This window comes from Microcaecilia unicolor, chromosome 3 (assembly GCF_901765095.1).
Source record: "Microcaecilia unicolor chromosome 3, aMicUni1.1, whole genome shotgun sequence".
Classification (NCBI taxonomy): domain Eukaryota; kingdom Metazoa; phylum Chordata; class Amphibia; order Gymnophiona; family Siphonopidae; genus Microcaecilia; species Microcaecilia unicolor.
This window is the reverse complement of record NC_044033.1, coordinates 250,225,670-250,297,364: the sequence shown is the minus strand read 5'-3', so window position 1 is coordinate 250,297,364 and position 71,695 is coordinate 250,225,670. Positions and strand designations below refer to the sequence as shown.

At 46.6% G+C, this 71,695-nt stretch overlaps 1 protein-coding gene across 1 annotated transcript; it reads left to right on the top strand.

Moving 5' to 3' along the window:
- Positions 1–30,086: 30,086 nt before the first annotated feature.
- Positions 30,087–67,252, top strand: LOC115466489 (sacsin-like). Its single transcript, XM_030197743.1, has 7 exons — positions 30,087–30,121; positions 31,270–31,357; positions 31,784–31,895; positions 50,336–50,482; positions 51,215–52,646; positions 53,192–53,280; positions 55,344–67,252. Exons 1-7 carry the CDS (start codon positions 30,099–30,101, stop codon positions 66,263–66,265), a joined length of 12,813 nt encoding a protein of 4,270 aa, XP_030053603.1. The 5' UTR covers positions 30,087–30,098; the 3' UTR covers positions 66,266–67,252.
- Positions 67,253–71,695: the final 4,443 nt, after the last annotated feature.

The window sequence follows — 71,695 nt, the reverse complement described above, 5'->3', positions numbered from 1 at the left end:
TCTCTTCAACAAAGCCTACAAAGAGAACCCTTAATTACACAAGACTATCACACTAACCCACCTATCAAAATCAACCTCTTATACTAACCTATCTAACACCTTCTTCTCCAAGTCCTCATCCAACTTCTGCTTATTACTGATTGTATCTAAGATCCTGTCATGACTATGTCATAACAAAACTATGTAAGCAACATTGAGCCTGCAAATAGGTGGGAAAATGTGGGGTACAAATGCAATAAATAAATAAACTCATAGTCACTGTGACACCGTCGCTTCCAGAAGAATCCTAAAGAAACATCAATTTGGATATCGACCCCCTAACGCTATAAAACTGGGTAGCCAACTTTACGCGTAGAAGATAAATTCTATAAATGTTGCTCGAAAATGAGGCTAAGCCCTGTTCTGTAAAGGCTGCGCACTTATTCCTGGGCTTAATTTTGAGCGCCAGACTTATTCCTGCTGAAACCTGGTGTAAATACAGGCAACCGAGTTAGACGTTCTGACGGCTCCCAAGTATTTCAGTGCAGAGAGGAAGAGTCTTGGCCAGTTTGCTTTTTTTTTTTAACTCATGCCCAATGGCTCTTCCATTGCATCTTACTCCTGCCCTGCTATTCCAGTACTGAGACCCTCACACACAGCTCTACTATTGCATCTCACTCCTGCCCTGCAGCACCCACCACTATTCCAAATACTGAGGCCTTCACACACAGCTCTAGCAATGCACCTCATTCCTGCCCTGCAGCAACCCCTGCTGTTCCAGTACCGAGACCCTTACACATAGATCAACCAATGCACCTCACTCCTGCCCTGCAGCACCCCCCTACTATTCCAGTACTGAGACCCTCACACACAGCCCTGCCAATGCACCTCACTCCTGCCCTGCAGCTCCCCCTGCTATGCTAGTACTGAGACCCTCACACACAGCTCTCCCAATACACCTCAGTCCCTGCCCTACAGCACCTCCTGATATTCCAGTACTCACAGTACTGCTAATGCATCTCACTGATTCACTCTGTCAGGCAAAACCTAGAGCCAGTTGGCATTGCCAATTCCCCCCTCCCCCCAGGATTTCTCAGAGAGGGCACATCCCCATCTAAGCTTCCAGGGCCTTTCACTATCCAGGCCTTCCTTATTCAAGCTGTCCTCCTCCAGACCTCCTCGTCCTTGGCCTCTAGGCTTCGTAGGGTTGCCAGCTGTCTCCATATTCGCCCGACAGGGTTGATTCTGTCCGGGTTTTACCCCATTGCATGCTCGGACTTCTAATCTTGCTTTTCTTAGGGAATCCAGTTTGGAACTCTGAACTACAAGTCCCTGCATGCAGTGAGGTAAAACCTGGACTGGCTCAAACCTGTCGGGCAAATCTGGAGCCTGTTTGGAACCTAAGGCTTCCCTATTCAGGCCTCCTTATCGCAGAACCTTCTCTCTCTATGCTTCCCCCTCTAGATCCTTCCCTAGGCATCCTTATCTATGCCCCCTCCCCATCCAGGTTGCCTCATGGGGGGGGGGGGGGGGGTTCCCTTCCACATCTCCAGCCCTGAGTCCTTTGCAGTCTCTTAGTAGTTTTTAGTTATTCACAGGTGCCAGTTCTGGGTTGCAATAAGACAGACATCTTCATTAATGAGGCTCCCTGGGCAGGGTGGGCAGGCCGTGTTCATTGCCTGTGTTTTTCTTTCATGAGTGACAGTGCTGCCCAGACTTGCCAGAAAGCAGCTGTTTCTGCCTTATATTGCTCAAATGAAAACTGAAACCTAAGAAATGAAAGTATGATAACAGCCAAAAAGGAAACACCGGTCTTGCTTTCATAGTTCAGTTTATCCACCAGAGACAGCAATTGCACCACGGAACACATTCTGAGCTTCCTCTTCCACTGCCACTCTGCAGGAGTGAGGAAAAGAGGAGAGAGTGTTAGCAGGTTTGTTTGTTTGTTTGTTTGTTTGTTTTTCTTTCTTTCTTTCTTTTGTTGGGTAAGCCAAGGTGGTTCTCTAGCTGGGAGGCCAAACTCAGAGGTACCCAAGCTTCAGAGAACCATTTCCAATCATAATATCATAGAAAATTCATCAACTCTCTGCATACTGTTATATGCTCTCATTTTCCCCTTAGGGTTTTTTTTTTTAAATGTTTCCTTATCCGGGAACACCTTGTCTTGTACCTGCTTCCATGAATCCAGTTTTTTCTTGGCAGACGAAACTCCCTGTGAATGGAGATCAATGATGGTCCGGCTGTGCCTGTGAAACCTATCCCATAATATCTTCTCCTCTTGTGCTTTGCCCCCCACAGCTGGGGACGCTCATGTGCCAGTGAAAATGCAGTACTGATGGATGGGGTGAGGACTGACAAGTGGAAACTATGAGGGAGGGGCAACAAATAAAGGAAAGAAATTTGGATTTGGCTCATCTCTTTTTCTGGTTGTAGCTCACGCTGAGATAAGCTTTCTTTAATCCATTGTTCACCCCTCTAGGGGATGCAGTTTACACCACAGCAACCTCCAAGACAGGTGAGCTTAAACCAAGAAGCTTCCTCTGCACTGGATCTCAGCCTACTGCGCCCGGCAGCTCAGATAGCCTAAGTTTCCTGGTCTCAGGTCTCCATTTCCTGCCAAAATGGGGGGGGGGGTCATTAGTCAAAAGCGAACATTGTGCTCATCACTTTTCAGGGTGACCGGCTGCACACAGCAGCGGTAGCCAGGAGCCAGCTTGTGATGCTGTCCTGACGCTTTCCCTTTAACTGTCCATAGGACATGGAGCACAAGTCCCTCAGTAAAGGTCTGGCAAGATTCAATACTGGGCCCTGCTCTGCATTTGCTTTTCACAGTTCACATGTTGGCCGCACGTGTAGAATCTTCAGAACCAAAAACAAGACCAGGCCTAGGGGGCATGCGATGAAGCTACAATGTAGTAAATGTAAAAGGAATTGGAGAAATTTTTTTTCGCTCAACGTGTAATTAAACTCTGGAATTCGTTGCTAGAGAATGTGGTAAAGGTGGTTAGCTTAGTGGAGTTAAAAAAAAAAGGTTTGTACTGCTTCCTAAAGGAAAAGTCCATAGACCATTATTAAATGGACTTGGGAAAAATCCACTATTTCTGGGATTAGCAGTATAAAATGTTTTGTACTTTTTGGGGATCTTGCCAGGTATTTGTGACCTGGATTGGCCACTGTTGGAAACAGGATGCTGGGCTTGATGGACTTTTGGTCTTTCCCAGTAATATGGCAATATTTATGTACTTATGACCAACTGCACTCCATCTTCCTGGACTCAGGATGAAGACCCAGTACACATCTAACACTGGCCCTGGATGGAATAGTCTATAAAATTTGATATGCCACCTTTCTAATAATCAAAGTGGTTTACAATAAAACTCAACAAGACAAGGAACGCCATAAAAGAAATATAGGAAAGCTCATACTACATCACAAGAACGTCTTTTACATGTAATGTCTCTCTCCCCAGTCCCCGGGCTCTGGTTTCTCACCATGCTGTTAAGGTGCAACTAGGCCCCTGACCTCCCTCCAGACATTGCACCCCAGTGTGAAGGGGGAAGAAGGAGGGAGGCCATTTTGATTGTGGGCTTGTTGACATGGAGTTAAGAATCTCACACCTCCCAAATCTTGGCTTCCATGGCAGGTTTTGAGTGACCGGCCGCCACACTGCCGCCAGCCTAGGGAAAAAGGGATTTTTTTTTTATTACCACCAGGAGCTGGTGGAAAAGTGAATGCTGGGACAGCTTGTGGTTGAGTTTCAGTTCACCTTGGAGTAGGGTTATGTACAAAAGCTTTCTGGTTATGGACAAATTGCAAATTAAGAAACTGAACTCTCTTGTTCTAGGGTTGTTTATTCAGTTTGTTTTTCATCCCTTAACAAAAAGTGCCTGTAAAATCAATTTGATATGTTATAAATCTACAAATGAACTCACTCAAATTTGATTTCCAAACATTAACAAAACCTATGAACAAAACGTGAGAAATACACCGAGCAAATACAGATGAAAAACTCCCCAACCAGACTAAACTGAAATGACATATTTTTTTTCCACACACTTCCCTGGTTTTGTCATTTCTGGGTGCTATTTTCAAAAGTTAATATGTGCCTGTTGTATTTGCTTAGTGAACTGCATTAAGCTAGCCCTGCAATGCTACTCAGTCTGAAGGTTAATTTAATTTACAGCAGTTAATTGCTGACAGAAACAATGATGTGATTCAACATGACCTGGGATCAACGCAGAGGATCCGGGAAATAAAGATAAACTTAAATGACCTTCACCCTTTAAACGGAGCATAAAGGCTGTGGACCATACAGGTCTTCATCTGCTATATTATTAATTTCAGGTGAATTACAATTCAAGGACATTATGATCAAAGTTGTACCTGAGGGAGAAGAGGGTGAAGTGACTTGGCTAAGCTGACAAGGAACATGGGTGGGAGAGAGGGGATTTGAAACCTGGCTTTCTTGAGTCTCAGGTCCCTGTGTTAACCATTTATTCACTCTTCTCCCTGGTGTCACCCCAGCAGTGGCGTAGCTACAGGTGGGACGCAGGCTCACCCAAAACTGTCACACTCTTGCTGTGGCTGGTGGGGATCCCCAAACCTTGCCAGCTGAAGATTTTCTCTCCTTGGGCAGCCCGCGCTTTTCCAAATGTCAGCCAGCAGCTATTGCCTTGAGCTGACGCTGACACTGGCCCCTCTGCACATGCTCAGTTTTTTCCCATATGCAAAAGCACACTGAGCATGCACTGCCTGCAGGCAACAGCATCAGTTTGAGGCAAGTGCTGCCTGCTGCCGTTTGGAAGAGTGCTGGCTGCTCGAGGAGGAGTAAGAAATCTTCAGCTGGCAGGGTTTGGGGATCCTTTCCAGCTCAAGTATTTAATACTAGGAATAAATGCCCGTTTCTGAGGGCAATGAAACGGGCGCTAGCAAGGGGCCCCCTCCCTCCGAGCTACTTGCCTTGTTCGGTGTTGGCGTCGCTGTGTGTGGGTAGGGTTTTGGGTTTTTTTTGTTTGCTGCGCCTCCGTGGCCGTGCCTGTGGCGTTTCGGTTTCGGGCCTCGAGTGTTATAGCTCCGCCCTCGACGTCATGACGTTTTGACGCGAGGGCGGTGCAGACACTCCAGGGCACACCGGATATCTCGGGCGCCTCAACTTCTGTGGAGGCTTCAGAACGTTGGGGTTGCCTTTTATATATATAGATTTGGGGTTTGTGGAGAGGTGAAGAGAGGAACAAACCGGAGGGGGGTAGGGGGGGCAAATTCCATGCCCACCCACCTTGGACTCAGGCCCACCCAAAATTGGCCATCTGGCTATGCCCCTGCACCCCAGCCTCCGAAAATCATTCATAGCAGAACAGTTACCCCCAACTGTGTAAAAATTCAAGACCTTTCTCCCGCCTCTAATGTCCGAAGCTCTCTGTCATTTGCATGGAATTAACTCCTCCTGTCTGATAGGCTGAGCTTCAAGCTCCCTTTTCCCACAGCAAAATTCGTTCACATCAATATCTCGGTAGCCTCATGGCCCTTGATATAGGAGATATGAGCTTTACTGATGACCTGTCCTCACCACTAATCGGTCTTACTCCCTATTGGTTAAAAGACCTGCAAACCAGTACAACATGATATAGTTGATTTGATAAAGCCCAACTTATGGAAAATCAGCCATCCCATCATGAAACCCTTGTGCGTCCATTCATTTTGGACAGGTCAACACTCAGCCACCGGATTCCCAGAGGGTGCCCAGCCCGTGCCTCTGAAAATCTACAGAAGTTCATCATTTTTCCCCTGGGGTGGCCATTTTGCAATTTTTTTGGCTTCAGAGGCTGAACTGACTCCAAGGAATTCTAGGAAGATTTTTACTCAACAGTGATTTGATGGTAAGAGGCATAAGTACTTAAATGTTGCCACACTGGGACAGACCAAAGGTCCATCAAGCCCAGCATCATGTTTCCAACAGTGGCCAATCCAGGCCACAAATACCTGGCAAGATCACAAAAAAGTACAAAACATTTTATGCTGCTTATCCCAGAAATAAGCAGTGGATTTCCCCCATTTTAATAATGGTCTATGGACTTTTCCTTTAGGAAGCCGTCCAAACCTTTTTTAAACCCCACTAAGCTAACCGCCGCTACCACATTCTCAGGCAACGAATTCCAAAGTTTAATTACACGTTGAGTGAAGAAACATTTTCTCAGATTCGTATTAAATTTACTAACTTGTAGCTTCATCGCATGCCCCCTAGGCCTACTATTTTTGGAAAGAGTAAACAGACGCTTCACGTCTACCTGTTCCACTCCACAATTAGGGTTACCATATGGCTCCAGAAAAAGGAGGACAGATTAAGCCAGCCGGGTTTTACTTCCATTGCTTTCCATTGAAAGCAATGGAAGTAAAACCCGGCTGGCTCAATTACTTCCATTGAAAGCAATTGCTTTCCATTGAAAGCAATGGAAGTAAAACCCGGCTGGCTCAATCCATCCTCCTTTTTCTGGAGCCATATGGTAACCCTAACTCCACTCATTATTTTATAGACCTCTATCAATCTTTCACTCTCACTCTCTGGACGTGTTGAGGGGATACCTATGTAGGAAGGGAGAGAACACATATGCATGACTCTGGTGTCCATGTTTAATGCTTTCTGTTATATTGAAATGTTCTCAAGTGGTTAGTTGACATTATGTCAGCAGATATACTATTTGCAACTGCCATATAATAGCATTTTTCTACCCAGTCTAGATGGATTTTACCTTCCTCCTGCCTCTGACTCTCTCATATCCACTAACCGCCCACCTATCCCTTCTCCAGCCCACCCTACCTCAGTCCCATGCAGACACCAGCATGCAAACACAAACAGAGCAGGCTTCTGGCCTTCCTAATGTCAGAAGGAACATTGTTTCAATAGACATCAAAAATGTCAGTAAAATAAACTCTAACCGCAGTGAGATTTAAGAGGGAAGCCTGACACACCCTCCTCTCTGGCTAGGGCAAACCACAGCATCGCTAGGCCTCAACAGAAATTTCTGAGGCCTCAGATGAAAGGGCTGAAAGGTTTTACAATATTTGCTGACACAGAGGAGACCCTTTGGCCCCTAGAGCATATAACACAGACCAAACAAAGAGAAAAAATGAAGAGGGACTGGTTACTGGTGAACAGATGTGAGGCTGAGGCCTAGACGAGGCCTGGAATGGATTCTAGTCCCAGTCACCCGAGAAGCCTCACTGAATGAAATGTTTGCAGACAAGCGAGGTGGGCTTCTCAGGTTAAGTTAAATGTTGTGAGCGAGGCTAGGAGGTGGTGGGGTGGACAGGTGATACTCCGTAGAAACGGAAAAAAAGCGATTTGCTTTTTCAAAGTTGGAGGCTGGTTCGTAGGATTCTACTAACATTTTCCCATCAGCGGCACTGCCCCATAGCTCATGCAAGAGGCACTTCTTCAACGATGTAACCCGTGACAAGCTAGGAATGAGGGGCTGGAAGTTCTCGACTAAAATCCCTGAGCAAACAATGGGCATCAAGGCATGGAGCTTCTAAGCTCTGGTGGAAATGAAAATACAGGTGCATCAATGGGGAAGATTTTTCCATCCTACCCAATGGTTCCTGGAACTCGCTGTGTGATGGAAGGAATGAATGACTCCATCACAGTGTATAAGGTCAGTGACTGGAGGAAAGGGTGAAACTCCACCACGATGTATTATAGGAGGAATGAGTAAGACTCCATCACGGTGTGTGAGGTCAGTGATGGGGGAACGAGTGAGACTCAATCGCAGTGTGTGAGGTCAGTGATGGGGGAATGAGTGAGATTCAATCGCAGTGTGCGAGGTCAGTGATGGGGGAGTGAGTGAGACTCCATTGTGGCAAGTGGGATCAGTGATAGGAGAGTGAGTGAGACTCCATTGTGGCATGTGAGGTCAGTGATGGGGGAATGATCATCGCGATGCGCGAGATCAGTGAGGGGGGCGTGAGTGAGACAACATCATAGTATGTGAGGTCAGTGATGGGGGGAATGAGTGAGACTCAATCACGGTGGATGAGGTCAGTGATGGGGGAGTGAGTGAGACTCCGTTGTGGTGTGTGAGGTCAGTGATGAGGCAGTGAGTGAGACTCCATAGCGGTGAGTGAGGTCAGTGATGGGGGAATGAGCATCGCAATGTGAGGGGGGAGTGAGTGAGACTCTGTTGTGGTGTGTGAGGTCAGTGATGAGGGAGTGAGTGAGACTGCATAGCGGTGTGTGAGGTCAGTCATGAGGGAGTGATTGAGACTGCATAGCGGTGTGTGAGGTCAGTGATGGGGGGAATGAGCATCACAATGTGAGGGGGGAATGACTGAGACTCCATCGCAGTGTGTGAGGTCAGTGATGAGGGAGTGAGTGAGACTCCATAGCGGTGTGTGAGGTTAGTGATGGGGGACTGAGTGAGACTCCATTGTGGCAAGTGAGGTCAGTGATAGGGGAATGAGCATCGCAATGCGTGAGATCAGTGAGGGGGGAGTGAGTGAGACACCATCGCAGTATGTGAAGTCAGTGATGGGGGGAATGAGTGAGACTCAATCATGGCGGATGAGGTCAGTGATGGGGGAATGAGTGAGACTCAATCGCAGTGTGTGAGGTCAGTGATGAGGGAGTGTGTGAGACTCCATTGTGGCAAGTGAGGTCAGTGATGGGGGAATGAGCATCGCATTGCGCGAGATCAGTGAGGGGGGAGTGAGTGAGACACCATTGCAGTATGTGAGGCCAGTGATGGGGAAGTGAGTGAGACTCCATTGTGGCGAGTGGGGTCAGTGATGGGGGAATGAGCATCGCAATGCGCGAGATCAGTGAGGGGGAGTGAGTGAGACACCATTGCAGTATGTGAGGCCAGTGATGGGGAAGTGAGTGAGACTCCATTGTGGCGAGTGGGGTCAGTGATGGGGGAATGAGCAACGCAATGCGCGAGATCAGTGAGGGGGGAGTGAGTGAGACACCATCGCAGTATGTGAAGTCAGTGATGGGGGGAATGAGTGAGACTCAATCATGGTGGATGAGGTCAGTGATGGGGGAATGAGTGAGACTCCATCGCAGTGTGTAAGGTCAGTGATGGGGAAGTGAGTGAGACTCCATAGCAGTGAGTGAGGTCAGTGATGGGGGAATGAGCATCGCAATGTGAGGGGGGAGTGAGTGAGACTCTGTTGTGGTGTGTGAGGTCAGTGATGAGGGAGTGAGTGAGACTCCATCGCGGTGTGTAAGGTCAGTGATGGAGTGAGTGAGACTCTGTTGTGGTGTGTGAGGTCAGTGATGAGGGAGGGAGTGAGACTCCATCGCGGTGTGTAAGGTCAGTGATGGAGTGAGTGAGACTGTTGTGGTGTGTGAGGTCAGTGATGAGGGAGTGAGTGAGACTGCATAGCGGTGTGTGAGGTCAGTCATGAGGGAGTGAGTGAGACTGCATAGCGGAGTGTGAGGTCAGTGATGGAGTGAGTGAGATTCTGTTGTGGTGTGTGAGGTCAGTCATGAGGGAGTGAGTGAGACTGCATAGCGGTGTGTGAGGTCAGTGATGTGGGAATGAGCATCACAATGTGAGGGGGGAATGACTGAGACTCCATCGCAGTGTGTGAGGTTAGTGATGGGGGACTGAGTGAGACTCCATTGTGGCAAGTGAGGTCAGTGATGGGGGAATGAGCATCGCAATGCGCGAGATCAGTGAGGGGGGAGTGAGTGAGACACCATCGCAGTATGTGAGGCCAGTGATGGGGGGAGTGAGTGAGACTCCATTGTGGCGAGTGGGGTCAGTGATGGGGGAATGAGCATCGCAATGTGAGAGGGAAGTGACTGAGACTCCATCGCAGTGTGTGAGGTCAGGTGAACACCTGAATGCATCAGAAGTTCAGCGAAGGTGATATTGTAGGTAGGAGCCTAAATTATGACTGAACTGAAGCAAGCTTGGGGGCACATTTTTGTCTGCTGCCCTGCCGCTCCCCCTCCACCGCCCTGCCGCTTCCTACCCACTGCCACAGCAAATACCTTGGCTGGCAGGGGTCCCCAACCCCCGCCAGCTGAAGCATTATCCAGCACCGGTTTCTGGCGCCGCAGCGTTGCCTGCCCTGCTCTGCCTTCCCCTCACGTCCTGCGTACTCCTTTTAGTGAAACCTCAATTTTGTGCCTGATGTAAGGGGAAGACAGAGCAGGGCAGGCAACGCTGTGGCGCCAGAGACCGGCGCTTGGACAACGCTTCAGCTGGCGGGGGTTGGGGACCCCTGCCAGGAAAACCAGGGGCCCACAGGAAATTTGGGGGGCCCAGGCCCCCGTGGCCCCACATAGCTACGCCAAAGGTGTCAATTAGTTTTAATATATTTATTTATTTGGAATTATCTCGCTCCTTTTTTTCGTTATTAGCGTAAGGTATTTTCCCTGTCCCTGCAAGACTCACAATCTCTAAGTCTGCACACGAGGTAATGGAGGGTTAGGTGACTTGCCCCAGATCATGAGGAGTAGCAGTGGAATTTGAACCAGGCCATCTCAACACCTCTTCTCCTGGTCCCTGTCCATTACTTCCTCTTCCCACCAAACTGAATTGCACGGAACCAGTCCGGGTATTCGCTCTTGATTGTATAAAACCGAATCCTGATGCCCAGCACCGGGGCACAGAGCCAGGGAAGGGGGTTGGGGAATGACTCCGGCCTGTGTCAGAAAGGGTTAACGAGCAAGCGCCACTTTAGAAACCAATTAACCCCGATTCACTTTGACCAGTGACGTGCGCTGCCCTGCACTTAATTCCCATAGAGTGTCGATAAAGAGTGGGGGGGGCTCTTTAATTGCTGGCCTCCCCATCCTCATGGTCCTATTTCTTTCTGAACGCGGGTCCTTCCTTTTGAATGTTCAAGAGCTTTTCTAATTCAGCGTCTTTCGCCCAGCCTGGGTTACCAGCACAGGCTGAATCTCGGCTATAACTATTTACTAATTGGACAGGTGGCATTGGATCCTGGCAAGTCAAAAGTCAATTCATCTTCAGCGTGGACAAAAGACCCCGGAGCTGTAGGGGAGGGGGGGGGGGGGGGGGACTTGAGACATGAAGAGGCCACGTCCTTTGAATTCAGGCAGTCTCACCTGCTCCTGAAGAAGAGGCTGTGTTTAATATTAACAAAAATTGATTCATGATGTTGTGGAGAGGGGAGGGAGGGGGGCAATACATCTCTGTGGACTAACTTTGGAGCTATCTGCATTCTCGGTGATATTTGCCATACGGAATGATTTCAACTTGGCTTCCTTTTTGACCTTCTGTGTATACCCCCATCTCTCCCAGCAGCTGGCAGGAGGACCCCCCAGCATCACCCGTCCTGCAGTGCTCCCCAATTTGAGGAGCAGTGCTGTCTGCACCAAGGTCACCAGGGAAGCCATTCTTGATCTGGTATGCAAGGGGAATGAGGGGAGGGCTTAGTGTCCATTGGGTCCGTATTGTGTGCTCGGGGCTGGGGGGGGGGGGGGGGCTGCATCAGGTTATAATATGAAACTCCTTTGCCTTCTCTCTGCTACCTGTAAGATTGGAGGAGGGTCCCCCACCTCAAAGAGAATAGAGTTCTGGGTTTTAGATGTCTTAAACATTTGGCAGACGCCCATGATTATCTGCTCCTAAATCTGGCCCTGCTCTTGCTTTCACTCTCTCCCCTTCTCATTTCCTCCATCTCTTGAATTATCCTCTGTCTCTTCTCCCTCCTTCTTTCCCCTTTGCTTCTTTTCTTCCCTCCCTCTTCTCCATCACTACCCCCATGTCCTGTTTTTTTCTTTCCTCTCCCCATTTGATAAGTCCTCTTTCTTTATCCCTGGCTTCTCCTCCCCCTTAAACCAGAGTTTAGCCCAGGTCTAAGAGCTGGTCAGTGGGACTTTGGTGGTAATGGGCTGGTCATGGTTGGGTAGGGCTTCACTACCCCCATTCCCTGTTCTCCTCTTTTGTCTTTCCTCTCCCCCTTTGATAAGTCCTCCTTCACCTTCCTTCTTTATCCCTGGCTTCTCCTCCCCCCTAAACCAGAATTTAGTCCAGGTCTAAGAGCTGGTGGGTGGGGCTTTGGTGGTCATGGGCTGGTCATAGTGGGTAGGGTTGGGTTGCCCACTTATCCTGATGAAGTCTCGGGTGCTGTGTGTCTTCTGTAACTCATGTATCTCCATCACTGTTGTTCATCTTCGCTTTGAAATGGACATTGACTGGCACACTCCCACCATGGAAAGAGCCATCAGGTAAGTGAGAGCAGAAAGATGTGGAAGAGGAAAGGAGAAATAATTGAGGGAGGAGGAAGGGAAGGGAAGGGAGGGATGGAAAGAGATGAAATGGTGTTTTCTTTTATTTGTCATTAGATTAGACTTTCTATAAACTGTCTCGACGGGCTTATTAGCTTGAAGGGGAATTAATTGAATGCTTGAAAACAGATCAATAAAGAAGGAATGAGATGGGATGAAAAGCAGGAAGAAAGTTCACAATTGATGAGAGAACGAAAGCTATACACGAGAGAATAAGAAAGAAGGCGAGAGATGAAGAGGAAAGGAGAGAGAAATGGAGACTGAGCAAGAGAAGGGAGGAGAGAAGGAATGAGAGAGAGTGAAAGAATGGAAAGGAGAGAGGAAGAATACAATGGAGGGCCAGCAAGAGATAGAGGTAAGAAGAGAGAAATGGAGACAAAGCAGATGAAGGGAAGAAGGATGATGGAAATGGAGGGGAAGGAGAGAAAAAGATGAGATATGGGGACTGATGGTGAAAGGAACAAGTAAAGGATGAACAAGAGAGGGCGGAAGGAAAGAGATGGAAAGTGAGAGAATGAGAGAGAGAATAAGATGGAGGGAGAGCAAGAGAGGAAAAAAAGGAGAATGAAGAAATGGAAAGGAAGTATAGAAAGAATTGGAGAGAAGAAGGGTGGAGGGAGTGACCTAGTGGTTAGGGTGGTGGACTTTGGTCCTGGGGAACTGAGGAACTGAGTTCGATTCCCGGCACAGGCAGCTCCTTGTGACGCTGGGCAAGTCACTTAACCCTCCATTGCCCACCGCATTGAGCCTGCAATGAGTGGGAAAGCACGGGGTACAAATGTAACAAAAAAAATGGTGAGGAAGGGACTTGGAGGGAAAGAGGATGGAGGGAGAAATGATGAGAAAGAGGGAGAAATGGAGGGAATGAGTGAGAGGGAGCAAGAGAAAGGAAAGGACAGAAAAGGGGAGGAAGCAGAGAGAGGAGAAAAAGGAATGAATAGCTCTGTTCTGCTCCTCTCAGCACTTCCAAAGCCTTTTTTTTAATGTTCATTGCCTGACAATCCTGCCCACTAGCCTTTGATACTACTACTTAACATTTCTAGAGCGCTACTAGGGTTACGCAGCGCTGTACAGTTTCACAAAAAAGGATAGTCCCTGCTCAAAGGAGCTTACACACAGATGCGCCAGGAACCAGAGTCCAGGATAAGAGCTGAGAGAGATAAGTGACTCTGCTAAGATTATACACCTCTCTTAGATTTTCCAGCGTTAAGGCAATCGGAAAAGGTTAGTGCATCGCATTACAATAGGGTTTCTACACAATTTGCTCATCTGCATTCCATTTTCGTTAGCTGCTACCGTCTTGGGAAAATGGCTCAGAGAAGTTTTTAGTGCATGCCAGGGTTTACTACTTGCTGGTTAATGGCTCTTAAGTTTAGTGCATCTGGCCCAGAGTCAGGGGCAGAACTGGGGACTAGAACTCAGATACAGGGAGGTAAAGGGACTCACTAGGGTCATACACAGTGACAGAGCTGGGGATTAGAGCTGAGACACAGGGAGATAAAGTGACTCATTCCAGGGTCACACACAGAGAGTAGATGACAGAGCCGGGGACTAGAGCTGAGGCACAAGGAGAAAAAAAGGCCAGTGCAGGGACTGCCTTGTCTCTAGTGAAGCGCAGGTGAATGCAAGGCAATGTTAATGCATATTGCAGACTGTCTGTATGTTCCTCTCTCTTTCTCCTTCAGCATCTTTCAGCTCTAGAGAAGTGCACCAGTGGCTCCCCCCCCCCCCCCACCATGCCCCAGCGGGAAAGCACGCTTTCCCTAAGTCTCCTCCTCCCCCCAGACCTGGAAATGCAAGAGCGTGGTTGTGACCTCTTCACCTTTGTCACGGTGGCTTCTTCCCACGTCATGCGTGCCCTGCAGAGACCGCGAAAAAGCCGACCCAGTAAGAGGAAGGTGAACCACCGGCGCTTCCTGCAGAACCAGATCAGCAGGTATCGGAACTGGGGGGGTGTGCAGATCTCCTTTACGCACCGTTTCATTGCAGCTGGATGGAAAAGCGGGTCTCCTTTGAATGATATGCTGAATAGAAATGGCAGAAAGGGCAGGTCTCCTTTACATAGTGTGTTCAATGCAGCTGCGAGGAAAGGCAGGTCTCCTTTATACACAAACTAGTACCTGTTGGAGGGAAAAGCAGGTCTCCTTTCTAGCCTACACCCTGTAGTTTCTGCCAGGGGTGTAGCCAGACCTCACGGTGGGAGGGGGCCAGAGCCCGAGGTTGGGGTCACATTTTGAGTGCCGCCCCCCTCCCACCCACCACCACGCCTCACCCCCCTCACAATTTGCGGGGCCCAGGCCCCCGTGGCCCCACATAGCTATGCCCCTGGTTTCTGCCATAGTAGTTAAATAAGGAGCACTGATTACTACCTACCCTTTCCACAGGAAAAAAATCAGAGCCCCCAGCTGCTCTGGAAAGTGTGCATAAAGCCCAGCTTGAATGGCAAACTAAATCTTGTCTGTGAAGTAAGAAGGAGAGCATGATCTGATTATAAAGCAGAGATAAGTTCCTAGAACAATCTAATTGGCCTGACATTCCCTGGTGGTTTATAATGATGAGAAAAACGTCCACGGTTGTTTTTCAGCTTTCTGTGTGTTTTGCCTCCCCTTCCCCTTGCCAGGAAGTACGCCGACATTGAAGCTGCCACACAACAGCTCGCTGCCTCCATCTTGTCCCAAGAGGCGGGCCACACAGTGCCTCCGAAGCCCTCGTCCTCCTTGGCCAGCAACAGGCCCACAACATCCCTGCCTGCTGTGGAAACAGGGTGCAGGCTGCCTCCCCAGAAGCTAGAGTGCAGGCCTTGGGCCTCAGCTGGGCATCCCAGATCTGGAACCTTCTTGGGTGTGGCCGAAGCCTTTCTAGCACCAGATGCAGACTCCAGTACCATCCCTGCTGCTGCTATTGATGATGATGATATTGACCCCTCGGCCTACGGCTGCGATGAGGCAGGCACGGTCGAGAGCCTTTTCGATGACATTGTAGGCTCAGAGTCAGTGAGCTTCTCCTCCTGCGAATTCTTCTGCCCTGGGAGCGAAAGTAGACAGGAAGAGCCTGGCAACAACGAGAGAGCAGATGCCTTCATTCTAGCTGAAGAAAATTCAACAACCTCCGTGTTCAATCCCTGTGCATTTGATTTCCTTCACCTTCCAAACTTCATCATGCCACACAGTGAAAGGCAAGTTTTCAACCACTGTCCTGCTGTCCCAAATCCCTTGCAACAGAATTTTGACTATCCTCTATCCAACATTCACCACCATGGCGGTGGGAAAACATATCCCCAAAACAAACAGAGCACCTTGTTCTACAATCCAGAGAAAGGAGAAGGTACCACCATCTTGACTGAAAGTCAGTGCTGCAAACAAAATGGCCGCCATCTCATCCATCGCACCACTGCTTGCTCCTGGCCAGCCTGCCCTGTCTCTCAGGACCTGCTGGAGAAGGCTGAGGTCTCTTCCTTTGACACCAACTCTGCTGTGGAAGCAGAAGTGAGATCCAGGCTTGAAAACTTTCCACAGGGGCCGGGGTTAGCCTACAGTCTGGGCATGGACCTCCAGCAGGCCTCTGGCAATGGCTTCTGGTCACCATTTGATTTGCAGGCAGATGAGGATGGACTCTTGATGAACTAACCACTTGTAACCACTCGCCTCCACCTACCCTCCTCTCCTCCTTCCTGTACACATTAATTGATTTGATTTGCTTACTTTATTTTTTGTCTATTAGATTGTAAGCTCTTTGAGCAGGGACTGTCTTTCTTCTATGTTTGTGCAGCGCTGCATACGCCTTGTAGCGCTATAGAAATGCTAAATAGTAGTAGTAGTAGTAATTGAGCTGCAGAATGGATGTTGACCCTCTCCCCATGTACCTGTGTGCTCTTTTCCCCTTGCAAATACTGTACCTATTAAATATTTCTCTCTGGAGTCACTTTTCTCTTGATTCTGGGGTCAAGGGAGATGAGGAGGCCAGAATAGGCTGTTATATGATTGTGATAGATGTTTATGTATGATATGCCCCTGCTCCAAAAAGATTACAGTTCTGATGAGTAATGTAGGCAAGGCATATTAGATAGTTTATCCAGAAGTGTTGGGGAGTGCTGGTGGAAGAGATGGGATTTGAAGCTTACTTTCCTGGTTCAATTCACTTCCCTGACCATTAGGCCACTCCTACTGAGGAGAGACAGGACACTGATCTTTTGTCTTCAAGAAGAGGCAAGCATCTATCCCCTGTGGCTTCCAGCCCATATCATCCTTGTTTTACAAATCTTACATCATATATATACAGAGATAATGCAGAGTTAACAGTGCAGTGAGATGCTCAGAATGTGTACTGTCCATGCCTAACATCACAAAACTACCAGCTGCCCCTTTTAATGTAGTGGTTTGGCTGTACCCTCTCAAGAGGCTTTATTTAATTACAGAAGAACTTGGCTCAGGCTTTGTGTGCCATATTCCCTCTGCAGTAACATCATAGGTATATATAGTGATTGGAAGAAAGGGAACCCCTAGATTTTGCCATTTAATTGTGTTGTTTAATGATAACATTTTCGCAAAATTGGGTAATTTGTACCAAAATAACCATCATTTTACATAACTGACCGCCAGAATGCACTGCTTACTTACTTTTTGTACTGTGTAAATGTGACGTCAGTGTGATGTCATTGTTCACATTGTGAAAATGATGTTTACGGAATAAGATAAGAGTTGTTATCAAGGTTTAGTGGCAAATGACTTATTGTTGAATTTCCAACATCCTGAGGCTGAAATACGCTTCTGAAAAAGATTGACAGAACTGGTCCAACAAACCACTGGAAGGGCAGTGACTGAATGGGAAGACCTTGATCAGTGCACAATCGACCCAGCAATAAGACAGTGGCGTATCTGTCTTGGGGCACTTGTGCGTCTGCTCAAGGAGGACATTTTGAACGAATTCTGTGACCGAAATAAAACGTATTTACTTTGCTGGAGTAGCTCCATGTTTGTTACTAATCTAAAATGTTGTGAAACGTACGATGGACAGCTGTTACAGTTCATTCCAGTTTTTGAGGCTTGTATTATTTTACAAGGTAAGTGACAGATTTTCAACCTTTTTGTGTCTCATGGTGCTAAAATTGTCAAGGTACTCCTCAGCCCAGCATTTTCCCTTCTAACTCCCCCCCCCCCCCCCCCCGCACCCTCACACATGGTTCAGCATTTTACCTTCTCCCTCCACCAAATAGTCCAGCATTTACCTTCTCTTCCACCCCCCATCCTCACAAATAGTCCAGTATCTCTCCCTCCTGTTTCCTCTCCAGCCAATGACCAGGCATTTTCCCTTGTCTCTGACCCCTCCCCCCAAATCTACTTTTAAAAAACATTCTTGTCTCCAGCAGTCAGCGGCAGTGATTCATACAGGCTGTTCATGCCAACCCTGGAAACTTCTCACCAGGGCCGCCAAGAGGAGGGGCAGGGGGGACAAAATTCCCCGGGCCTCCAAGGGGGGCCTGGCGCCGGGGTCAGGCCGCCGGTGCTGCAGTTCCCGGTCTCACCTGCCTGCCTCCTTGGCTCCGGGCCCCCTGCATTCGAAGCAGCAGTCACAGATCACCTCCCTTCAGGCCTTCCCTCCCAGTGTCCCGCCCTCGCTGAAACCGGAAGTTACATCAGACGAGGGCAGGACACAGGGAGGGAAGGACAGAAGAGAGGTGATCTGTGACTGCTGCCTTGAATGCAGGGGGCCCGGAGCCATGGAGGTAGGCAGGTGAGACCGCGGACTGCAGCGGCGGGGGGAGCGACGGGGGGCGGAGGTGGGGCGGCTTTGCCCCGGGCCCGGCCTAGTCTCTCGGTGGCCCTGCTTCTCACTTAACTGGAAGCAAGAAGTTACATCAGAGAGAAGGCTCTGGGGTTGGCGCAAGCCGGCTGTACGAATCGCTGCTCGCTGGCACCAACCGCTAGAGACAAGGAAACTTTTAAAAGGTACACTTCGTTCCGGCACAAATTAAGCTGGCCATACTCAGAAATGACCCTCAACTCCCACGGCACACCTGTGGACCAGAAACGGCATGCCAATGTGCCAGGGTACACTGGTATGTGACAACAGAATTAGGCTGTGGCAATGTGCATTGTTATTTTACAGTGTTCAATACATTTTGGTACATTTATTGAAACTTTCACTATAGGTACACAGGGAACTCATGTCGTGAGGTAAAAGGTGCAGGTTCCTTTTCTTTTTCCTGAACATCCTTTATAATTCATTATAGCAAGCAGAAGCAGGCTTGAACCAGGATTCACAGAGCGAAGAAGATACACAGCCACACTCAGACATTGCTCAGTGTGACTGCTCTCACACACTCTTAACCAAAGGATGGATTGATGCAGTCTGAGCTTCCTCTGCCACTGCCACTCTGCAGGATACTGGCAATGCAGATGAAGAAGCAACATATTATGGGGTTGGCTGACACAACATAAGCTTTCAGTCTTGACTCCTTTGATGGGATAAGCTTCTGAGAGTGTGTCACATAGCTGCAGGCTGTATGCTGGAAGAAAAGAGGTTGTGTTAAGTTTTCAGACTCAAAATTAATTCTTATTTGTCACTGGCTGCTCTGTAGTGGGTTAAGTCATGATTAAGACTAATTAAGCAAAAGGATTTGGTTAGGATGATTCATTCATCAGTCACTAAAGTGTTGGATTATTATAACTCAGTGTAGTTCTGTCAAGATTACCACTAAGGCAAACTACAGTTAGGTTTAGGCTGTTGAAGCGAATATCTTTAACTGATAATAGCGTGCACTTTTGCCCATTCCAGCAACCACGGAAATCTGGTTCCATTTCTTCATTTAAGGGGTTGTGGCCAGTCTCCATTTGAAGCACTGCTATGTCTTTCTGCTGGGATTATATGGAAGCTCAATTAGGTTTTACAGTCTTGCTTTGGGGAAGCAGGGAGACAACATTCAACCATCAAAAGTAGCTCAGCTGAGGGAATGGGTGTCATTTTGGCATTTAAATGTCATTATTTACCACTTGCTCCTCTAACAGAGCTTCCGAGTTACCCTGTTCCAGGAGGAAGATTTTTACGCCAGTCCTGGATTTCTGACCACCCATATCAAGGTGCATTATGGGATGTGCAGCACTGATTTCAAAGGGTAGAATCAGAAACTACAATTCCCACGCTGCTTTAGGATGTAAGTTTAAAACCATGAGTGGCACCTATGCTCTAACACAGTCACAGGGGTGGACTGATGGTAACCTTGGCCCCCGCTGCCTCCCCCTCCCACACACTACAGCCCCCCCCCCCCCCCCCCCGAGTCTCAGTAGGCCCTTTCTGGTCCTATGTTGAATGGCCCTGGTGGTCTAGTGGATTCTTTAGGGGGGCAGGAAAGTACCTCACTCTTCCCTGCTCACTGCTGCTATTCTGCCCAGCGCCACTGTGTTTTCCAAATGGGTACTGAGACTTCTCATGGGTCTCGATAGTCTTGGCAGACATTTTGGCGCCAGGCAGAATTGCGGCTGCGGGCAGGAAAGAGTGTTGTTTTTTCCTGCCCTCACAGAGGCTACTAGACCACCAGTGCAGGGGCGTAGCTAGGTGGGGCAATGGGGACATGGGCCCCCACCAGATTTAGCCCTGGCCCGCTCTACTTTTGACCCCCCGCCACCGCCAAGCCTCCCCTGCCGCCAGGTACCTTTGCTAGCAGGGGTCCCCAACCCCTGTCAGCCGAAGTCCTCTTCAGCGCCGGTCTCCAGCGCATTCACTGATCTGTTTCTGTGAGTCTTCACGCCTGATGTCCTGCACATTGGGGACCCCCGCCAGCAAAGGCACCTAGCGGCAGCAGCGTCGAAGGTGGGGGGCGGCGGCATGGGGGGATCGGCAGCGCCGGAGGGAGCTAAAACGTGCCCCCTCACCTCGGGCTCTGGACCCCCCTCCTGCCAAGGTCTGGCTAAGCCCCTGCACCAGCACTATTCAAAATGGAACCGGGGAGGACGACTGAGGCTTGAGGGGCTGTAGTGTGAGGCAGTGGCAGCGGGGGAAAAGCCTCTGGGGGCCCTCGGGCACTGCCCGGTACCCCGAATGGTCAGTCCGGTCCTGCGCGATCCCTTCCCAAAAGGCACAACACCTGTCTAAGTGAGACCCACCACCACGGAGTCGATGAAAGATTGCAGCATGTCTCTGTGTTAAAACACTACTGGTTTCTGCTTCCCCCCCCCCCCAGGAACCCAGGAACGGAGGAGTTGGGTAGAATATCCTGGAAGGGAAGTGTCAGAACTGCTAAGTTGCCCACTCTCAAGATGGAGACTTTTTAGCCAGTGCCGGATTTGAACTCGCATCCCAGTGCAGTGTGGGATTTGTAGTTTTGGATTCTTCCACGTTGAAATCAGTCTTGTGGGTTCCATAACCCATCAGGTTGGGGTTGGTGGGGATCCAGAACTGGCCCCAAATCTTTCTAATGGATCTGGGTAGCTTGGCACCCTCTAGGCTGTTTACATTGCTCCAGGTCTGAAGGGGCAAAGCTAACCTCAGAGCTGCCAAGTTACCCAGTTCTGAGAGGAAGACTTTTTAACCTGTGCTGGATTTGAACCCACACCCAAGTGCAGTGTGGGAGTTGTAGTTCCTGATTCTACCCATTGACATCAGCACTGCAGGTCCCATAATGCATGAGGAGGGAGTTTTCTGAAATCTAGGCTTTGTCTCAAGCCTCCATGGGGGGATTTATAGTTTCCTACTCTGTGCACTGGTGTGGGGCAAAACCAGGACTGGACCACCCTGTTTTGGTAGATCTAGGTGAGGGCTAACAGTAGCAGAGCTGCCAATTTACCCAGTTCCAAAGGGACATTTTTGGCCAGTCCTGGCTTTAAACATTTGTCCCAAAGAAGTGTAGTATTTCCTAGTCCATGATTCTAGCCATCCAAATCAGTGCTGTAGATCTCATAATGCATCAGGATGAGGTTGGCAGAAATCCAGGACCGGTCAAACAGTCTCCCTCTTGGAATGGGTAGCTTGGCAGCTCTTTTAAGGAAAGAGAGATCAAACAAAATAAAACATGGAAAAGAAAATAAGATGATACCTTTTTTATTGGACATAACTTAATACATTTCTTGATTAGCTTTCGAAGGTTGCCCTTCTTCGTCAGATCGGAAATAAGCAAATGTGCTAGCTGACAGTGTATATAAGTGAAAACATTCAAGCATTACTATGACAGTCTGACAGGGTGGGAGGATGGGGGTGGGTCGGAGGTATGCATGGGGACATCAAAGCATATCATTGATATTCTAACAGGATGGGTGTGGATAGGTGAGGGGTGGGGTGATCAACAGAGACATACAGCTTTATGGTTTATAATGGGCTAGGAACCCCAGATCCTTGTTAAGTCCTTTCTGTTGGGTGTTAAAATATTCAATCATTCTGACTTCAAAGGTCTTACGTTCTTGTATGGTTTTAAAGTTACCTTTCAGGATTCTCACTGTGAAGTCACTGGTACAGTGTCCTGGTCCTGTAAAATGTTGACCAACAGACGTGGGAACCCTGCTGGCACCAGTATTGTTCATGTGATGTCTATGTAAATTGAATCTTGTCTTAAGCATCTGGCCTGTTTCTCCAATATAGCATCCTTCGTTACATTTTTTACACTGAATGATATATACCACATTGGAAGATGAGCAAGTGAAAGATCCCTTTATGTTGAATATCTTTCCTTTGTGGATGACTTTGGGGTCCTGTGAAATATTTTGGCATAGTTTGCAACTGGATAAATTACAGGGAAGTGTGCCCTTCTGTTCCTTTTCAGTCTGTGATGGAAGTTTACTTCTGATTAGCTTGTGTTTTAAGTTGGGTGGCTGTCGGAAGGCCAGTACCATACAAGAAGGTAAGACCTTTGAAGTCAGAATGATTGAATATTTTAACACCCAACAGAAAGGACTTAACAAGGATCGGGGGTTCCTAGCCCATTATAAACCATAAAGCTGTATGTCTCTGTTGATCACCATCCCCTCACCTATCCACACCCATCCTGTTAGAATATCAATGATATGCTTTGATGTCCCCATGCATACCTCCTACCCACCCCCATCCTCCCACCCAGGGCCGGTCTTAGGCAGAGGCGACCGAGGCGGCCGCATAGGGCCCCGCGCCTAAGGGGGCCCCGCGCGGCCCGCCTCAAGTCTGCCTCGCCTCTCCTACCACCGCCAATGCTCGCCTGCCCTTCATGTCCAGCGACGTGACTCTCGGGACGGTGTAAAAACCAACCGCTTAAGGTAGTACTTAGATCCGGAGGATCCCGCGGATCTGGCTTTTACAACGTCCCACTCTCCAGTCCTCGTTCCCCTGCTCCACCTCCCTCCAGCCGTCTGAGCCCCCCCCCCACTCCCCGACCCGCCAAACGACCCTCGTCTACCACCCGACCCGCCGGCACCTCACCTGACCCAGCATTTTTAAGAAAGCTCCAAGCGGCAGTGCCTCCTCGCGTCTGTAAAAGAAGAAAAGTCGCTTCGTCCATTGGCCGGCCTTCCCTCATGTCCCGCCCTTGCGGAAGTTACATCAGAGGGCGGGACATGAGGGAAGGCCGGCCAATGGACGAAGCGACTTTTCTTCTTTACAGACGCGAGGAGGCACTACCGCTTGGAGCTTTTTTAAAAATGCTGGGTGAGGTGAGGTGCCGGCGGGTCGGGTGGTAGACGAGGGTCGTTTGGCGGGTCGGGGGGTCAGACGGCTGGAGGGAGGGAGATCAGGAGAACGAGGAGAGTCGCGACACTGGACATGAGTGGAGGGCAGGGGGCACAGGAGGGTCGCTGGACATGGGGGATAGCAGGGGAGGGGGGATTCTGGACATAGGTGGATGGCAGGGGAGGGCAGGGGGCACAGGAGGGTCACTGGACATGGGTGGATGGCAGGGGAGGGGGTTTCTGGACATAGGTGGATGGCAGGGGAGGGCAGGGGGCACAGGAGGGTCACTGGACATGGGTGGATGGCAGGGGAGGGGGTTTCTGGACATAGGTTGAGGGCAGGGGCACAGGAGGTTCGCTGGACATGGGTGGATGGCAGGGGAGGGGGGCTTCTGGACATGGGTGGATGGCAGGGTAGGGGGGTTTCTGGACATGGGTAGATGGCATGGGAGGGGGGTTTCTGGACATAGGTGGATGGCAGGGGAGGGCAGAGGGGACGGGGGGGTTGCTGGACATAGATGGATGGCAGGGGGGACAGGAGGGTCGCTGGACATGGGTGGATGGAGGAGAGAGAAGAAATGCTGGACATGGATGGAGGCGAGGGAAGAGTGAGGAAGGAGATGAGGTGAGGGAAAAGGAAGAGAGGAGAAAAAGTGCACATGGATATAGAAAATAGGCAGAAGCTGGATCCACTGGACAGTCAAGTCTGCGGAGGACCCAGCTTTTACTTACGGATGTAGGGCAAGAAATGAAGAAGAAAGGTGGAAAGTAAAGAAATAAATGGAAAGGAAGCCCTGGAAACGGAGTTAAGAGGACAGATAGCAGCACTATCGGATACTGAGCCAGCATGATCAGAAAAACAAAGTCACCAGACAACAAAGGTAGAAAAAACTATTTTATTCAGGATTTATTAATTGGATTATGTCAGTTTTTGGAAATGTGCATCTGTGATATTTTTCATGTACGTTTCAATTTTTGTAGTATTGCTGCATGCTGAGTCTGACTTCTTGAGGTAACTTTCCATTTCAGTATTTTGCCTTCATGTGTTTTTCAGGTGTGATCAAGGAAGGTGCAGTATTCTGCTAGCGTATAGTTTGAATCCCTTTTTGTTTGTTTTTTTTCACTAGGTTGTGCACTGGTGTTTTAGAGCCAGGTGTAATTACAGTTGCCTTTCCACGCCACGCATAAGGTTGTAGCTCGTTCTGTCCTTGGAATTAGTGCTGTTTATGGTTTGTTAAGGTTATGAGTGTGTTTTTGCACAAGTTTGTGTATAGTGTTTTGCAGTGGAGAGATTGTGTGTTGGCCTTACTAAGGTGGCACCAAACATCAGAAAGGGTGTAGAGCCTAAATCATGACATACTACCTCTAAAAGGGTGTTTTGTGGCTCTGCATGAGAATTGTGGTATTATGATCCCTTGCTAGCTTCATATTGTTGACGGTCTGCATTTTCCGTAAGGCTGGTGTATTGGTGTATAAGGTATTAATTGTGACAATTTGTTTTTACTTATTTTTTTTCTATGTGTTGTCAGACAGTTATGGATGACAGACAGAGTCGGAGTCTTCTTGAGTCAGAGAGCTGTGGTATATATTTTAAAACAATTTTAATACCTTGGTGGTCTATATGTTTTTATATTGTAAATTATATTTCACACATCACTTTATTTTATTGTATATCTTTTCATTTCATTTTTATTTTATTGCATATATGGGTTACAGAGTAATAGGGGAATTTGAAAGTACTGAATCTTTTCTTAATATTTTTCCTTTATTCTCCTTTGTTATGAGAATTAGAACTACTAATTGTAGTGGACTTGAACTGAATAATTTCTGGGGAGGGGAGGTTTCATGATAGCATTGTGCTTATTATTTCAATCAGCTTTTTGTACAAGTTTAGCTTCATTTGTCTTTATTTGAAATTTCATAAATAAAGTTCTAAAAATGGAATAATCTTATCAATGGGGTGGAGGTAGGGGCGGGACTACGGTGGGGCGGGGCTAGGATGAGGCCCCACCAAATTGGTCTGCATAGGGCCCCGCACTTGCTAAGACCGGCCCTGCTCCCACCCTGTCAGACTGTCATAGTAATGCTTGAATGTTTTCACTTATATACACTGTCAGCTAGCACATTTGCTTATTTCCGATCTGACGAAGAAGGGCAACCTTCGAAAGCTAATCAAGAAATGTATTAAGTTATGTCCAATAAAAAAGGTATCATCTTATTTTCTTTACCATGTTTTATTTTGTTTGATTTCTATTGATAACCTTAAGAGTGGACTAACACGGCTACCACACTCCTCTACTTAAGGAAAGAGAGAGAAATGAAACTTAAGTGTGGATGCAAACTGCAGTGTCTCTGTGCCAAGGTTTCAGTTCTCTCTTCCCTCCCATCCACAGTGAGTTTCATTTCTCCCCTCACACACACACAGTTTAATTTTCCCTCCTTCGCTCTCCAATTTCTATCTATCTATCTATCTATCTATCTATCTATCTATCTATCTATCTATCTATTTTATCCAGTCCTGGTTTTGTGCCTCCCCATCCCCAGTACATGCAGGGGGATATAGACCCCCTCCCTCTCCCCCAGTGCCATAGGCACAGAGGTAAGAGGGGCTACCCTCCCCACGGCAGGATCAGGCCCCCCTCCAAACTTAGAGCACCCTGTTAAAAGGCTGGCGGGGACGCTGAAGCCCCACCAGCCAAAGAAATTTCGGGTCTGATCTGCTCACCACTTTCTTGTGCTGCCGTTATTCCCCCGCCTGCCGGTGCCGCTTTGTTGTCAAAATGGCGGCTGAGATTTCCCGCCGTTGTCTTGCGGGTCTCGACAGTCTCATGACTCTTCTGCAGGGAGTCTGCCATTTTCAAAATACGACAGTGCCGGGCAGGGGGAATAGCAGCAGTACAACGGGCAGGAAAGAACATGCCCCCCCCCCCCGCAGAGGCCACCAGCGGCACGGCTTTAAAGGTAGGACTGGGGAGGGCTGTTGTGTGCGGGGGGGGGGGGGGCATCCGGGCAGAGCCTCTGGACCCTCACGCACTGCCCGGTTGCCCAAATGGTCAGTCTGCCCCTGCACTGTGCCTGCTTAGCCAGAAATGAAACAGCTGTTCCCTTTTACTGCAGGGGAGGAAGGCTGGTAGTGGTGGTGGTGGGGGACACAGGAAGCTTGTTCGGGGCAGGGTGATTGGCGTGGGGTTTGCCGGTTCTAAACACGCTTGACAGCTCTTTAATTTTTGAGCATGCTGCGGGAATCCCAAATTACCTCATTTAAATGCATTTAAATGTGGTGTACGCTAATGGGTTCAGCGTGGGCACTGAAACCGTCAGAGCATTGGGCGGCACACTAATGCTGGTGTTAATCACCTTTAGTGCCAGTATTAGGTTTTGAGCATCAGGGTCAAAGAGAGGAGGCTGGAGACAGCCCAGCCCAACTCAGCCTGATCTAGTAAGTACAAAAGTATTGCCATACTGGGAAAGACCAAAGGTCCATCAAGTGGCCAATCCAGGTCACAAATACCTAGCAAGATCCCAAAAAAGTACAAAACATTTTATACTGCTTATCCCAGAAATAGTGGATTTTCTCCAAGTCCATTTAATAATGGTCTATGGACTTTTCCTCTTGGAAGCCGTCCAAACCTTTTTTAAACTCCGCTAAGCTAACCGCCTTTACCACATTCTCTGGCAACGAATTCCAAAGTTGAATTACACGTTGAGTGAAGAAAATTTTTCTCCGATTCGTTTTGCTAGTCGAGTACAGTAGCTATAAAAATGGCGGATCTATTTATGCAGGGTGGACACTGGACAGACTGATGCCATGTGAGCAAGGGTTGCTTTCAGCCCCTCCCCCCTCTTTTTGTGCTTGTATGTAGTAGTAGCAGTACTAGACACCTCCCTCTTTTGCCGCCCCCTCCCCATTAGAGCATCTGGTACTCAGAGCATCTGGTTCTCATAGGTTAGCTCCCAGTGTAAAACCAACTCTGTTTCAGCCTGTGTAGAGGGCATGAAGCAAGCTGGCAGTCCCACATGCGTGTATCATGGTACCAGCAACAAGTGCCAGCTCTGTGGGTGCAGTAGATTCTAGAGCACCCCATTATTGAGCAAACTCCTTCAATGTGTCCAGGGAGGGGGTCATTTCAGGGTGCATTTAGCACCTCCAATCAAAAATGTTGGGTTCTGTGGGTTCAGGAAGCCAGTGACTAGGTTTCTGGAAAGGGGTTTGCAAATGGAGTTGCGGAAGATATGCAACTGGTTCTAAACCACCCCCCCCACCCCCTGACTCCAAACACAGATATCAGCTCTGTGAGTGCTTGTGCACCCTCAGTATTAAACAGACACCTTGAGTGGTTCCAGGGAAGGGTAATTTGAGTTGAGTTTGACACCTCCCAACCAAACTGTCAAGTTCCCTGTTTCTACAGGGAGATATTTTGGCTGTTCCTGGATCTGAACCCGCTTCCCAAAGCAGTGGGATCTACAGTCCCTGATTCTACCCATTAAAATCAGTGCTAGAGGTCCCACAATGCATCAGGGTTAGGTTTCAGAAATCCAGGACTGGCTTACAGTCTCTCTCTCTCCTGGAACTGGGTAAGGTGGAAGCTCTGCCCCCATTCATTTTGGAAGGCTGGCTGCTCTGCTTTTGGAACTGGTGCATTGAGGGGCAGATGCTCAAAACTCCAGCACTGGGAAAATACTGCCGGATCAGCATGGAGAAATAACTCCCTAACGCTCAACGCTAATGAGAGGCAAATTTAGGCGCATGGCCAGAACGCCAGAGAGGGAGGGAGGAAGAAATGCCAGTTGCCCAGCTCCGAAGTTTAAAGGCAGTGGCTCTCATTCCTGGGCAGACTTCACAAGAGGAAGCCAGAAATATCCATGATGCAGCTTCGAAGAAAGATCCCCAGTGTCATTCCCATGTGATCCAGGACTTACTACATAATTCCTTGGGGTACAGGAGTCTGCCAGAAACTAAAACATGTGATGGGGGTCTTGCTGCTCCATTTGGGTGTCTAAAGGGACAAGCGTGGTGTTTTGGGCAGTGGCATAGCTAGGTGGGGCCACGGGGGCCTGGCCCCCCCCCAATTTCCTCTGGGTCCCTGGTTTTGCTGCCAAGGTATTTGCTGCGGCAGTGGGTAGGGAGTGGCAGGGCTGCGAGGGGGAGGTCGGTGGTGGTGCGGCAGACCAAAATGTGCTCCCCCACCTTGGGCTCTGGCCCCCTTCCACTGCGAAGTCTGGCTACGCCCCTGGTTTGGTGTAAGTAGGTGTTTTCTGGCCAGTTTAATGACTGTGAACAGACAGTGGCCCTGCTTTCCCTCCTGCTACACAAAACCTAACGCCAGCTCTGAGCTGGCATAGGGTTTATGGCGGTTCGGACGCCATTGTTCAGTGTGTTCTTTTCTGAGCACGGAGCAGGAATAGGAAAAAAGCTCATCAGCATACATTAGCATGCAATACTTGCGCTGTTCATCTGCGTGTTCATTCGTTCCCGCGCTCCGGACCTCTGAACATTCCGCACCGGGAAACTCGGGCGCTAGTCTGGTGCTAATCATCTGAAGCACCCGCATTTACCTCTGTGCACCGGGGTCTGAAAGATCTGCAATTCAAAGCAACATAGTAAACGATGGCAGATAAAGACGGCTGAGGGGAGATACGATAGAGGTCTATAAAATAATGAGTGGAGTGGAACAGGTAGATGTGAATCGTTTGTTTACTCTTTTCAAAAATATTAGGACTAGGGGGCATGTGATGAAGCTACAAAGTAGTAAATTTAAAACGAGATGGAGAAAATGTTTCTTCACTCAACATGTAATTAAACTCTGGAATTCGTTGCTGGAGAATGTGGTAAAGGCAGTTAGCTTAACGGGGTTTAAAAAAAAAGGTTTGGCTGGCTTCCCAAAGGAAAAGTCCATAGACCATTATTAAAATGACTTGGGGAAAATCCACTGCTTATTTCTGGGATTAGTAGCATAAAATGTATTGAGCTTTTTTGGGGGGCTCTTGCCAGGTCTTTGTGACCTGGATTGGCCATTGTTGGAAACAGGATGCTGAGTTTAATGGATCTTTCTCATTTTACATGGTATGCAGATACTTTATACATATACCTGTCTCTATCATGTCTCCTCTCTCCCTCCTCTCCTCCAACATGTATATGCTGGAAGAGAGAGAGAGGAGACATAATAGAAACGTTTAAATATCTCAAGGGCATTTATGTACAGGAAGACAGCCTTTGTCAAATGAAGGACAGCTCTGGAATGAGGGGGCATACGACAAAGATTAAGGGAATAGGTTTAGGAGTAACCTAAGGAAGTATTATTTCACAGAAAGGGTGGTAGAGGCGTGGAATGGCCTCCCGGTGGAGGTGGTGGAGTCGAGGACTGTTCCAAAATGTAAAAAGGCATGGGATAAGCATGTGGGATCACTTAGTAACAGGAAGAATTAGGGGTTACAGATGATGGGCAGACTGGATGGGGTCATTTGGCCTTTATCTGCTGTCATGTTTCTAGACCCGAGTTTGATTTCTCCTTGAAAATTTCTCTGTGAAAATCAGCAGCAGGTGGGGCTCCACCCAGATCCTGACTAATTGTGGAGCTTCCAGCTAGTCCTAAGGGGCTTGTGTGCAGTCTGCCAGCGATCCTGCAGTGCTTAATAGTTAGAAGAAGGGGCCTCCTTTCCCCGTGCTGTCTCTCCTAGCTGGAGAAACGAAACCGTTACTTAGCATATTTACTTTCACTTTCAGGATCTGCACTGGGAAGGAGTGGGGGAGCAAAGGCTTTATATAGAGAAAGAGGGAGGAGGTTGATAGACAGATCCCAGCCTAGTGAGGAAGCATCAATCACAACTCCAGGGCTGACAGGTGAGACTCCGGATTCTATTATTAGTGCATTGAACGTTTCTTTACTGCATCTGGCCCTTCCCAGTGTATTCTGTGTAAAGGATATTTGTTTGCTAAATATAACCCCGGTGTTATCAGTGTAGTGTAAATCGGTCACTTTCCAGTGTTATCACTGCACTGGGGTTCTCCGTTGGTACATCCTCCCTGTCCAGTGTTAGTACTGTGAATGGGTCCTTTTCAGTATTATCAGTGCAGTGGATGCTCCCTGAGTCAATCGGTTACTTTCCAGTGTTATCGGTGCAGTGTGCATCCTGTTTGGTAAATCAGCTCCTTTTGCCCTGGTGTCAGGACACAGGTCACTGTCTTAATGATTTAATGTATGTTTGTTTTTTTTAATAGGTTTAAAAGCTTAAAAACAATGTCCTCAAGGAGGCGGAGGCGGTGAGTGCTTGATCTGAACTCATAACCTAATTTCTTTTGACTTTGGCTCTGATCTGGGTGCCAGTCACTATGCACAGTCTTGCTGCTCCCATTCATTATCTGATAAGTTAAGCACACAGCATGTGGACCCCACCCCTCCCAGTAGTTATCAATGGCTAATGAGGATGTTTGGAAAATTAAAAGCTTAAAATATAATTTTATTCCTTTCTGCAGCTCCTTGTGACTCTGGGCGAGTCACTTAACCCTCCATTGCCCCTGGTACAAAATAAGTAACTGAATATAAGTAAACCGCTTTGAATGTAGTTGCAAAAAACCTCAGAAAGGCTGTATATCAAGTCCCATTTCCCTTCCCTTTCATTTGGCTACTGCAGTGCACAATGGAAGAGGAAGCTCTGGCTGTGTTTTAACACTAACCAACTTCTCCCCCCAAAGAAGGCTATGGCTCATATAGAAAGAGCCTACAAACTTAGGAAATCTGCTATAAGAACTATTGTAAATTTTTATAGTATCTTGTGATCAACTGTGAGGATTTATCCTGCTTTCTTTAATCAATTGTACAAGCACAAAAGCAAAGAGAAATAATGAGCCCTGACCATTACCTGATTTGGCATTTGCAGCATAAGGTATGGGATGGATTTGGGGGGGGGGGGGGGGGGTAGTGTGTTTGTGAATCTTTGGACTCCTACAGAGAGGTCCTCTACTGTTCTGGGTTCCAAACCTTTCCTTGGGGGGGGGGGGACATTTTCAGGACCTGTCTAACAAATATGCAATGGAGGCAGTGTATGTAAATCTTAAGCTTCCTTCTCTTACCTTGTCACCAGATAACCGGCAGGAGCCTTTATCAGTGAAGATTTAACTGGTAGTTTATCATCTTTTTTTGTGATGTTTATTTCTAGGGGGCTGATTTGTCAAGGGCTATTTTGTTACAAGGCTGTTTTGTCAGGGTGCCCCCCCCCAAAAAAAAATATTGATAATTGAACTCAACAACCATGATCATCCCACAGAGATCTATAAAAATTTAGGTTATGCTGTCAGGACCTGTTATTTTGCTTTGACTACAGCTGCTCTTTGCTGCCCCAGGCAACTGCCTGGTCAGGCCTCATGGTCAGGCCGGTCCTGTTCATCTCTCTCTCCTGTCTCCACTCCAGGAATGTATTCTGCCAGAAGTCTCCTCCGTTCTTGACCTACCTGAAAAACATTTTGCACAAGTACCCGGATGGAGGCCAGATCCTAAAGGTGATGGGAAGGTCAAAAATCTAAGGGATAGGGTAGAGATTAGAACAGCGGAAAAGCTTTATTTTAAGGAAGACTGGGAATATTGGGTCTGGGTCAGGGGAACTGTTGACTAATCAATGTTTCCCTCTTTCTACATTCTAAAGGAGGGGGGAACAAGAGTAAGATGACCCAGGACTGTTTTAGTCCTGGTATTGCCCCAGTGCATCCTGGGACATGTAGTCCCCGCTTTCCCTTAAGAACCACAAAGCTATGAGAGGAACAGGGACAGAATCGGTGCTGGATCAGTCTGTCCAAAGTACTAGAAGTCCCTGGTCACTCTAAACAGAGCACCGTTCCCTGACTGATACGATGGCCTGCCTCTCTGTAGTCTTTTGTCCTTTTTGTCTAACATTTAATGTTAATATTTTCTGTTTGGGTTGGGATTAGGAACTGATCCAGAATGCGGATGATGCTGGTGCCCGGGAGGTTATTTTCCTTCATGACGAGAGGGCTTATGGGACAGAGAACCTGTATTCTGAGGACCTGCAAAACTTCCAGGGTAAGAACGGAGGTCTCCGGCATGTAGAAAGCAGTGGAAGACTTGGATTCGACTGTTTTCCTGAATTTCAACTTATTGCAAAATGATCACAGATATTTGTGTACTGTATGCAGAAGCTGACAAGATGTTATCAGGTGTAGCCAGACTTCGGTGGGAGGGGGGGTCCAGAGCCCAAGGTGAGGGGGCACATTTTGCCCCCCCCCCCCCCGCCACTGCCAGGTACCTTTGCTGGGGGGGTCCCCAACCCCCCCCCCCCCAGCCGAAGTGCCCTTCAGCACGTTCACTGATCTGGATTCTGTTTCTGTGAGTCCAGACGTTGCAGGACGTCAGGACTCGCAGAAACAGAATCCAGATCAGTAACATGCAGGAGACTGGCGCTGAAGAGGACTTCGACTGGCGGGGGTTGGGGACCCCCACCAACAAAGGTACCTGATGGCAGCAGTGGGGGGGGGGGGGGATGAAAGCAGGGGAGCCAGGGCTAAATCTGCGGGGGCCAATGCCCCTGTGGCCCCCTGGTGGTTATGGGTCGTCTGTAGAATGAGCTGATTTATTGCAGAGATGGTTATCAATAGAAATCAAACAAAATAAAACATGGAAAAGAAATAAGATGATACCTTTTTTATTGGACATAACAATACATTTCTTGATTAGCTTTCGAAGGTTGCCCTTCTTCGTCAGATCGGAAATAAGCAGCTTATTTCCGATCTGACGAAGAAGGGCAACCTTCGAAAGCTAATCAAGAAATGTATTGTTATGTCCAATAAAAAAGGTATCATATTTTCTTTTCCATGTTTTATTTTGTTTAATTTCTATTGATAACCTTAAGAGTGGACTAACACGGCTACCACACTCTATTGCAGAGATGGAACTTGAAAAGGTTGATGCTTAAAGGGTGGATCACAGAACGTTTGGGTTAAAAGAAAGTGGTACAAGGAGTCCAGTGCTGCATGCTCTGAGATGGAGAATCTGCTTTGCAGGGGGGAGGGGACAAGAGGAAGACCCACAAAGCTAGAGCGTAAGGAAAGGAACCAATAGGTTCAGTGCCTGAGACGGGGGCACAGTGCATGTCACCTTAAAGGCCCGTCAGTGATTGGACGGAAAGAGTCACATGCAGAAGCTGACCTGACCTATTAGAGCACATATTGTTAAGAACAGTCGGGTTGATATTCAACTTGTTGCAACCAGTGGCGTAGCTACGTGGGGCCTGAGGGGGCCCGGGCCCCCGTAGATTTGGCCCTGGCCCCCTGCCGAGATCCCCGTGAACCCCCTCCCACCACCAAACCTCCCCCGCTGTCGCATCCGATACCTTGTTTGCTGGTGGGGCCAGCTGAAGAGTCTTTTCAGCACTGGAGTAATGCCTTCGTTCAACTTAGTTCCTGGTATTATCAGGTTGGGGCATCCGGTGAGGACCCAGGCAAGCAAACGGCGATACGTGGAGCTGAGGAAGGATTGTCTTCCACAGCAGTGAACTCGGAGGTGACTCTACAAACGTTGAAGGTGATGTTGGACCAGATTACTACCACTTTACAGAAGACGTCAGGTGATGTGCTCAATCTAAATGTTAAATTTGAAGATTTGAAAAAAACAATAGACTCTGTTAAAGGCGAATTAACTACTCAAGTACAATCTTTGCAAAAAGAAGTGGAAACACTAAATGCCTTTTAAAAATTTGGCTAGCAAGGATTCTATGGACATAAGAAGGAAAATAGAGCAAATAGAGAATTGAATTTCAACAGGCGCCTTAATCTCCGTTTTTTGAATTTTCCTATTATCGCTGGGGTAACTCTAATAGATACCTTTCATAGATATTTGTCAGAAATTTTGAATATTCCTGCTGAGGCAACCCCACCGGTAAATAAGATATATTTTATTCCTAAACCTAGAGGAGGAGTACAAGGACCTGAAAAGGAAATTGCTGACTTACAAAACATCTCAGATATATTAGAACAATCTTCAGATGTTATAATGAATAGAGCTACTGTGATTGTTTCTATGGTGTTTGAGCAAGACTATAATACTATTCTAAGACTCTACTTTCGAAACTCTAAAGCTCATTTCTGTGGCTCTAAAGTATGGATATACCCTGACGTCACTAAATCAACTCAACAAAAAAGGAAGATGTTTCTTGCTTTAAAACAAAAGACTATAGATTTAAGTGCTTCCTTTTTTCTCGCTTATCCCTGTAAATGTGTAGTTAATTTAGGTCAAACTAAATACACTTTCTTTTCACCGGAACAACTTAAAACGTTTGTAGAATCGAAACAGCTGAAATAATGTATATCTTGGAATAAGTGTGCAGCCTATGCCTTTAAATTTAAGTTTGCTCAGGGTAACCTGCTGTTTAAGCCGGGTTTGGAGAATGCGGTTTTTCGGATTTGGGCGAGACAGGGGATAAGTCGGTTGGAGCATGTATTGAGTAGACAAGGTTGCATGTTGAACCTAGGAGCATTGGGACTGGGGTATGATATGAGAGGTGTTTTTGCCTATGCCCAGTTAAAACATTATGTGGACTCCCTGGAGACGGAGGCTCTGGGAGCTGGACACTGTCGCCTTTTGAGGCAGTTTTTCCATTCGGTACAAAGTGAACGTCTTTCCATTTCAGGGCTGTGTAGAGCGTTAGGAAAGTTTTTGTCGCCCAAGGATCGGGAGAATATTCGACAGAGATGGGCAGGAGATTTGGAGAAGCCAAATATTTCTTTGGATTTTGATGTTTTGACGGCCAGGATACGAAGTTTGACGGGAAACGCAGGGCTTAGAGAGTGCCAGTACCGTATTCTCCATAGGGCCTATTTAACGAAGGCTCAGATATTTAGGATGGGGGGAGTTGATACACCCTTATGTGGGAAGTGTGGGAGGGCTCCGGGCTCTTTTTTTCATTGTTTGTGGAGCTGCTATACAGTGAGACACTTTTGGGATTCCATTGCTCAATATCTGGCGAATCTCTTGGATTTGAGAATCATGTGCTCTCCGTTGGGAATTTTGTTAGACAAACATGAAGCATTTCTTTTGCAGAAGGGATCGGCCCGCCAGTTGGTTCGGAAGGCCTTTTTGCTTGGTAAGAGGCTGGTGATGAGCCAATGGGTGGCAGAGACCCCCCCGGATTTCTGGCATTGGCGTAACAAGTTACACGAATTTATGTTGTTCGAGAGAAGAGGGGTGGGAGGCTCCCCTGGGCGGCTGCGACGATTCTTGGAAGTTTGGGGGCCATATATTCACAGTCTGTCTCCTAAAGGGCGCAGTTTAGTGGTGAACTCGCTTTAGACATATACTGAACTCAGACCATCCTCTGTGATAATAAATTGGAAGTCTGAATATCTCTCAACAAGGGGTGGGGGGGAGAGGGAGGGGGGAGGGAGGGATACTACTGTTTGATTTACAGTTCAGCACCCTTTTTGTGTTTGGTAATATTCTGTCCCTCACGAACATTTCAAGAATGGTGGATTTTGATGTGGAATGGGGGAACATATAAGTTTTTTCAAATATATTAGGTTAGAAGGTTGACAGGGAGGGAGGGAAATGTCTTATTAAAACATCAAAGATAATTGTTACTTGTATAATATCAGTAAAAGTTGCTGAAATATGAATATAAAGTATAATCGAGGGAGGGGGGATAGAAATATTGAAAGTATGATGACTGCAAGCAGAGGGGTATATCTGTTATGTTGCCACCGCGCATGTTGCAATGTTGTTTTGATATTAATGTGTGAAGGTGGATTTACATTTTGGTTTAATTTTGTTGTCTTTTGATTCATCAATAAAAACCGTTGAAACATAAATTTAAGTTTGCTAGTATACACTTCTCTGATTCTTTTTCCCCCTTCATTTACAATTTGAGGTCTAAGAAAGGTTTTATAATATAACATGGATATAATTATACTCTAAATTTAGAGAGTTATTACTTTTGCCTATTAGCATAGTTACTTTAAAATTTATGATATGTATGTTTGGAGTTATGTATATTATTTCCACCTGTATTTCTGAACAAGGGGATCCTTGATTATTGTAATTAAAATTATAAATAAAAATTAAAAAAAAAAATAGGCGTCGTAACCAAGTTATAAAACTTCCCATAATGCCCATTTTTTCCAGCACTGCAAACATATAGGGCCAGTGGACCCTATCAAACGCTTTCTCCGCGTCTAATGACAGGACCACTGTTGGTTGTTGTTTAGTATTTACTTCCTGTATGAGGTGCATAGCTCTTCTGATATTATCGAATGTTTGCCTGCCCTCTATGAACCCTGTTTGATCATCTTTTACTAGTTGTGGCATAAGATGCTGCAAGTGCTTAGCTAGGATTTTTGTAAATATCTTGTAATCTGTATCTAGCAATGATATTGGGCGATACGAACCACATTGTATTGGAGTTTTGCCCGGTTTTAATATTAGTGTAATATGTGCTAGCCTCCAGGAATGTGGTAACTTGTCTTGTTGTTCTATTGCATTTAAAACTCGTGTTAATAGTGGGGCTAAAATCTGCCGAAAGCGTTTGTAGAATCTATTTGTGAACCCATTGGGCCCTGGCGCTTTTCCATTCGGTAGGTTAGAAATGGCCCACTGTACCTCCTCCAGCTCTATCGGTACTGACAATTTGGCATTTTGAGTTAGGGCAATTTGGGGTAGCGCTATATTTTCTAAATACTCCTGTATTGTCTGAATGTCTGGGTTAACCTCATCTCTATATAATTGCTTATAAAATTCCAAGAAGGCCTTGCTAATACCTTTCGTTGTGGTTGTTTTTTGCCCGACACCCTCATCAATTGCATGTATATAGTTTTTCAGTCTGTTTTTTTTTTTTTTAATTTGTATGCTAATAAGCGAGATGCTTATTAGCATTGAAGGGCTTCTGCTATTTCTGCCAATTGGAGTTCCCTCAATTCCATTTGTATTTGGTGACTTCGTATCGCGGCAGTAGGTAGTGGTGTGCCTCTAGCTACCTCTGTTTGTATTGCTTCTAATTCTGCATGTAATTGTTGTGTTTTTGCTCATTGTCGCTTCCGATATGCTTAGAGTGATATGATTTGTCCTCTTATAACTAACTGCCTTCAACCCTTCCCAAACTATCTCTTCCCTTACCCTCCCCCTTGTCGTTTTCCTTTATGTAATTGGTGATGTCATTTTCCAATTGCTTTACCACATTTGGATCTGCTAACATACTGTCATCCATGCGCCATATTGATGGAGACGCCCTTGCTGCTGTACATGATATTCGCAGCGTAAGTGGTGCATGATCCGACCAGGTCCTGTTCTGTATCTGGATCTTTTGCACCTTCTGTATTAGAGCTTGCACTCCCAGCCAAAGATCTATTCTGGAATATGAATCATGCACAGTGGAGTAGTAAGTATAGCTACGGGATGTTGGATTATTGTGCCTCCATATATCTATCATCTGCCATTGTGAAATAAATTTGTGTAATCTAGCTCGATCTGCTCACGCATATCTGATTCCCTTTTTTGAATTATCCATCAGTGGGTGTGGTGTTAAGTTAAAGTCCCCTCCTATCAATAGTTCCCCTTCAACATGTGACGCTATGATTTTAGCTATTTCTGTGTAAAAAGATCCTTGCTGCGCATTGGGAGCATAGATGTTCATTAAGGTATAGACCTCTGTCCCCAGATTTAATACTATCAGAATATATCGGCCTCCCTTATCTCTCACCACTTGCCGCACCTGCCATGGGTGTTTCTGTGTTAAGGCAATCAATACTCCCTTTTTCTTGTTCTCTATATGGTTGGAGGCAAAATATATGTCTTTATAATGCCCATGTCTGCATAGTTGTTCATGCTTAGGCAATAAGTGCGTTTCTTGGGCGAATATTATATCTGCTTCCAGGCGAATCGCCTCCTTAAACATAAGTTGGCGTTTTACTGGGGAATTTAATCCCTTTACATTGATAGTAAGTAAGTCAATGGTGCCCATATTTCTTCTTTTCAGTGTTCTCTGCATGCTCCCAGCCCCGGTTGTCGTCTAATGCCCTTTCCTTAGTGTACCAATATCTTTTTTGACTGGCTAGTATCAGTGTATAGGTCCCCCTCAATCCCCCCTTTACCCCTCTCCCATTATGCTCTTCACCTGCCATATCAGGATCAGGTGTTTTTGGGTTAGTTGTGACTGTCTCGTGACCCACTGCTCAATCACTAAAGGTAACATAGTCTAATACTCTAATGTAATTTCTTAAACGTTATAACATTATAACCTTATGTCTAGTACAGCTTTAACATTTTAACCATCATAAACCTGTGACATCATATGAGTATCAATTTTGTCCAGATACTACCTCTCAGTCCTTGAACTTAACTGTTCTGTATAGTTTACTTCTTGCTCACTACGTATTCATCAGCAGCCCCATTTAGACCTGTGGTTCTTAGTTAGTTCAATAGTACTCATGTTGTACCCCGGTCTCCTCCTCGAAAGGTAGTATCCGACTGTTTACGTTGTAGGCGTCTTTTTCCAGCTGTCACCCGCTGCCAGCTTGGTTTTTCTCTGTGTAAGGATCCCGTCCCTCGCACCGGCGCCACCATGCTGCCGAGATCTTTTTCTGGGAATATCAGTGCTGCTTCCGCCGCTTCTCTGATCTGGTGAAGCTTACCCTCTTTGTAGAAGCGCAATGCAAAGGGATGGCTCCATCTGTATTGAATATTCTGCGTGCGAAGATATTGGGTTATTGGGCGTAGCTCGGCTCGTCGACGTAATGTGGATGCTGCTAAATCTTGATATAATTGTATCTGATGCGTATCCCATTTAAACTCTGGGTGTTCATGTGCTGCTTGCGTTATTTTCTCTTTCAGCTTGTAATCCACAAAGCAGGCTATCACATCCTTTGGCTGGTTATTTCTGGATGCCCCCAGTGCTCTGTGCGCCCTCTCTATGGCTATCTCTGAGGGCACTTTATTTATTTGTAATTCCTTCAGTAGTGCACTGGCCACCTGTTGCACTGTGTTCTCACAGTTCGCATATAGAGGGGTCTCAGGTATGCCGTGGATTCTGATATTGTGACGTCTACTTCTGTTCTCGATATCCTCCATTTTGTCCCAGAGTTGTTGAATATTTTTTCTCTCCTCTATGCTCTGGTCGTTTAAAGCATGGATCTCACTCTGATCTTCTAGGCACTCTTTTGTATCTGCAACTCGGGATCCCAGCGCTGCAATTTCTCCTCGCAGGTCCGCCCCGAGGGTGTTTAGATCAGCGCGGAGTGCCTTTAGTTCTCCCGTTTATTTCTTTTAGCCAGTCTCTGATTTCCAAGATCGGCTCAGTTTCTCCGTTTATGGCCTCTTCCTGCGTGAAGAGAGGTTGCGATTCTTGTGTTTGTTGTTGCTGCGCTGGCCGTTCTCTTGCAATATCTGCCGCCATGCTGCTTTTCTTTTGTGCTGCGGCCTGCTGCGTCGAGCCGCTGGAACTCGCATAGTTAAAATTTGCCAGGGATTGTTTTGGGGCCTGAGTTGCCATGCCTATGAGCGTCAGCCGCTATTCCGCTGTACTCTGCAACCGTTTTATTTGTGATATCATCTCGTTATTCGCTTTTTTTTCCTGCTTTTCGCTGTGGGACAGCTGGAGCTCTTCGCTCAAGCAGCCATCGCGGCTCGGTGACGTCACTTCCCCTTAGGTCTACAGTAAATTTGATCGCTAGCATTTCTTCAATAGAATCTTTGAAAGGGATGTAGATGGTTACATCAACCGCATAAATGAAATTAACATAACCAGGGGCATCCAGCATCTTCCCTAATTGGGACATCATAATATTGAATACGTTGGGTGAAAGGGGGGATCCCTTCGCAGTCTGGATTCCATTGGGGGGAGATGGGTCTAGATTTGAAAAACCCTCGTAACCAATTTAGGACAGACCCTCCTATACCTAAGTTGACCATTAGTGCAAGTAGCAAATTATGGTCTACCACATCGAATGCACTTGTCATGTCCAATTGCATAAGGATGGTCTTCCTGCCTAGGCTAATTTCTTTCCTGAAGTTAGCAATTTGGTTGGGACCGTTTCCATGCTGAAACTGGGTCTGAAGCCAGATTGTGTATGGTGAAGAAGGGAAAAGGAGGACAGATAATTCGTAAGTTGGTGAGCGACTATGCCCTCAATCAACTTTACTAGTAAAGGGATAGAGGCCACTGGCTGGTAATTTGTTACATCATTAATTTTTGCCAGGGGATTTTTAGGGATGGAGGTTAACATTATGGCCTTTTTTTTTTCTCTTCTTTTTCTGCAGGAAAATGACCTGCAAAAGAGATATGTGATCTTAGGGATTCTATAAACAGGTCAGGTGCAGTTTCTAATAGAAATCTAGGGCAGGAATCCAGTACAGTTAGAAAAGTAATATTTTAATAGAAAAGATTTCACGGAGAATGAAGGGGGAGAGAATGATGACCAATATCTGTTTTGATACCATGACAAAACCAGTGGCGTAGCTAGGGTAGTTGACACCCGGGGCCGGTCATTTTTTAACAACCCCCCCCCCCCCCCCCCAAATCCAGTACTAGACATACCGAGAATACAAAACACTCAGGACCTATAGAGCAATTCTACCATACCATAAGCAGTCATTTCTACGAGTCACACAAGGAAAAGGAAAGCATCTTAAACACTACAGTGAGCACTAGAACATCAATTCACCTATTGTAAAACAAAACCAGACAGAATAGTACAGATCGTCGATCCTGCACAGTCAATGCCAACTGAAAGCCATGTCTTTTTCACAAACACAGATACACCCTAATCCACTATAGAATAAGTAATAATAAACTTTCTATTTAGACAAAAATTAAACTGAACCCCCAATGCCAGACTCTGCATACAATGCAACACCACAGAAACAGAAAATGTCCCCTAGTACTGTGCAAAATATAAAGACAGCAGATGTAAATTTGAAAAAACTAACAAATACCAATCACCACTTTACAAATTAACAAATAGAAATAAAACAAATACAGAAAATAAAATAATACCATTTTATTGGACTAATACATTTAGCTTCCAGAGGCCAAAATCTCTTTCCTCAGGTCAATACAGTATAGTGCTGTTACAGTATCCTATCCTGACCTGAGGAAGGGGGTTTTGTTCTCTGAAAGTTAAGTCAAAATGTATTAAAATTAGTCCAATAAAAAGATTACCTTATTTACATGTTCTATTTATAAACATTTATTAAACACGGCTACAATACTATATCCTAAAGCAAAATAATAAAAATATAAATTTACAGTTTGTTGTCTCTGGTTTCTGCTTTCCTCATCTTCTTTTCGCTGTCTTCCTTCCATCCAGCACCTGTCTTCGCTCTCTCTCTGCCATCCAGTGTCTGCCCTCTCTAATGTCCCTTCCATCCAATGTCTGCCCTCTCTCTCTGCCCCTTTCATCCACCATCTGCCCCAGTCTGCCATCTCTCCCTCCCTCTCCCATCCATCCAGGGTCTGCCCTCCCTTACACTCCCCCCTTCCATCCAGGGTCTGTCCCCTCTCTCTCTGCCCCCTCTTTTCAGCCCCCTTATTCCACCTGCCCCCCTTTTCTCCCATCAGTCCCAAGCTTCAGCCCCTAGTTTCAACCCCAGCCCTTTTCTCTCACCAGTCCCGAGCTTCAGCCCCAGCCAGTTGCCCCTAGTCCCCACAGTTTCAGCCCCCTTCATCCACCACATGCCTTGCATCCCCCCTTTTCAGCCCCAGACCCGTTCTCCCACCTGCCCCAGGCATGGACCCATTTTCCCTCCTGCCCCCTTGTCAGACCCCAGTTCCAGCTTCAGACCCCTTCTCCCATCTGAGCTCCCCCCTCCCACCCCACCCGACCTGACACACCTGGGCAGACTTATACGGTCTGTGCCGGAGCCGGTGGTTGGGAGGCAGGGCTGGTGGTTGGGAGGTGAGGATAGTGCTGGGCAGACTTGTACGGTCTGTGCCAGAGCCGGTGGTGGGCAGCGGGACTGGTGGTTGGGAGGCGGGGATAGTGCTGGGCAGACTTATACGGTCTGTGCCCTGAAGAGCACAGGTACAAATCAAAGTAGGGTATACACAAAAAGCAGCAAATATGAGTTATCTTGTTGGGCAGACTGGATGGACCGTGCAGGTCTTTTTCTGCCGTCATCTACTATGTTACTATGTTACCAGGCACCTCCGTTCGCCTGCTCCCACCCTGTCCTCTCTTAAAAAAAAAAAAATCGAAGCGCCGGAGTGGCAGGCAACGCCTCCCGTCTGCCCTGCTACTAAAAATCTCTTCAACGTCGTCGTCGGGCCTTCCCACATTCAGTCCCGCCCACCTCTAAGGTAACTTCCTATTACCGCGAGGGCGGGTGGGACTGAATGTGGGAAGGCCCGACGACGACGTTGAAGAGATTTTTAGAAGCAGGGCAGATGGGAGGCGCTGCCTGCCACTCCGGCGTGTCGATTTTTTTTTTAAAGAGAGGACAGGGTGGGAGCAGCGGGAGCGGACTGCCCCCATCGCCCCGCCCTTGGTATGCCACTGGACAAAACTGGGTGTGTAAGCCTATAAACTATTATTACTTGATGTGTATTTCTCTAGTTTGGCCAGCAGGTGGTGCATGTTTTATGTTTAAAGCTGTTACAGAGAAATGACAGTTCCTTTTTTAGTTTACCACAAAGAGGCAGTAATGGTGGCCAGCTACTTTTTAAAAATGTTGTTCTGGGCTGTGGTTGGACCAGGAGCTCAAATTCAGTCTGGAAATACTGGATTCTCAGAGGACAAGCAGGCTCATATTCTCACATGTGGGTGACGTCACGTTGGCCCGGAGGATTTTCCAGCAAAATCAAAAAACTTATCAACTGTCCCTGTCGCGCGGGCGGACACACTGCGCATGCGTGTGCACATCTTCCCGCCTGCCGCGCGGGCATGTTCCTCAGTTTCTTTTTTTCCGCGTCTCAGGTGACACGGTGTTCGTTGAGCTTCGTGTTGTCTTGGAGCCCAGAGATGAAGATATCCTTTCCTAATTTAATTCTTAGTATTTTTGTTTAGTTTCCTTTCTTTTTAGTCGCGACGATATTTTGGTCGCTCTTTCGGTTTTATTTGTCCCTTTATTTTTGTGTCCTTTTTCTCTGACACCATCGCGTCTTTTCCCTTCATGTCCTTGAAGACGCCCAGCAGCTTCAAGCCTTGTGCCCGCTGCAATCGGACCATCTTTGGCACTGATCCGCACTCCTGGTGCCTTCAGTGCCTCGGGCCTGACCATCGCTCGGAAAGTTGCAAATTGTGTCTTACTATGAAAAAGCGCACGCAACTTTCCCGAGAAGTCCAGAGAGAGAAGATTTTTGGGTCCGGTACCTCGACGTCCACGTTGACCTCGGTACCGTCGACGTTGAGGGCAGCATCGGGAAACCGGGTACAGGCTGCCAAAAGACCGATGCACGCTGGGAGCAGTGATGCATCGAGTGGGTCTCCACCTGCCTCGGCGCCTCCTGATTTGCAGGCCCCCTGGGACTGTCCTGCATCGGACCCGACCCCGAAGAAACGTGTGGATTCCACGTCGTCTTCACCGGTACCGAGGAGTCTCAACGTCGGGCGAAGGCCAAGAAGCATCGCCGTTGATCTCCTTCTCGACACGGTACCGGGAGCTCCGGGTCATCGAGACATTCGATACCCGAGAAGCGTCTGTGCCGAGAGGGTCGCTCACCCTCTGTTCTGGAGGTACCGACGCGTGGGTCATCTGGCAGCCCGGTACCGGCTCCCCAGCCTCAACAGACTCTGCCTCCGATGCCTGTACCGCCACCTCAGCCTTTCCCGACAGCTGTTCTGAATGAGCGCAGCAAGGCTCTGTTTCCTCTTTTTATGGAGACTATGCTGCACCAGTTGCACTCGGTGCCGGCGGTGTCGGTGCCGATGGAAGCAGAGGTATTGGTTCCGCCGGTGCCGGAGGTAAGGTCTTCCTCATCGGTACCGCCTCCGGTAACGGTGTCGGCAGCCTCCCAGGTCGATTCTCCGTTGGCATCGGTGGAGGAAGCTTCACCGGAGTCTCCTGGACCTTCTACTTCTCGACACAGTCATCGAGGCCATCGTGCCTCTGCGTCGAGACGGGCTCAGATTCGGGCGGCTCTGTCTGAGCTTTGAGCCCCATCTGATGATGCCTCATCTGATGACAATGGGGAGCGTGGAGAGTTCTCTGTTGAGGACTCTTTAGGCATTCCATGTGATTCCACTCCCTCGCCTCAAAGACAGCTCTCTCCTCCAGAGAGCTTGTCTTTCTCCTCTTTTGTGCGGGAAATGTCTGAGGCCATTCCCTTTCCTGTGGAGCTTGTGGATGAGCGCAGGGCTAAGATGCTCGAGGTTCTGGACTATCCATCTCCACCTAAGTCTTCTGCTACAGCTCCTTTTCATGATACACTCAGGGAAGTGCTGTTGAGGAACTGGGAGAAGCCTCTTTCTTGCCCAACTATTCCCAAGAAAGTTGAATCCCAGCTTCATGCGGTCTCAGTTGCCCCATGATTCAGCGGTGGTGGATTCCGCTCTCAGAAGGGCTAAGAGTTCTAGGAACTTTGCCTCGGCGCCCCCAGGGCGGGAACATAGAACCTTAGATTCTTTTGGGAGGAAGGCATATCAGGCTGGTATGCTCGCCTCCAAAATCCAGTCATACCAGCTCTTTACGAGCATTCATTTACGGAACTCTGTGCGGCAGCTTGAGAGTTTGGTGGATGCACTCCCACCGGAGCAGGCCGAACCCTTTCGCCAAGTGGTCAGGCAGCAGAAGGCGTGTCGCAAGTTCCTGTCCAGGGGCGTTTGACACTTGCGATGTGACATCTCGATTTTCTGCTATGGGTATAGCGATGCGCAGACTCTCATGGCTGCGTGCCTGTAACCTGGAGGAGAGAACTCAGCAGAAAATAGCGGATATCCCATGCCAGGGGGATCATCTTTTTGAAGAGAAGGTTGAAGAGTTGATTGATCATCTCTACCAGCGTGATAACACTATGGATTCTCTCTCCCACTGGGCGCCTTCTGCATCCACTTCCACTTCTAGGAAGTTTTTTAAGGGAAGGAGAAGTGCTCCTTACGCCTCTAGGAGTCGTAAATACACTTCTACTTCTCGACAGCCGGTTCAGGCTCTGCCCCAGCATGCTCGTTCTCGTCAACAGCATGCGCCAAAGCAGGCCCCTGCAGCTCCCCAGCAAAAACCAGGGATGGGTTTTTGACTGGCTCCAGTTGAGCATAGCAGCTATAGAAGTGTCTGTGCCGGACGATCTACCGGTCGGGGGGAGGTTGAAATTTTTTCACCAAAGGTGGCCTCTCATAACCTCCGACCGGTGGGTTCTTCAAATAGTCCGGTCCGGATACACCCTCAATCTGGACTCCGAACCTCCAAATTGCCCACCAGGAGCTCAGTCCTACAGCTCTTACCACAAGCAGGTACTTGCAGAGGAACTCTCCGCTCTTCTCAGCGCCAATGCGGTCGAGCCCGTTCCACCAGGGCAAGAAGAGCTGGGATTCTATTCCAGGTACTTCCTTGTGGAAAAGAAAACAGGGGGGATGCGTCCCATCCTAGACCTAAGGGCCCTGAACAAATACCTGGTCCAAGAAAAGTTCAGGATGCTTTCCCTGGGCACCCTTCTTCCCATGATTCAGGAAAACGATTGGCTATGCTCTCTGGACTTAAAGGATGCTTATACTCACATCTCGATACTTCCAGCTCACAGGAAGTATCTGCGGTTTCGGCTGGGAGCACAGCACTTTTGGTCTGCGCCCAGGGTATTTACCAAATGCCTGGCAGTTGTTGCAGCGTCTCTACGCAGGCTGGGAGTGCATGTGTTCCCTTATCTGGACGATTGGCTGGTGAAGAGCACCTCCCAGGACGGAGCCTTACATTCCATGCGGATGACTATTCAGGTGCTAGAGCTGCTGGGCTTTGTAATCAATTACCCGAAGTCCCATCTCATTCCAGACCAGAAATTGGAATTCATAGGAGCTCTGTTGTGTACAAAGACAGCTTCTGCCTATCTCCCCGAGCCGAGAGCGGACAACCTTCTGTCTCTGGCATCCAGGGTTCAAGCGTCTCAACAGATCACAGCTCGGCAGATGTTGAGACTTCTGGGGCACATGGCTTCCACAGTTCATGTAACTCCCATGGCACGCTTGCACATGAGATCTGCTCAGTGGACCCTAGCTTCCCAGTGGTTGCAAGCTGTTGGGAATCTAGAGGATGTGATCCAACTGTCCACCGACTTTTGAAATTCCCTTCAGTGGTGGACAATTCGATCCAATCTGGTCTTGGGGCACCCATTCCAAATTCCTCAGCCACAAAAAGTGCTGACGACGGATGCATCCCTCCTCGGATGGGGAGCGCATGTAGATGGGCTTCACACTCAAGGAGCTTGGTCCCTTCAGGAGAAGTGTCTTCAGATCAACCTCCTGGAGTTGCGAGTTATCTAGAACGCTCTAAAGGCTTTCAGAGATCGGCTATCCAACCAAATTATTCTGATTCAAACAGACAATCAGGTTGCAATGTACTACATGAACAAGCAAGGGGGTACCGGATCTCGCCTTCTGTGTCAGGAGGCCATGCAGATGTGGCTCTGGGCTCGTCAACACAGAATGTTTCTCCAGGCCACTTATCTAGCCGGCGTAAACAACAGTCTGGCCGACAGATTGAGCAGGATAATGCAGCCTCACGAGTGGTCATTGAACATGACTATTGTCAGATTTTTCGAGTGTGGGGCACCCCCTCGATAGATTTTTTTTCACCTCTCAAACCAATCACAAGATCCCTCAGTTCTGTTCCAGACTTCAGGCCCATGGCAGGCTAGCATCGGATGCCTTCCTCCTTCATTGGGGGACAGGCCTTCTGTATGCGTATCCTCCCATTCCTCTGGTGGGGAAGACTTTGCTGAAACTCAAGCAAGACCGTGGGACCATGATTCTGATTGCTCCCTACTGGCCCGTCAGATCTGGTTCCCTCTTCTTCTGGAGTTGTCCTCCGAAGAACCGTGGAGATTGGAATGTTTTCCAACCCTCATTACTCAGAACGAGGGGGCGCTTCTGCATCCCCACCTCCAGTCTCTGGCCCTCACGGCCTGGATGTTGAGAGTGTAGATTTTGCCTCTTCGGGTCTTTCTGAGGGTGTCTCCCGACTCTTGCTTGCTTCCAAGAAAGATTCCACAAAGAGGTGTTATGCTTTTAAATGGAAGAGGTTTGCCGTCTGGTGTGACAGCAGGGCCCTCAATCCTCGTTCTTGTCCTACACAGACCTTGCTTGAATACCTTCTGCACTTATCGGAGTCTGGTCTTAAAAACCAACTCTGTCAAAGTCCACCTGAGTGCAATCAGTGCTTATCATCGTGTAGAAGGTCAGCCTATCTCTGGACAGCCTTTAGTTGTTCGCTTTATGAGAGGTTTGTTTTTGACAAAGCCCCCTGTCAAACCTCCTCCAGTGTCATGGGATTTCAATGTTGTCCTCACCCAACTGATGACAGCTCCTTTCGAGCCACTGGATTCCTGCCATCTGAAGTATTTGACCTGGAAGGTCATTTTCTTGGTGGCTGTTACTTCAGCTCGTAGAGTCAGTGAGCTTCAGGCTCTGGTGGTTCATGCACCTTACCTTTCTTTTCATCATGACAGAGTAGTCCTCCGCACGCACCCTAAGTTTTTACTGAAGGTGGTGTCGGAGTTCCATCTGAACTAGTCAATTGTCTTGCCAACATTCTTTCCCCCCTCCTCATACAAGCCCTGGCGAAAGCAAGCTGCACACTTTGGACTGTAAAAGAGCATTGGCCTGGTACGTGGAGCAGACAAGCCCCTTCAGACACTTCGCCCAGTTGTTTATTTCTTTTAATCCCAACAAGAGGGGAGTTGCTGTTGGGAAACGCACCATTTCCAATTGGCTAGCAGATTGCATTTCCTTCACTTACACCCAAGCTGGGCTGACTTTAGAGGGCCATGTCACGGCTCTTAATGTTAGGGCCATGGCTGCGTCAGTGGCTCATCTGAGGTCAGCCACTATTGAAGAGATTTGCAAAGCTGTGACGTGGTCATCGATCCACACATTCACATCTCACTACTGCCTTCGGCAGCATAGCCAACGCGACAGTCGGTTTGGGCAGTCGGTGCTGCAGAGTCTGTCTGGGGTTTAGAATCCAACTCCACCCTCCTAGGCCCATTTTTATTCTGTTCCAGGCTGCACTCTGTTAGTTGTTTTTTGTTTCAGGTCAATCTAAGTTATGTCCTCGCCGTTGCGAGGCCCAATTGACCGCTGTTTATTGTGTTGCGTGAGCCTGGGGGCTAGGGATACCCCACATGTGAGAATATCAGCCTGCTTGTCCTCGGAGAAAGAGTAGTTACTTACCTGTAGCAGGTGTTCTCCGAGGACAGCAGGCTGCATATTCTCACAACCCTCCCACCTCCCCTTTGGAGTTGTATTCCTCTCATCTTTTGGATATAACTGAGGAACATGCCCGCAAGGCGGGCGGGAAGATGTGCACACGCATGCGCAGTGTGTCTGCCCGCGCGACAGGGACAGTTGATAAGTTTTTAGATTTTGCTGGAAAATCCTCCGGGCAGACGTGACGTCACCCACATGTGAGAATATGCAGCCTGCTGTCCTCGGAGAACACCTGCTACAGGTAAGTAACTACTCTTTTTTTTTTTTTTTCCTCCAGTCTCAGTTTGGAAGTAAAGAGAGACCTCTTTACTGAGACCCTGTGAGCAGCTCTATTTCCAGTATTTCCCAGGCACTATCCAGGTAGTGATAAAATGTTTAGATAGTTTTGTTTAAATCGATCCCTGTCCACACTCTCATCACCTCTCGCTTGGACTACTGCAACTTGCTTCTCACAGGTCTTCCACTCAGCCATCTCTCTCCTCTTCAGTCTGTTCAAAATTCTGCTGCACGATTAATATTTCGCCAAAGTCGCTATGACCATATCAGCCCTCTTCTGAAGTCACTTCACTGGCTCCCTATCCATTTCCGTGTACAGTTCAAGCTCCTCTTATTAACCTATGTGCATTCACTGTGCTGCCCCCTCACTATCTCTCCACCCTCATCTCTCCCTACACTCCTTCCTAGGAACTCCATTCACTAGACAAATCTCTCCTAATTGCACCCTTCTCCTCCATCGCTAACTCCAGACTCCGTTCCTTTTATCTCACTGCACCTTATGCCTGGAACAGACTTCCTGAGCCATTACGTCAAGCTCCATCCCTGGCCGCCTTCAAATCCGGGCTAAAGGCCTACCTGTTTGATGCTGCTTTTAATTCCTAACTTGTCACCTGCTCGTAACCTTTATCTTGTCTTCCTCTCTTCAGTAGTCCCTGTTCCCTCTGTGTCCTATCTTTCTGTCCTACCCTTATCCCTTATTTGTCCTGTCTGTCCTGAGTTATATTGTAAGTTCTTTTGAGCAGGGACTGTCGTTTCTTCATGTTCAATTGTGAAGCGCTGCGTACGACTGGTAGCGCTATAGAAATGATTTGTAGTAGTATTTGCCATCTGTTTTTATAGTTCTGTTCAATATTTTTTATGATTTTTTTTTTTTAATTTATTGGCTCTGCTTGTCTGGACTAAGAATTCTGGTGGTTGGTGTATTGGGTCTGTGAGTGCTTTCTATGAACTGTGGGACCACTGGGAGTGTGGCCTCAGTAACCTAGAAATCACTGGGAAATACCTTGAGAGCGGGAGACTCGCCCAGAGGTGCTTGGGACCCAGTCGGTGGGAGGAGGATGCTGATGTAGAGCACATACCCATGTGCAGGCGGACCTGAGCAGTGCTGGGGATAGACCCTCAAAGTGGCCGCAGGGTTAGCCCCAGGCGAGTGGCTAGTCGTTTTGTGATGGTAATCTTAGGGATTCTATACACAGGTCAGGTGCAGCTTCTAATAGAAAACTAGGGCATGAATCCAGTACAGTTAGAAAATGAATATTTCAATAGAAAAGATTTCACCTCGGAGAATGAAGGAGGACAGAACGATGACCAGTATCTATCAGTTTTGATACCAGTGAGGTGGTTTGTCAGTTCAGTCATGAATATCATAGGGTCTCCTTTAAACATTTATAATGTAATCTCTAATTTTTATGATTTTCTGCTCAAAATATATAGTGAATTGAGTAGCAGAGCAGATTCATTGGAGGTAGTAATAGCCTGAAGATTTAATTCCTTTGTGATTTCAGACTTGTATTTATATAAAATATATTCTGTTCTTTCCATCATTCTAGGTGGGCTGTAATCATGCACATGTAATAAAAACAAATTACTGAATATTCTTAAAGAAAACAAATATAAAATAGTACAAATCAATAAATTATAAAATGACCAAAACATAAAATAATAGAAACATTACAAAAATAACCCCGCAATAAAATATTATTTACCATGCTTGTCCCTTATTTAACTCTGTTCTCTGCCTTGTGATAACATTCTGAATCGGCAATCTATAAATTTAATTTAAATTTTGGTCCTTCTCTGATAGGATGTAGCCCATCTGCTCCTCTGTGCTCTTTTTTTTTTTTTTTTTCTGTCTTGCAGGTCCTGCTCTACTGGCATACAATGACGCTCTCTTCTCTCCAGAGGACTGGAAGGGCATCCAGAGCACAGGCAACAGTGTGAAGCTGAAAGACCCCAACACAGTAGGACGATTTGGGCTGGGCTTCAACTCGGTCTATCACATTACAGGTGAGGCCAGAGATGTTCATGTGATCTGATAACTCAATGGTATAATCCCTGACCCTCCTACAGAGCCTCCCTGAAATTTTCTCACTCTGTGCCTCATGTTATCCTATGTATTGCTGTGCCCTCACACCCCCTATGAATTCTATGCCCTATATTCTAGAACCAAGGTGGCTTGTCCATTTGGGTGAAAGTGTACGCCCCAGCAGCAGGGCTGTAAGAAACAACATAAACTTCCAACATGAATCCTTGCAACCTAGAAGCAAGAGGTTTGCTGCCGGTGCATGGACATTAGGTGGGAGCAGGTGCCTGGTCTCCTCATGCAGTGGTTTTGGAGGCTTGGATTGAAGACTTCAATGTAGGCTTCTGGTGCATAGAGTTGAGACGGAAAACATGAACTTTGGTATTGGCATGTGGGTTCAAGTTGGAAAGCAGCAGTCCTTGGCATTGGTTTTCTAGTGGGTGGTGAGATTCTGTTGTACTCTGAGACCTGAGTAGAATCGTGGAGCAATGGTTCTCAACCCAGCCCTCGGGGACGCACCCAGTCAGGTTTTCAGGATGAATATGCATGAGAGAGGTTTTCATTGTATGCAAATCTATCTCATCAATATTCATTGTGGATATCCCAGCCAGTTATGTCCCAAGGACTGGGTGGAGAACCCTTGTGCTAGATTTACCGGATCAGTATCCAAGTTATTGATGGATTAATGAGATGTTTTCTCCCTCATTTGTTCACAGATCTCCCCAGTGTCCTCAGTGGCCAGGAGGTTGGCATGCTGGACCCCCAGAAGATTGCTTTTGATGAAGGAGGCTTCAAATGGAGCTTGGAGTATCCCGAGGACAAACAGGAAGTGGAAGCATACGCTGACCAGTTTCAGCCCATCTGGAATGCCCTAGAGGCCATCGATCGAGGTTCCTGGGCCACCATTGCAAGAGGCAACCGGTTCCCAGGGACGCTATTCCGCTTTCCGCTCAGGAAAATAGCCTCAGAGATCTCTGATAACCTTTACACTACAGAACGGATACAAGAGCTCTTTGATTCCTTTAGCGGAGATGCCAGCATCAGCCTGTTGTTCCTTAGAAACGTCACTAAGGTGTCTTTGAAGACCGTTGGGCAGGATGGCATTGTGAAACACCTATTGACAGCCAGCACAACTATTCAGGATAATGAAACGTTGACACAGACAAATTCTAGTTGTGCTGCACAGATCCTCACCTCTAGGTGCTTGAAAGTCATTTCACTACAGAGATCTGGCAAGGATGACCCAGGATGTCAGTGGCTGGTGACAACCAGTATAGTTAAGGAAGCAAGTTTCCCAGACCTGGAAGACCTTGCCAAGAAGCTGAGCAACAGACCCACCATGGCCCTAGCTTATCCTTTCACCAGTGAACGTGGAGACACTTGCGAGGGACGTCTGAGCTGTTTCTTGCCACTCCCGGACAAAGAAGAAAACAGAACGGGCCTCCCTGTCCACGTCAATGCCACCTTTGATCTGACGGATGACAGGAGGAGCATGAAATGGGTAGAAGTTGACCAGCAACATGATGAAGCTGCTCGATGGAACCAACTCCTGGTAGAGGAAGTCCTGCCCCTTGTCTACTGCCATGCGATCCAGGCAGCTGTGGACTTCGTCAGGTCCTGCAGAATGTCAGCCACAGCGGCCTATGGTATTTGGCCAGACCCACTTAAGACTCGGCACAAAGAGAAGTGGAATAACCTGATTAAAAAGGTTTCCCAGAAGCTTTTAGAGCTGGATGTCCTGTGCTTGGCTTCTGATAGCTCCCGGTGGTTGAAACCATCTGAAGTCGTCTTCTTACCAAGCATGGAAGATCAAAACTTGAAAAATACTCTAGAAGAACTCCTTCTGTCAGTGGGGGAATCTCTAGTGAGAGTCCCAGAAAATGTCCAGAGAACTCTACAATTGAGTCCGAATAGTCTAGCACTGAAGACTGTGTCGCCCTCATTCATCCGAGGGGTCTTGCGAAGAGGTACCTGGAACAACTTCTCAAGCCAACAGAAGCTACAGATACTGGAATACATCACCAAGGATGGACAATATCAAGATCTCCTGGGGCTCCAACTCTTTCCCTTGTCTGATGGAACCTTCACCAGCTTCCAGACTACAGACAGGGATGGGGTGGTCTACCTGGATAGTCCTCGCTTTCCGAGGTGAGTGAACCGGGGCATCATATGTATAAAAATATCATCTCACCCTTGGTCACTCAAACAAGCTAAGCCAGCTTTTTTGTACTGCCCTGATTTTCTTACGGAATCTGAGAAAATCGGGAACTGTGAATTCCTGCATGCAATGGGGGCAAAGCAAGATTAGCTCAGCCTGGTTTTTACATCTGGGCCCAGGTGGCTACTCTGTGGTACCCAAAGTGCCTTGAGAGTTAAAGCATTAGAAGTTCCTTTTCTGCTTTTCCTGAAGAGTACTACGGATCTTGACCTGATTTGTTGAGATGTCAGCCTAGAGGTCTGAGTTCAGCAGGTGAGGGTGAGGCGGCTGGGTGGTCACTCTTAGAAACGTAGCTGCATGGGGAGAAGGAAGGAGGAGAAGAGATTTTTGCTTGAGAATTTTCAATCTGATATGAGAGAAGGTGTCGCTACTTCTGATTATAAACATTTGAAAAGCTGCATGGAAGCCATGAGTTCTTAAAATTGTCTTACTTATTCAAGAAGATTTTCTAATGGTTCTAAACCTTTCTGTGCAGGACTCTTCTACCTGGCCTCGTCCAAAAGTTTCCACCTACAGATATCAAAATGGAAGTCATGCAGCTCCTTCAAAAGATTGCAGACAGCAGTAAGTAAGGCTGAGTACATGAGGCAAATCAAGCATTACAGTGTGGGTTTTTGGAAAGTGATGGAGTGAGGCGGGTTGAGGTTCAGTAGAAATGACTTAACTGTCAATGAGATCCTTGGATAACATCTCCAGGGGAACTAGGGTAAAAAAAAAATAAGAAAGGCTTTAAGAGTTTGAGGAATGGTGAAAGATGGAAGTCTTCTCCATTTTTAATGTGAAATACAATATATAAAGTCATTTCAGGCCTAAGACTCAGGAGGTTGTGGGAGGAGGGAAGGTAACGAGGCGAATTCTGGTATCGGATTAGATCCCAGCTTTATAAGGTGGACTGGGAGCCAGAGGGATGCTGGGAGGTGGAGAAAGAGCCATTAAAAACACAAATTGAGGTCAGACTGCCTCTGAACAGATCATTGCCAAATTTTGGTTCAGCACCTGTGTTATGAGAGTAAAGGACTTGCTTATGTAAATCTTAAGTGAAGAGGAGACACGGGAGGGGTAGGGGGTGGGAGATATGATCACTGCATTTTCTTTCTAGGGAAAATGGTGCCAGTACAGCGCCGGGCACCCGTTTGAGCTGGCTTTAAAGTGCAGCTGGGAAAAAGGTAACAGCACACAAACTGGCTAAAAACAAATGCCCTAGATATGATCGAAAAATGTGTGGGATAAACATAAAGGAATCCTGTTCAGAAGGAATGGATCCTCAGAAGCTTAGTGGAGATTGGGTGCCAGAGCCGGTGGTGGTGGGCGGGGCTGGTGGTTGGGAGACGGGGCTAGTGCTGGGCAGACTTCTACGGTCTGCCCTGAAAATGGCAGATACAAATCGAGGTAAGGTATACAGATAAAGTAGCACGTATGAGTTTATAAGAGCTGCGTACAACTGGTAGCGCTATAGAAATGATTTATAGTAGTAGTAGTAGTATCTTGTTGGGCAGACTGGATGGACCGTGCTGGTCTTTCTCTGCCGTCATCTACTATGTTACTATGTAAATGTTTCAAGGATATGAATGGAAAAGCAGCATTTTTCAGAGAAAGACAGTTCTAGAGCTAAAGGTTGGGGTATGAAGCTCAGAGGGATGGACTTAGACTAATATTAGAAATGATTTCATCACGGAAAGGAAGATGGGTGCAGGGAATGTTTTCCTAAGTGGGTGGGTGGGTGGACACACAAAACAATACTGGAATTTGAGAATTCCCATCCTGGATTCAGAAGATCCTGCCAGTCGGGAGGGAGAGGTGAAGCCTGAGAAGGACACAGGGTCCTCAGTGGTGGTGGTGGGGAGTAAGGGTTAACGCCCTGGAGGGGCACAGAGGATCATTAGTGGTATGGAATTGGGGTAAGATCTAGGTGTGGCACAGAAGATATTCAATGGTAGGGGAATGAGGGGGGTAAAGCCTGTGAGGGGCATAGAGGATCCTCAATGGTGGGGGTTGGTGAAGGGAAAGCCTGTGAGGGGCACAGAGGATCCTCAGTGGTGGGGGTTGGTGAAGGGGAAGCCTGTGAGGGGCACAGAGGATCCTCAGTGGTGGGGGTTCGTGAAGGGGAAGCCTGTGAGGGGCACAGAGGATCCTCAGTGGTGAGGAATAAGGGTTAAAGCCTAGAAAAGACAGAGATCAAATAGTTTAATCCCAGTATGGAGGGGAAATTAAAAGATGGGCTAATGTCAAGGGTCATTGTGCTAAAGGACACTTAGATGGATATATTTTGTTTTTATAAAAAAAAATACAACCTCCTCAAAAGCTCCTACACAGTTACATCTACTCTGTGGCTCCAGTAACTTTTGTGCATGTATGTGTACGTACATTTATTTAAAAGCACATGCATGCAAGTGCCAATCCCATCCATTCTGAGCCCCCTGGAGTATTACATAAAGGTAAGTGCTGTATTTTGTGAGTGCCTGATTTTTATATGCATTTATCCCCGAGCAATATACACCTAATTGAGTCTAAATCATCGTTCTACACATTTAATGTACTTGTAAAATTAACCTCTTTGTCCTTTCCATTATTCTTAGTTAATTTCAAGGCCTCAAGCCTAATTTTGGTTTTCTTTTGTTTCTTTGTAGGGATTTTCAGAAATATCGTGTGCCTGGACACAGCAGTGATCATAAACTCTCTAAGAAATGCCCTCCCAGAAAGCTGGCTGCACAGCTCTGGCCCCGTCTCCTGGTGTCCTGGAGAGCCCCGTCATCCTCCGAGAGGTTGGCTGCACGAATTCTGGAACTTTCTGCAGCAGGATGCTGGCCACTTAACTCCCTTTGAGGGTCACCCTCTTGTGCCCCTGAGCCCCGTTGATGGAGGTGGGAGATGTGTCTCACTGGCACAGTTAACCTTGAAGCCCTCTCTTCTCTTGCAAAACCAAGGTGGGCACAGCCTGACGGAGGACATGGCCAAGGTGTTGGAGAGAGCAGGTTGTACTGTGATTCGCCAGTGGGATGCAAAGGTGTGGCACAGACTGCTCTCAAACTACGTTTTGGCGCCCTCGCCCAACAACATCCTGAAGGCTTTTGTCCATTTGGGTGTTGACAAAGTTCTGAGATGTCTCGCTGCCATGCTCGCAGAACATAGGAAACTCCTTTGTGATCTGCTTTCTCAAGCATCTGCCTTCAATGCCGAGGAGCTACAGGTGTTGTCTCAGCTGCCTGTCTTCCAGAAGATGCCTTCTCTTCAATGCCCAGGCTCTGAGCTGGTGGCTGCTGCCAGCTCCCCGGCCGTAGAGAGCAACACCATACCTCCTGTTCCCAGAGACCTGGTACTTCCAGAAAAACTGCTGCTGTGTCGAGATGAGCGAGACCGAAGGCTGATGCTCCAGATGAGAGTCCAGTTGCTGAGTGCCTCGGATGTGGCTCTTCTGTCAGTATGTGCACTGAACAAAGGCCTGTATGCACAAGAGCCCAATCAAGCGGATCATCTCATGCTGTGGGTTTTGAGGAATGGGGATTTGCTCTTCAGCCAAAATACATTACTGAGGAAGACCTGTGAAGACCTGAAATTCCTACCTTCCAATGGGAGACTACTGCAACCATCTGATTTCTTTGATCCCAAAGTCAAAATATTTCAAGACTTGTTTGAATCGGAAAGCTTTCCTCCTCAAATCTACCGTGAAGAATCTGTGCTGAGGTCTCTGAGAAATCTGGGCTTAAAAGTCTCAATAGAAAACATGACCCCACAAGACATTCTGAAAATTGCTGAGGTAGTGAACGCTACTCAGAAAGCTGGAGATCTTTCGACTGTAGAGAGGAAGGCCAGAGCACTGATAAGAGTGTGTAATGAGACCCGGGTTCTTTCTCGTTTTAGTCAGGCAGGCTTGGAAAAACTGCGTAGCCTGGCTTGGGTGCCTAGAAGTTCATCTACACTTGAGCTCTCATTCCACCAACCTCAGGAGCTGAGAAGTACAAAGCACAGCAGCATTGTGGAGCTGGCTATGCCGCTGACAAATGCATTTAATGATGAGGCAAATGACCTGCTAGGTCTCAATGGCCTGCCACCTCCTGAGAAGGTGGTGGAAAACCTAAATTCTCTCAGTAAGATCTACCAGGAAAAAGATGCTCATGTGTTGCTTCTGAACCTTCACTGTATTTACAAATATGTGCAAGACAACCTTGGGCAATTTTCAGTTCTTCTCAAAGGCATCATGATTTGGAACGGGGACGGCTTCTCTAATCCAAGTGAAATTCTTTTGTCTTATCCAGAGGATTTGGATTTGAGCTGTCTAATAAAGAAGGTTCCTCAGGGGTTCGTGATCTATAGAAATCTCTTCCTCAAATGTGGAGTTCCTGAGACTTTATCGGAGGCAGATGTTGCCCAACTGTTGAACAAAATGTCACGAGATATTGAGGGAAGGAGCTCTACCTGTGGCACAGAAGTAGAACTAAAGTTGGCCGTATCGATCCTAGACTGGATGAAGAGGAAAGGTCATTGGCATACCGATGACCTGCCCATTCCAGTCCAGGCAGGCAATGGAAAATTCATTCTAAAACCACTCTCTTGCACCTTGTTCTGCGACATGCCCAGGGAACACCTGAAAGAACTCTGTTGCGATGATGAATGTTTCTGTGTCGTTCATGAAGATATCTCATTGGCCCTGGCCACATTTCTGGAAGTCCCCCTTCTCAGCACCAAGGTCCTGAAGCCCGAGTTCTTTGAGCCTTGGGGACCCTCTGAGCCCATCACGTTGCGGATCAAAAACATTCTTCGGGAGTATAGCGAACAAGTGGATCTCTTTAAGGAAATGATTCAAAATGCAGATGATGCCGGTGCCACCATTTGCAGGTTCCTGGTGGATTGGAGGCAAAACCTTGAGTTCCGGACCAGCCTCATAGATTCTGGCATGACATCCTGCCAAGGAGCAGCCTTGTGGTCATACAACAATAGACCGTTCACTGAGGAAGACTTCCATAACATTACCCGAGTTGGGGCTGCTACCAAAGAAAGCCAGGTTGAGAAGATCGGGAAGTTTGGCTTGGGTTTCAATACAGTGTACCATGTGACTGATGCACCCTGCATCCTTAGTAATGGTAATCTTATCTTCTTTGATCCCAATGTAAGTCATCTGCAGAAGCACATTAAAAGTAATGCTACCCCAGGCATCAAACTGAATCTCCAGGAGCGGGCTCGCGTTCTCCAACTTTTTCCAGACCAGTTCCACCCTTATGACAACATCTTTGGTTGTGAACTGAAAGTTCCCTTTAACTATGATGGAACACTCATCCGTTTGCCTTTTAGGACCGAAGAAGAAGCCAAAACATCCATGATCAGTAGTGAGATCTTCAGCAAGCAGCGGGTTAGTGCTTTAATAGATAGTTTCCATGAGTCATCCCACAACCTAATTATTTTTCTAAAAAATGTGCAGGTGGTCACTCTAGACTGTCTCCCAGATGACACTTCATCCTCTCCAGGGAATCTAACATCAAATCTGCTGGAGTTCCAAAGGGAGACAGTTCAAAGACTAGTAATACCCCAGAATTTTCTGCTTCAAGACGCGGAGAAGGCTGCTGCCGACCTTATCGGAAGACAGAATGTCATTGATATTACCAGATCTAACATCATCAAGATGACTGTGGGACAGAACACAAAACATTATCTCCTGCATTCCAGTTTTGGCACTGGGAAATCACTTAAAATGTTCCAACAGAATCGGCAGGGTAAGCAAACATTTGCTTTCCCTTTGGCTGGGGTTGCCATACCACTGAAGAGAAAAGACAAAGGAAAGTGGGCACCTGATTTAGAGAATTTTAATGGTCAAGCCTTCTGTTTCTTGCCTCTTCCTATTTTCACTGGTCTTCCGCTTCATCTGAATGCATCCTTCTCTGTTATGTCTAACCGAAAGAGCTTATGGGACACAACAGAAAAGGGTGTGTGGAACCATGCTTTGCAGTGTGATGCAGCTCTGGTTGCCTGGACCCGAGCTCTGGCCCATCTGCAAATAATGGATCAAGAAGGTGAGCTGGAAGATTATAACTACTACACATTTTGGCCTGATATTAATAAAGTCAAGTCCTCATTTACAGAAGTTGTGAAAGCTTTCTACCAAGCAGTAGCCAATGGGCTTGCAGACGGTGACCTCGCCTTCTTCAGTAACGGAGACGAATGGTGTACTGTTAAGCATGCTTGTTTCTTGGCCTCTGATATAACCCAGCACAAGCAATTAGCTGAGACAGCCACCCAAGTCTTTTCTGCCATGCTTCAGAAGCCATATCTAGCTGTCTCTCTGCCTGACTGGGTAAAAGCAAGTTTTCATACCAGCAACTGTGCCAGTGTTCTTCTCCAGAACACGTACAACTGGGAGAGGTTCCACAGGGACATTGTTTTTACTAACTTGGGCTGTTTAGAACTAAATGCCAGGAATTCCCTCATTATTCATGCCTTGGATATGAACAATAAAGAGGTAGACCAGCTCCTCAAGTCTGTGCCGTGCATTCCATCAACCCCCGCTGGGAAGTTGCAGTTGATTGGGAAAATGATCCATCCGCAGGGTAAAGTGGCTGCTCTGTTTGAGCGGGAAGAGGGACGATTTCCTCAAGGAACACAATGTGATTTTCTAAATCCTGAGAGGTTGGTCCGCCTAGAGCTGCTTGGCATGCTGAACGATTGCATCCACATGAGAGAATTAATGGAGAGAGCCCATACCATCCCGATGATCTGGAAGTATAGCAGGGAAAAAGCCTACTTACGGATTCAACACATCCTGAACTTGCTGAAAGACCTCATTGACCAGCACTACAGTAACACCGATCAAGCAGACTTCAGAAGTATCTCTTTCCTTCCTGCTGTTCTTTCGAAAGGCAAGCTCGAGAAAGGAGTCGGTGATGTTACTCTCATGAAGCCCACAGAGATTTACCACTATAAATGTCTGAATCTGGTAGACCTGAGTGAGCCAGTCTTATGCAAGAAACTTGTTGGACAGAACTTCAAAATTGCTTCCGAGGTCATATGGTTTTTGGGTTTGCGTTGTAACCCTCCTACTGAGACTGTGATGCTTCAGCTGGAAAATGCATACAGAAATTCCAGATCTTTAAGCAACCAAGACCTCATGCAGACTGTGAAAAAATGTTATACCTACCTAAACAAGATGGTAGAAGAAAATCCATCCGAAGGACTAAAGATTAAAAGCAAAGCTCTTAAATTTCCTTTCATTTTGGTAGGCAAAGAGTTTGTAGAGATCGATTCTGTTGCCCACACCCTCGCTTTTGATGCTGTTCCCTACCTTCACCGGTTACCTGAAGAGTACCAGGAGTTCCGTAAGTTATGGGGATGCGTGGAGCTCTGCGAGGCATTTGGATTTGATGACTACGTGGCTGCTCTTCAGAAGATGGAAAAGAAGTACAAAGGAAAATGTCTGCCAAGAAATGAGCTGGAGTTGGCTGTTGCACTGGTTAACGGACTCCATGGGACATGTACTAAAGATCCCATCAGTGTTCATGAGGCTCAGCGTATCTTTTTACCAGGTCAAGACAAAATCCTACATCATGTAGACAAACTTCATTATAATGATACTCCCTGGATAACTTCTGATAAAGAAACACTTTTCTGCCATGCGATGATCCCTCGTGCCATTGCCATGAAGCTCCGTGTTCCCACCAAGAGACACAAAATGCTGCAGAAGCTGAAAGTCTCTGAGCTGTCCCAATGGGTTTCAAATTTTGGGGCCAAGGAAGACCTGACAAGGCGCATCAGCAACATCATAAGTGAGTACTCTTCCAAGAGAGACATTCTGAAGGAGCTGATCCAGAATGCTGACGATTCCGAAGCCACAGAGATCCATTTCATATGGGATAACAGAACACATCCGGGGAAAGCTGTCTTTGGTGAGGAGTGGGAACCCTTGCAGGGCCCCGCTCTCTGCATCTACAATAACAAGGTGTTCACCCATGAGGACATAGAAGGCATTCAGCAACTGGGCAAAGGTGGGAAAGGAGAGAAATTTGACAAAACAGGGAAATATGGCCTCGGATTCAATGTAGTCTACCACTTGACAGATTGCCCTTCCTTTGTGACAGGGGACAGCATGCTGTGTGTCTTTGATCCTAACCTCATGTTCCTGTCAACGTCCGATGACAGTTCTCCCGGTGGCATGTTCAGCGTCAATAAGGAATTCAAGACCAGTTTCCGGGATGTCTACAGTACGTACCTTCCTAACCTGTTTAACTTGGAGCAGGGTACCCTCTTCCGTCTGCCACTAAGGGCAGCCACGATGGCAGCCAAATCCAAAATTTCCCAACAAATGGTTTCAAGTGAAGCGATAAAAGAACTGTCGGAGGCACTAGAGGAAGACGCGGAGAGCTTGATCCTGTTTCTGAACAGCATTCAAAGAATTACTTTTTCAGAGATATCAGAGGGAGGCCAGTTGCAGGAAATTCTTTCCGTGGAGACTAAAATGAGTGACAAATGTTTAGCTGACAGATTGGACTACCAAGAAAAACTCTGTCAGTTTGCTGCTGTTGATGGATCCAGGACTGAAATCTTACCATACCAGGTGTCATACACAATGGAGGTGAAATGCAGCAACTCCAGACCAGTCACGCACTGGATCTTGGCCAAGCAAATTGGAGTGCAGGGTGAAGAGAAAGTGGCGGATTTCTGCAAAGTCAGTGAGTGTCTGAGGCAGACCCGTCTGCCGCTTGGTGCCATAGCTGCCTGCATTAACAAGCACATCCCAGGTAGAGCGTTTTGCACCTTGCCACTCCCAGCGGCGACGGGCTTGCCTGTTTACATCAGTGGGAACTTCATTGTAGATTCTGCCCGCAGGGATATCTGTAAGGAAGATGGTAGAAGTGCAAAGACTGAATGGAACGTCTTGCTCCTTACTCACCTTCTGGCCCCGCTCTACGGTGATTTACTAACTCGCCTGTTGGAGAGACTCGCTCCAGACCTGAAAAAACCATTAGAATTTGAAAACTTTGATATCTGCAAAAACTTTCTTCAGTCAAGCTATTTGAGATTTTTTCCTTGCATTAATAAAAAGCTTCCTCTATTGTGGCAGAAGATGGTTGGTCAAGTGTACTGTAGCATTAGTGAGAAACTGCTTCCGCTCATTCCAGTTTATAAGGTAGAGACCATCAAAATGCATACCTATAGCAAAGAAATTTTAAAGGTTTCTTGGTCACCAGTTGCTCAAGAAGAGCTAACAGCACAGCCCCATTTCATCCTTCAGGATGTGCATAAAGAGGTGTTGAAAGTTCTGCAACGCCTCAACATGTGCTTGGTTCCCTCCTTAAAGGACTGTTACATTCTCTTTGAAGAGTTTTCCCGGATGGGGGTTCCCGTTCTAGAAGTAAATCCTGAAACAGTCTGTAACTTCCTGAAGGTCTGCAGTTTATACCCAGAAGGACTTGGTCTTCCCATGCCCATCAGTGAGACTCTTCTGAATGATCAATCTTCTTGTTCCTCGTTGTTAAATTTCTGCCTTCAAGAAGGTAAAGCTGGTTGTTTAAGTGGGCTTCCTCTTATGGTGACGCAAGATGGGGTCCTCAGAACCTTCAGTTGTGACGATCCCAAGTACTATTCCAAATTCGGTGACCTTTTCCCAGCACACGAGGATTGCTTTGCTAGTGAGACAGTTATTAATGCTAAACACAACAAAGTTCTTCAGAAGATGGGTTTTCTGAAAGACTTTAGCATCCAAGAGTCCATCTTTTACATCAAAGAGCAACTGGAGCAAAGGTCTTGGAACTCACCAGGGAAGGTCGGTGTCTCTCTGAAGCTGTCTCAACAGGATAAGAAGTGGTTGACTAGGTTGTGGGAATTCTTTAAAAGTAAAATTGATCCTGAGGATGAACAAATGACTGATCAGTTCATAACTTTATTTTCTGACTGTTCTCTATTACCAGTGTACTATTGTGGTCCCACTGACGGCCTCTTTCTAATGCCTCTTGGTTCCACTGACAACCTCTTTCTAATGCCTCTTGGTTCTCGTAAGAACATTATTTATGAATTATCAGATGACATATCCAAAATACTTGGCAAATTAGGATTTGCCATATTAAAGAGTATAATTTTACCGTTTGACTTGCATTATCACTTCATTAGGAAACAACTTTTGCAAACCAATAACTGTTCTGAAGTTCTGGAGCAGCTGTGTGCCAGAACCGGTCTCCAATGGGCCAAGCTATGTGACTGGGACATTGATCGTATGTTGAGGTTTATCCTAGAGAGGATCCATAATGTAACTGACAAGAACATGGTCCTGACAAACCTGAAGGCCCTGCCCTTGTTTAAGGCAATTCAGGGAAGCAGTGTCTGCTTGAACATGTATCATAAGATTTATATCCTAGACACCAAACTCTCAGAAAATATATTGAATTTTAAGGAACTCTATTCACTGGATGACCAGACAGTTTTTCTTCGAAATAGCAGCATCAACAAGGAGTTGAAAGAGATCTTAAATATTCAAGTGATCAATGATGTAGAGTTTTTCATTAAGTTTGTTCTCCCGCGACTTTTGCATCTCAATGAAGCACAGCTTCTGAAAGTTCTACAGCTTCTAGAAAGCATAATTCGCAACTGTTGCACAGTTTATCTACTTGAAAAAGACACCATCATTGCTTCTCTGAAGCCCATCAAGTTTATCCGGGACTGCAAAGGAGAACTTCAGCAAGCTTCTTATTACTATGATAGCAATGTAGAGATTTTTAAAACTTTGGGGCTTCAGGCAAGGTTCATCCCTGTACGTTTTTTTGAAGATCTTGGACTTGACCATTTCAGATTAGAGGGGCTACTTCGAGATCTTGGAATGAAGTATAAGGTATCGGATGAGGATTTTGTTAAGTTTGCAACCCAGATTGAAAGAGAAGCAAGCCAGGGCATCTCGGTAGTCCAGCTGGCACCTAAGATAAATGTGCTGTTCATTCACTTGCTCTCCTTGAAGGAAAAGGACCTCCATGACAGCTTTATATCCACTGTACGTGGTATAAAATTCCTAGCACCATTGGAAGTTGAATGTGACCTGCAGAGTTTACATCCATCTAGAGCCAAGCCTGAAACTCTGGTTTCCCTTAAGGGTTCACTGATGCAAAAGCATTTTGACACGGTTCAGTTGGTTTGGACATCAATGGCCATCCTTCCAAACCATTCTACCCTTTCCCTAAAGAATAGAGAAGTACTGGAAAAATTTGGCGTTCTGTTTGAAGCACCAACAACCATGGTTCTGGAGAATATTAAAAATGTGTGCAGAGCATTATGCTCGAGTCCAGACCTGGTGAAAATTCGGAGTCAGGTTCTCCAAACCACATACGACTTCCTTCAAAAAGACTTGAGCTTTGATGTGAGCTCCTTAACCAGCCTGCCCATTATTTTGGTTGAGGACTATGCCTTGGCAGAATCAAACCAGGTTGTCTTTTCTCTAATGGAGGACAATGTATTTTCCCCATATCTTTACAAACTACCTTCACTGTTGGCCTGCTATAGCAAACTTTTCCAGAAACTTGGTGTAGAAGCTTCACCCACTGTATTACACTATGCCAGGGTGCTCTCTACTATTTATTGGGACACCAAAGAGAAAAAAGAACTACATGCTAACCTTAAGAGGACAGTTTCTGTGGCCACTCGGCAACTCTTTTGCCTCATAATTGAAAAGAAACAAAATGACTTCAAAGACCTAAAGACCCTTTATCTTCCTGCTACTGATGGGAAATTGTATGAATCTTCTGCCCTGGTTTTCAATGACCGTATATGCTCAATAGCGATGGCTAAACTGGATGGAATTTTCAAATTCCTTTCAATTATACATGCATACCATAGATTTGGTGATCTTTACTTATATAGGAAGGTGCTTCAATGTCTACCTGAGGACATGCGTCCAAAGTTTCTCTCAGAGATTACAGAACAGAGCATTGAAGATCAGTCATTGAAGCCATGTGTTGATGGGGCCAACTGTGAGCTGAAGTGCCAGCTGCAGGATCTCTTGAGTTCTTCAAGCTTCAAGGAAGGCCTGGTTTGCCTTCTGAGAGGGCAAACCAAAGGAGAGATGAGTGAAGAGAAAGCTACTGAGGAATGCAGTGCTGTGTTTGGCAAACTGGAGATCATCTGCTCTCCCAGAGTGCAGACCGTCCTTCTCTATGAATCCAGACCCCTTCCTGGCACTTACTTTCGCAGAGATGTCTTCATCAAGAAAGGGAGTAACGGTCAATGTCAAGTGTACCTCAAACACAAACACAAAATGTCATGTCGAGAAGCTGTTACAGTAATCTCCACTCTGGCTGAAGAGATTAATGGAATAATGAAGAATCTTCTTATCCAATCCTCCATCAAGGTGCTTGTGGAAATGCTGGCTTGTGAAAGCCCAGAGGAGATAGACAGCATTCTACAGTCACATGAAATATTTATTAAAGGTTCTACAGGTCTCGATGCTTATTCCTTGCCTAATGCGGGGGAGGAGATTCCCCAGGAGTGGCATGACTGCTTAGACATGAGTTTTCTTAACACTTTCAAAGAAAATGACTATGTTGGCTACTTGGACCCTTCAAAAGAGGAGCTGTACCTCTATGCAATTATTGTTGAGCAACTGAAGCCCAAAGTTAGTGGGAGTGGCCAAGTACAGATGTATCGTATCTCTCTTGGACCAGACCGGTTTGAAGATGTCAGCAACCTCGATTTGTACCAGTTCAAGAGGAGCAGTAACTCCAGCAGCAAGGAGCGAGCTCTGGTTCTGGTGGAAAACCAGAAGGAGCAGCAGGCAATTCAGGACCAGTGGTTTGAGAAGTCCCTCGGAGCCATCAAGGAAGAGATCGATGGGCAGCTCTGTGAGATCTGGAAGCTGTCCCCGGAGGAAAGGAAGAAAGCTGTGAGGCGCCTCTACCTCCGTTATCATCCAGACAAAAATATAGGACAGGAAAAACTGGCAGAGGAAATCTGCAAATACCTCCAGCAGCGGATCAAGGAGCTAGAGGATGGGGGGTATCGCAATCAACCAAACCACAATGGGAAGCAGTACAGCCCCTCGCATGGTTTTTCACATTGCTGGAATGGGTGGAGTAGAGAGGCATCTAGACATAGAGCCAACCGTGACAGGTTCTCTGCAAACCAGAACTTCCCATATGACTTCTGGAGCTACCACAGGAGACAGAGTCGGCGGAAGGAGAGGCCTAATCCTACAGAGGCCAAGCGCTGGTTAAAGCAAGCGCTGTGTGACCTCTGTGCTGCAGCACATGATGTTGGTGTCGATAGCACAGAATGGGTGTTTCACAAGGCCCATCAAGCTGTGGAGAAAGCTCTAATTGCTGCCCACTTCTCCAGGTATGGGTGGTTTGAGAATGGCTCCTCAATCATCTGTTTGGCAAGAGATGTGTCTGGTTTCAGCCACCACCTGCAGAACATAACTAAGCAAGTCAAGCAGCTCCAACAGTACGGAGTGGATGATAAGAAGACACAATACCCCACCTACCACTCACCACCCAACATCCCCAATAACAGCTTCCCAGCAGATAAGGAAGTTGAGGTGCTTCAACTGGCCCAGAAAATCCTTGATGCAGTTGAAGAGTACATCCATTAACAAGATGTGATTAATAAGAGCATTAGAGTAGCCCTACTGGGTCAGAGCAATAGTCCATCTAACCCAGTACCTGGCAGAAACCCAATCAGCAGCAACATTCCATGCCACCAATCCTTCGTAAAGGGAGCTGCAGGAGAACAGCACTGAGAGAGAATGTGGTCTTCTTAGTCTTATTTCACTGACCCCAGTAGGACCACATTTATTAGCACCTTTTTCCATTGCTCTGGCTCTATTCCAGCCAGGTAGGGGGAGAGGCAGGCTTTTGTTAGTACTTTTCTACTATAGGCTAATATAATGGCTAAATCTGTCTGCGTAGCTGTACCAGAACGTTGCTGAAAGTGGCTCAGTTGAGGTGAAATTTAATGTGATGGTAACTCGGATCCTGGCATCTGCCCTTTCAAGATGATTTCAGTTTGAGAAGGGTGAGGTGATTTTTGGTAGCATAAACTTGAAATGGTTGTTTAAATGTCATTAACCTATTTGAGATATATATATCAATCTGTTAAAATGTGGATGACACAATTCTTCTGAACCAGACCAATTTCAATCCGTCTGAAGCATTTAACCCATTAGTGCCCAGTGTTCCCATAATAAGCTCTCATATGGAAATGTTGCGTACTAATGGGTTAATCAAAAGCATTAGTGAGTCAGTCCAGGATTTAAAAAATCCACAACCCACTCCCCTCTCCTCTGGCACCTGTCTTGCCCTCAAATGAAAGCCAAGCTGGGTGCCAGATGAGAAAGCTTCATTTTCACTAGAAAAATGGCTGGGCTGTTAAAGAAAATCTTGCATCCCCATCCTCTGTGGAGATCCCAGCTTGGCTCAGAGATGCGATGGGACGTGGCATGGCATGGGGAAAGTGTCACCAAAGCGTCTTTCAGGGAATGTTTTCCAGCTGCCTTCATTATTCAAGGGTAGGTTAATCTAACCCTGGTTTCACCTCATTGTCGGCAAGGGTCTGAGGTTTTAATTTCTGTAAAAAAAAAAAAAAATTGGGGGGGGGGGGGGAACAGGGTCTTTGTACAGTCAGAGGTGCCAATTCAACTCCTTACCCTCCTCAATTTGGATGTTACTTGCCAATTTCATGCATGTATCTTAGTCAAAATCCTCTCAAAGTGAATATATATATATATATTAGTAAGTTTTTTTTTTTTTTAACTTTTTTTCAAGTTTTTTATAATACCTTGATTGATTGGCATCACTTAGAGTAAAAAAAATATATATAAAAACGTACTGATATATATACTCACTTGAGGATTTGGGCTGAGATACATGTGTGTTATAACTATCCTTGTGAACCCATATTAGTAAAGTTGCAGAGGTGCCAATTTCACATGTATGTAATAGAACACTAGCACTGATACGCGTGATTGTGCATAAGTGCAAGCCGCACGCTCAGTGCTTTTCTATAACATGGATGCACAATTCGCTTAGGGGGTCCTTTTACAAAGAAAGGTTCATTTTTTTTAGTGTGTGATAAAAATAAGCACACCCTTAGGAATATATGTGTGTCTCTATCATTTAGAGCATGCTAAAACTTCGCCCTCGCTAAAAACGCTAGCACGCCTTTGTAAAAGACCCCCTAAATGCATAAATGCGGGGGGGGGGGGGGGTATGGTTTACATGTGGGCAACCCTACAGTCTTTTCTGCGGGCCTGTATTAAACTTACCCAGAAAGCAGCTGAAAATTGTTGTTTTTTTGTATTTTGTACTGTTGTATGCATCTGGTTATTTTGATGTCATGCTGCTTTGGATGGGATTCTAGAGCCCAGTTTCACCGTGACATCTCTTGTACAAGTTTTACTGGAAGAGACTTGAGAATTGATGGCTGGTACATCTTTAACAAAGCAACTTAATAAAAAGAGTTTGTATGTTGAAAACCAATTCCTGGCTGTCTGCTTTATTCTAATAGCACTTGTGTGGACGCAATCCATTAAAAATTTATGGCAGACCCTGAGTCTTATGGCTGTGCTGGTCATTGCAGTGCCATCCTGCCTTGCATCCCCTTGTCCCCCTCCATTCCCTCCCCCCCCCCCCCAACCCAGCTTGGCCAGTGCATCACTTTTCTGCCATGCAGCACTTCTAGGGCATAAGAACATAGGAGACTGGGCTTGATAGATTTTCTAGCTGACTCAGTATTACAAGGCTTGTTTCCAACAGTGGCAAATCCTGGTCAAAAATACCCAGCAGGATCGCAGAGATCAGGCATTTACGTTGGATCTCTAGGGTATGCCTTTTTAAACAGGTGGGTTTTGAGTGTCTTTCTGAAGTGTAAATGGTCATATCTGCTTTTCAAGTCTTTTGGTAGTGCGTTCCACAGTTATGTGCTGATGTAGGAAAAACTGGATGCTTAAGTTGATTTGTATTTGAGTCCTTTGCAGCTTGGGTAGTGTACATTTAGGTACATTCGTGTTGATACGGATGTATTTCTAGTTGGTAGGTCGATCAAATCTGTAACCCGGTGCTTCGCCGTATATAATTTTGTGAACTATATTACAGATTTTGAAGGCAATGCGTTCTTTGATTGGGAACCGGTGAAGTTTTTCATGAAGGGGTTTTGCGCTTTCAAATAGTGTTTTTCCGAAGATGAGTCTTGCAGCCGTGTTTTGTGTGGTCTGAAGTTTCTTTAAGATTTGTTCTTTGCATCCCATGTAAATTCCATGCAGTATTCTACATGGCTTAGTACCATTGATTGTATCAGGTTGTGAAATGCTTCCCTCAGGAAGAATTGTTTCACGCGTTGTTTCCACATTGAGTAGAACATTTTCTTTGTTGTGGATTTTACTTGGCTATGTAGTGTAATGCTGCGGTCCAATGTAATGCCGAGGATTTTCAGGTTGTCTGAGACAGGGAGGGTGTGGTCTGGGGTGTTGATAGTAGTGCGATTGTCTGTGGTGTTTTGGGACGAGAGGAAAAGCCAGTGAGTTTTTTTTTTTCTTGAGTTTTAGTTGAAATGCATTTGCCCAAGAGTCCATGGTATTCAAGCCAGTCTTGATTTCGTTAGCAATTTCTTGTCAGTGTGGATCTGTAAGGAATGTATATAGTGACATAGTCTGCACAGATGTAAGGGATAAGGCCTTGGCTAGTGGAGTCATCATTAGGTTGAAGAGGATCGGGGATAGCGGTGATCCTTGTGGTACTCCGCAATCTGCTTTCCACGGTGATGATATATTTGATTTTGACTTTACCTGATATGTTATTGTGGTTAGGAAACCCTTGATCCATTTAAGTATGTTGCCAGCATCCCGAATTTGTCAAGTAATCTTATTAATATATTATGGTTTACCATGTCAAATGCACTAGACATGTCAAATTGGAGGAGAAGGATGTTTCCTATTGCTATTTCCTTCTTGAACTTGGCTAGTAGAGTGAGTAGTACTGTTTCTGTGCTGTGTAACGGGCGAAAGCCAGATTGTGATTCGTGTAATATTGAGAATTTGTTAGTTGTTTGGCTACCATGCTTTCCATCAGTTTGACTGATAACGGGATGGATGCTACTGGTCAGTAGTTAAGTAATTTCATTTGCTTTTTTTGTGGTGTCTTTTGGTATTGGGGTGAGTAGAATATTGCCCTTTTCCTTCGGGACGAGACCTTGCTGACGCATGTAGTTTGATGTGAGGTCTACTATGAAGTAGTCAGGGGCTGATTTCAGTATGTAGTTGGGGCATGTATCTAGTTTACAGTGAGTGTTGGTGAACCTCTTAAGCACCCGTGCTACAATATCAGTGGTAAGGGTGAAGTTTAGCCATGTGCAGTCAGCTGGGTGTTCTCCAATGATTGGGTCCAGCTCATTTAGGAAGTTTTCGATGTCTGTGTTGCCTTGGGGTAGCGTGTTGCGTAGGTTTACAATTTTTTTTTTGTTGAAATGCTTAGCAAGTTTGTCTGCAGATGGGGTGTCCGTGTTCGATGCAGTGACCAGGTTGGTATCTAGGAGTTTGTTCACGAGTTGATATAGTTTCTTTGTCTTTGTAATCTGTTCCTATAGTATGATCTTTTGATCTGTTTTATTGTGTATTTGTATTTTCTTTGTGATTGTTTCCATGTGTTGAATGAGTGTTCATCTTTTGTTTTTTTCCATGCTCGTTCAAGTTGCCTGGTTTGTTGTTTTTAGTTTTTTTTCAGTTCACCATTGAACCATGGTATTGAGTTGTGCTTGTGTGACGTTCTTGTTCGTATAGGTGATATTTCATTTAGTATGTATTTACATCTTTTATCCCATTCCAGGAGGTAGTCTGTGGACTCTGTGCTGTCCATTCATTGTTGTATAAAAGTTGCCAGAATGTTTTCATGTCTGCATAACCTCTAGATGTGTATGTTGTATGTTCTTGTGTTTGGTGTACTCCCTTCTTTCGCCAATGCAGGGATAGGTTTAGTTTGTAATGATCAGGCCAGGGTGTTTCTGTCCATTTAATATGTTATTGTTATGTTTTTGTTTGTTGATAGTCTGTGTGAGATGAGATCAAGTGTCTGCCTTTGAGATCCCATAGGTAAAGGAATTCCTTACATTCTCGTGCGTTAGTAGAATTTGGGTCTTTTAGGTGAAGGTTAATGTCTCCTAGTACTAGTACATTAGGGTTAGTCACACGTGTTAGAAATGAAGTTGGTCTGGCGTAGGGTTTTGATGTGGATTCTGATTGAAGCAATTTCAAGTTGGGGTGTCATGGACTCAGGGATGGTTTTGGTGGTAAAGTGAGATCGGTAGATTAGTGTTATGCCTCCACCTCTTTTTTTTTTTTTTTCCTTTCTGGTTGTGTGTGATTTTGTATTCTGGGGGGCACAGGTCTAGGATTATGGGGTCTTTTTGGTCGTGGATCCAGGTTTCACTGATGAAGAGTAAGTCAAGGTCTTCTGCCATGATTCAGTCTGATATGGTTGCTGTTTTGTTTACTGCGGATCTGGCATTGATGTAACTGTTATGTGCATCTGGTTATTTTGATGTCATTATGCTGCTTTGGATGGGATTCTACAGCCCAGTTTCACTGTGACATCTCTTGTACAAGCTTTACTGGAAGAGACTTGAGTTGAGAATTGATGGCTGGTACATCTTTAACAAAGCAACTTAATAAAATGAGTTTGTATGTTGAAAACCAATTCCTGGCTGGCTGCTTTATTGTAATAGCACGTGTGTGTGGATGCAATCCATTAAAAAAATGTATGGCAGACCCTGAGTCTTATGGCTCTGTTGGTCATTGCAGTGCCATCCTGCCTTGCAGCATCCCCCCCCCCCCCCCCCAAGCTTGGCCAGTGCATCACATTTGGGATTGATGGATTTTCTAGCTGACCCAGTATTACAAGGCTTGTTTCCAAATCCTGGTCAAAAGTACCTGGTAGGATCCCAAAAGAGTAAAAACACATTTTATGAGGCTTATGTCAGGACTTTACCTCCAGGAACATGTCCAAACCTTTTTTAAAATCATGTTATGCTAACT

Bases quoted from the DNA above. Each gene is read 5' to 3' on its own strand.
- LOC115466489 (XM_030197743.1), top strand. From the start codon at position 30,099: ATGTCCTCAAGGAGGCGGAGGCG. The intron at 31,896-50,335 runs GTAAGAACGGAG...TCTGTCTTGCAG, and splicing joins GGACCTGCAAAACTTCCAGG to GTCCTGCTCTACTGGCATAC. The intron at 53,281-55,343 runs GTAAGTAAGGCT...GTTTCTTTGTAG, and splicing joins TCAAAAGATTGCAGACAGCA to GGATTTTCAGAAATATCGTG.